Source organism: Salvelinus fontinalis, chromosome 24 (genome assembly GCF_029448725.1).
Source record: "Salvelinus fontinalis isolate EN_2023a chromosome 24, ASM2944872v1, whole genome shotgun sequence".
Lineage (NCBI taxonomy): Eukaryota > Metazoa > Chordata > Actinopteri > Salmoniformes > Salmonidae > Salvelinus > Salvelinus fontinalis.
In genome coordinates this window covers 24,102,177-24,166,807 of record NC_074688.1, presented here as the reverse complement: position 1 = coordinate 24,166,807, position 64,631 = coordinate 24,102,177, and the positions used below count along the sequence as shown (strand labels likewise).

The 64,631-nt window shown below is 43.4% G+C and overlaps 2 protein-coding genes and 1 long non-coding RNA gene across 3 annotated transcripts; all 3 read left to right on the top strand.

Moving 5' to 3' along the window:
- The first annotated feature begins 5,312 nt into the window (after window positions 1–5,312).
- Window positions 5,313–9,424, top strand: LOC129822191 (uncharacterized). Its single transcript, XR_008754461.1, has 4 exons — window positions 5,313–7,728; window positions 7,816–7,992; window positions 8,083–8,144; window positions 8,227–9,424. It is a non-coding gene; the product is annotated as an uncharacterized LOC129822191 (long non-coding RNA).
- A 104-nt stretch (window positions 9,425–9,528) lies between these two features.
- On the top strand, window positions 9,529–11,385 carry LOC129822646 (putative nuclease HARBI1). Its single transcript, XM_055881008.1, has 3 exons — window positions 9,529–9,637; window positions 9,734–9,845; window positions 9,935–11,385. The coding sequence occupies exons 2-3, from the start codon at window positions 9,734–9,736 to the stop codon at window positions 10,267–10,269; spliced, it is 447 nt and encodes a 148-aa protein (XP_055736983.1). The 5' UTR covers window positions 9,529–9,637; the 3' UTR covers window positions 10,270–11,385.
- Window positions 11,386–13,745: 2,360 nt separating this feature from the next.
- LOC129822190 (replication protein A 70 kDa DNA-binding subunit-like) lies at window positions 13,746–56,618 on the top strand. Its single transcript, XM_055880257.1, has 17 exons — window positions 13,746–13,889; window positions 14,094–14,144; window positions 14,414–14,492; window positions 16,263–16,371; window positions 18,301–18,389; window positions 18,553–18,624; window positions 20,325–20,454; window positions 20,561–20,663; window positions 20,756–20,824; window positions 22,734–22,926; window positions 23,956–24,092; window positions 25,627–25,775; window positions 35,498–35,630; window positions 45,622–45,798; window positions 47,046–47,153; window positions 47,596–47,682; window positions 55,773–56,618. Exons 1-17 carry the CDS (start codon window positions 13,866–13,868, stop codon window positions 55,878–55,880), a joined length of 1,818 nt encoding a protein of 605 aa, XP_055736232.1. The 5' UTR covers window positions 13,746–13,865; the 3' UTR covers window positions 55,881–56,618.
- Window positions 56,619–64,631: the final 8,013 nt, after the last annotated feature.

Here is a 64,631-nt window from a genome sequence, read left to right as displayed (position 1 = left end):
AAATATTTATAATCATGCAATCACAAGTGAAATATACCAAAACACAGTTTAGCTTGTTGTTAATCCACCTATCGTGTCAGATTTTGAAAATATACTTTACAGCGAAAGGAATCCAAGCTTTTGTGAGTGTAGCAATCAATGCTAGAACAATTAGCCTTATATTAGCTTGGTTAGCTTGGTCACGAAAGTCAGAAAAGCAATCAAATTAATCGCTTACCTTAGATAATCTTCTGATGTTTGCACTCACGAGACTCCCAGTTACACAACAAATGTTCTTTTTGTTCGATAAATGTTACTTTTATCACAAAAAAACACCATTTGGGTTGCGCGTTATGTTCAGAAAACCAAAGCCTTGTTCCGTTCGACAAATTCCAAAAAGTATCCGTAATGGTCGTAGAAACATGTTAAATGTTTTTTATAATCAATCCTCAGGTTGTTTTTAACAAACATAATCGATAATATTTCAACCGGACCATAACCTATTCAATAAGAGAGAAAAGCAAAATGGAGAGCTCCCCTCTGGCGCGCAGGCACTATTCAGAGGACACCTGACTACTTTTGAAAGATCTCGTTCATTTTTCTAAATAAAATCCTGAAACTATGTCTAAAGCCTGGTCACAGACTGGAAGCCATTGGAAAAGTAATCTGGTTGATACCCCTTTAAATGGAAGAAAGACTGGCCAGGAAACACAGAATTAAAAAAAATGTAATCACTTCCGGGTTATATTTTCTCAGGTTTTTGCCTGCAGAATCAGTTTTTTTTATACTCACAGACAATATTTTAACAGTTTTGGAAACTTTGGAGTGTTTTCTATCCTAATCTGTAAATTATATGCATATTCTACAATCTGGACCTGAGAAATAGTCCGTTTACCTTAGGGACGTTTAAAAAAAAAATATATATATATATATGACCCCTAGCGTCAAGAGGTTAACAGTCTGATGGCCTTGAGATAGAAGCTGTTTTTCAGTCTCTCGGTCCCTGCTTTGATGCACCTGTACTGACCTCGCCTTCTGGATGATAGCGGGGTGAACAGGCAGTGGCTCGGGTGGTTGTTGTCCTTGATGGTCTTTATGGCCTTCCTGTGACATCGGGTGGTGTAGGTGTCCTGGAGGGCAGGTAGTTTGCCCCCAGTGATGTGTTGTGCAGACCTCACTACCCTCTGGAGAGCCTAACGGTTGTGGGCGGAGCCGTTGCTGTACCAGGCGATGATACAGCCCGACAGGATGCTCTCGATTGTGCATCTGTAGAAGTTTGTGAGTGCTTTTGGTGACAAAAGCACACAACGCTGTCTGTGTGGGTGGACCAGTTCAGTTTGTCCGTGATGTGTACGCCGAGGAACTTAAAACTTACTACCCTCTCCACTACTGTCCCGTCGATGTGGACAGGGGGGTGCTCCCTCTGCTGTTTCCTGAAGTCCACAATCATCTCCTTTGTTTTGTTGTCGTTGAGTGTGAGGTTATTTTCCTGACACCACACTCCGAGGGCCCTCACCTCCTCCCTATTGGTCGTCTCATCGTTGTTGGTAATCAAGCCTACCACTGTAGTGTCGTCCGCAAACTTGATGATTGAGTTGGAGGCGTGCATGGCCACGCAGTCGTGGGTGAACAGGGAGTACAGGAGAGGGCTGAGAATGCACCCTTGTGGGGCCCCAGTGTTGAGGATCAGCGGGGTGGAGATGTTGTTACCTACCCTCACCACCTGGGGGCGGCCTGTCAGGAAGTCCAGTACCCAGTTGCACAGGGTCGAGACCCAGGGCAAAAAAGTTATTTAGTCTGTCTGGGAGCAAGACATCCTTGTCCGCAACGGGGCTGGTTTTCTTTTTGTAATCGACTGTAGACCCTGCCACATACCTCTTGTGTCTGAGCCGTTGAATTGCAACTCTACTTTGTCTCTATACTGACGCTTAGCTTGTTTGATTGCCTTGCGGAGGGAATAGCTACACTGTTTGTATTCGGTCATGTTTCCGGTCACCTTGCCCTGGTTAAAAGCAGTGGTTCGCGCTTTCAGTTTCACGCGAATGCTGCCATCAATCCACGGTTTCTGGTTTGGGAATGTTTTAATAGTTGTTGTGGGTACGACATCGCCAATGCACTTTCTAATGAACTCGCTCACCGAATCAGCGTATTCGTCAATGTTGTTGTTGGACGCAATGCGGAACATATCCCAATCCACGTGATCGAAGCAGTCTTGACGCGTGGAATCAGATTGGTCAGACCAGCATTGAACAGACCTGAGCGCGGGAGCTACTTGTTTTAGTTTCTGTCTGTAGGCTGGAAGCAACAAAATGGAGTCCTGGTCAGCTTTTCCGAAAGGAGAGCGGGGGAGGGCCTTATATGCATCGCGGAAGTTAGAATAACAATGATCCAGGGTTTTACCAGCCCTGGTTGCGCAATCGATATGCTGATAGAATTTAGGGAGTCTTGTTTTCAGATTAGCCTTGTTAAAATCCCCAGCTACAATGAATGCAGTCTCAGGATATGTGGTTTCCAGTTTACATAGAGTCAAATGAAGTTCGTTCAGGGCCATTGATGTGTCTGCTTGGGCGGGAATATATACGGCTGTGATTATAATCGAAGAGAATTCCCTTGGTAGATAATGCGGTCGCCCCACAGGTTTCTGTGAAAGGACCAAACCGGACCAAACCGTAGCTATTCTCAACCATGATTTGTCACACATTCATAAATGCATTACATTTTCAGGCCAAAATTTTACAATTCATTTAGTAGGAGTTTCACATTTTAACTACTTATATGTAAGTGCTTAAAATACTGTATAATGCATTATTTCGCAATTAAAGTTAACCCCCCCCCAAAAAATTACACAATTAACTGGATCGATACCTGAAATTACGTTGTGATACTCCCTGCATGGTCTTCATGAAAGAATCCTGGGAGACTAGTTGGCAGCCTGGGTCTCTTGCCAGCCTGTAGCTCAGCTTGCTTTTCCTCAAGCTCTGGATGCACACACAGGTCCAGCCAGGAGGCAGCTTCACCAGGGAGCGCTACACGTAGGTGCGAATCTCAGGCTCACTGGCGCTCTCTGAACGGGCACAACGGAAACCTCTCCTGTAGGCCCATCACCCAGCAGGTGGGGACCAGGGCCACCAGCTCTTGAGCCCGGGCCCTTCATCTGTCGTTCTACATCTGAACAAGGCAGTTAACCCACTGTTCCTAGGCAGTCATTGTGAATAAGAATTTGTTTAACTAGGCAAGTCAGTTAAGAACAAAGGTTTAAAAAATTTATTATCTGCATTGTTGGAAAGGGCCCGTAAGCATTTCACTGTTAGTCTACAACTGTTGTTTACGAAGCATGTGACAAATAAAATGTGAGGTTGTGAATTTTTATGTCTTGTTAGGATACGCTCAACTCATATGACTCGCCTACTGTCTAGAAGAAAATAGATTCAGCCAGCTAATCAACACAAGTGCAACAAGTGAAAGCTCAGTGGAAGAAGACAGAATATGAAGATGAGAGCTGCTGGGTATCATGCCACTTCATCTTCAACTGAGCCATTGGACAGGCAGGAGTCATGGGAGCAGAACCTATCCTAAGGGAGACGAGAAGGGTCTATCTGCAGAACAATTTTACTACATACCACACCCACCACGCGTCACTTACTACTGCCATTGAGCTGCTAGCTAGCTGGGACAGGGTTTCCCATTGTGGCTGCTAGCTAGCTAGGAAAGGCTTTCTCCATTCTGGCTGCTAGCTAGGAAAGGGTTTCTCCATTGTGGCTGCTAGCTAGCTAGGACTGGGTTTCCATTGAGGCTGATAGCTAGCTAGGACAGGGTTTGCGGGAAAGCAGCGCTCAGAATGCGGGTTCGAAGGACACTGTGTACCGGTGTCGCCCAGCTAGCAGCCTCCTTCGGTGGGGGTTTTCGGTGGATGGCATCCAACGTTGTTGGTGCATTACGTTACCGCCACTTACTGTGCCAGAGTGGGCAAGACAGCGCCAGCAATCCAAACTATCAAGTGTGATTTTTAGATGTACTCCCCATTTTAGCTAAGGACATAGCCAGGGACATAGCCCTCACCCTCCGATCCAACAGGTCCCAGACGTGCTCAATGGGATTGAGATCCGGGCTCATCGCTGGCCATGGCAGAACACTGACATTCCTGTCTAGCAGGAAATCACACACAGAACGAGCAGTATGGCTGGTGGCATTGCCATACTGGAGGGTCATGTCAGGATGAGCCTGCAGGAAGGGTACCACATGAGGGACAAGGATGTCTTCCCTGTAACGCACAGCGTTGAGATTGCCTGCAATGACAACAAGCTCAGTCCGATGATGCTGTAACACACTGCCCCAGACCATGATGGACCCCACCTCCAATCGATCCCGCTCCAGAGTACAGGCCTCGGTGTAACGCTCATTCCTTCGACGATAAACGAGATTCTGACCATCACCTGCTGGTGAGACAAAACCGCGACTTGTCAGTGAAGAGCACATTTTGCTAGTCCTGTCTGGTCCCGCGAAGGTGGGTTTGTGCCCATAGGCGACGTTGTTGCCGGTGATGTCTGGTGAGGACCTGCCTCACAACAGGCCTACAAGCCCTCAGTCCCGCCTCTCTCAGCCTATTGCGGACACTCTGAGCACTGATGGACGGATTGTGTGTTCCTGGTGTAACTCGGGCAGTTGTTGTTGCCATCCTGTACCTGTTCCGCAGGTGTAATGTTCGGATGTACCGATCCTGTGCAGGTGTTGTTACACGTGGCCTGCCACTGCGAGGACGATCAGCTGTCTGTCCTGTCTCCCTGTAGCGCTGTCTTAGACGTCTCACAGTACGGACATTGCAATTTCTTGCCCTGGCCACATCTGCAGTCCTCGTGCCTCCTTGCAGCATGCCTAAGGCACGTTCATGCAGATGAGCAGGGGCCCTGGAAATCTTTCTTTTGGTGTTTTTCCAGAGTCAGTAGAAAGGACTCTTTAGTGCCCTACGTTTTCATACCTGTGACATTAATTGCCTACTGTCTGTAAGCTGTTCGTGTCTTAACGACCGTTCCACAGGTGCATGTTCATTAATTGTTTGTGGTTCATTGAACAAGCATGGGAAACAGTGTTTAAACCCTTTACAATGAAGATCTGTGAAGTTATTTGGATTTTTATGAATTATCTTTGAAAGACAGGCTCCTGAAAAAGGGACGTTTCTTTTTTTGCTGAGTTTAGATTTTGCTCAATAGGGAAAGCACCAGTTCTTAGTAGTTACGGGTGCATACTCACGCTGGCCAGAAGTAAAGTGTATGAGTAATACTTCACCTACAGCCACGGTAGATACACTCTGGGGAATATTCTCAGCCTCAGGAGTATCTGTCCATAGGACCACTTCAAGCTGTACACTCCACAGAGCACCATTAAATCCATTATTAAAAACTTGAAAGAATATGGCACCACAACAAACCTGCCAAGAGAGGGCCGCCCACCAAAACTCATGGACCAGGCAAGGAGGGCATTAATCAGAGAAGCAACCAAGAGACCAAAGATAACCCTGAAGGAGCTGCAAAGCTCCACAGCGGTGATTGGAGTATCTGTCCATAGGACCACTTCAAGCTGTACACTCCACAGAGCTGGGCTTTACAGAAGAGTGGCCCAAAAAAAAGCAAACATGTTTGGTGTTCTCCAAAAGGCATGTGGGAGCTGAGACTAAAATGGAGCTTTTTGGCAATCAAGGAAAACGCTATGTCTGGTGCAAACCCAACACCTCTCCTCACCCCAACACCATCCATATTTTTCATCGCCCGGGACTGGGAAACGGGTCAGATTTGAAGGAATGATGCATGGAGCTAAATACAGGGAAATTCTTGAGGGAAACCTCAAATCTTCCAGAGATTTGAGACTTGGACGGAGGTTCACCTTCCAGCAGGACAATGACCCTAAGCATACTGCTAAAGCAACACTCGAGTGGTTTAAGGGGAAAATTTAAATGTCTTGGAATGGCCTAGTTAAAGCCCAGACCACAATCCAATTGAGAATCTGTGGTATGAGCGGAACCCATCCAACTTGAAGGAGCTGGAGCAGTTTTGCCTTGAAGAATGAGCAAAAATCTCAGTGGCGAGATGTACCAAGCTTATAGAGACATACCCCAAGAGACGTGCAGCTGTAATTGCTGCAAAAGGTGGCTCTACAAAGTATTGACTTTGTGGGGGGTGAATAGGGGTCAACCTGTTTTTTTGTCTTATTTCTTGTTTGTTTCACGATAAAAAATATTTTGCATCTTCAAAGTTGTGTAAATCAAATGATACGACCCCCCCCCCCAAAATCCATTTTAATTCCAGGTTGTAAGGCAACAAAATAGGAAAAATGCCAACGGGGGTGAATACTTAAGCAAGCCACTGTATTGGAGAGTTGGGCTGAAGACACTGTAGAGAGTAGTTGACTGTAATGTGTTAAGGTGAACATTAAATAAATCTGTTCCGTTTATTATAAGTACGCTTTGGAGTTTTCAGTAAAAGATCCCAGCATCTTAGGATGCAACAAACCACACCAGGAATTATCTTCAGGTATTCAACCTGAACATCCATCGTCACTCCTGAGATGACTCCTTTGACGAGGGCTCTACTCCGATGTTCAAAACGTAAAACTTCCGTTGTCCGGATTCTTTTGAGGCCCACTGCTATCTTCCTCTGCTTGTCAGAAATACAATTAATCAAAATAAAACCACTATTGGTCACTGACAGACTCCACTTTTCCAAGCGCATACTTCACCATTTGACACTTCAAACGGTTTCCCACATATGCATCCTTACCACAGATAACGTTAGACCAATGAGAATTAGAACACCTTTGTCCTTACTCAACAACCGCATCCCAACAAGAAGCGACTCATTATCATTTACACACGTATCCTCCACTCAAATTTTCGACAATATCCTTTTTGTTCCAGTTTTTGATTTTACTGTTGTCCATTCAGAACATTCGTCTTCACCAGATTTACTCGACACTGCTTAATTCTAACTCAAACACTTCCTCTCCTGGGCCTGTTGCACAAAAGTAGAATTAAGACATCCGGGATAAATGACTCAGCTGAGCTCAATGAAGCCAAAACATGTGCGTCCAGGCTTAATTGGTTGCACAAAGACCAAGCCAGGATGAGCAGACACGGATTCATTAAGCCAGGTGAAACCAATCCTGGATAGGTGCGCGCTCACGGCTCACTCAAATAGACCCCGCCACAGATCACAGATTAACTGATTTACCATGGCAACTAGAGCCGCGTACTTTTCCCCGTCGGAAGCACAAATCCTCATGGAGGCATACGAGGAGGTAAAAGATATAATTAAGAAGAAAGGCAACACCGCCACAGTGATAAAGCAAAGAGAAAAAGCGTGGCAAAGTATTGCAGACCGCCTGAATGCGTAAGTAGTGCACAATTACACAGTCACCGCTCCGCTGAAACATCACAATTACAATTCAAATATTTAATTCACATCTCCAAAAATGCAGTTGTACTGTAATTATGAAACGGTTAAATTTTTAATTGAAATGCACTGCAGATATGAGTGAAATTGTGTAAAGTAACTCCATCACACTGTATAAAGCTATGATACATTTTTTGATATTTTTACTGAAAACAAGACAAAAATACCAAGTAATTTTTTGCAGTGTGACTCCATTAAATGTGTGTGTGTGTGTGTGTGTGTGTGTGTGTGTGTAGATTAAACATGAACGGGCCAAAACGGACATGGCAGCAGGTCAAAATCAAATACAAGAACATTCTGCAGAATGGTATGGTCCCTGACTAATATTTAACAAAGCACAAGCATATATTGTACCCAGAAGGTGCCTGCTCACACATTGTCTGTACTGTTTTAGCAGTGAAAAAGAATACCCACAGACAAGGCACGGGTGGTGGGTCACCAAAGGCTGACCTTACCCCAGCAGAGGACATGGCCTTGGAGCTAAATAAAGACAGGCCCGTCTTAGAGGGGATCCCTGGGGGGAAAGAGACGAGCATAGGTTCCTCCCAAGATGACACCCGCTTCATTCAAGGTATGTCCTTCCATCTCTACATGGGATACAACCACATTCATATTGAATCAATTTGGACTGTCTGACTTTGGTTTACCTATTGCCTTGCAGTGTCTGGCAGCACTGTGTTCCTGTTAGAGCCACCAGCACAAGCACCAGACGATGCTGATCCAGTGAGTACTCCATCAAAGGCATACTGTAGGCCTGGCATGTCTTGTCTACTAGCTTCAATATGAATCCGATTAAATGTGATAGGGTGAAGGCCCCAGTGCAGCAGCAACAGCACATGATGGAGACGATGATGAGGAGGAGACCATCTCTCTGGATTCCAGAAGGCATGAGGTATCATGTTAAGACTGTGAAAGTACTATTTACTCTACAATGGTGAGGAGTCCTCATCAAAATCAAAAAATCGAATTTCTTTTACAGGACCCAGATGCTATACAGTGGGAAAACCAGCCTGGCAACATAGTGCGTATTAATAAAAGGACACCACATCCTGCCAAATTCCAGCTGCGCTAATTGTATTGTGTTCACAGAGCTCACAAGCTATCAGAAAGTTGTATGGCAACCACCTCCGGCGCCAAATAGAACTGGCAGACATAGACATTCAGTACAAGAAGAAAAAGATGGAAAATCTTGCACTGGAGTCCGAAATAAAAAAGAGGACAATTAGGAAACTGGACCTTGAAATAAAAAAACTTGAGAGGGAGGTGAGATATGCCTTCAATGTACACTGTATGCTAACTGTAACACAAATGTATTAATCATTATTTTTCTTTCCTCCCCCAGCTCCAAGAAGATGACACAGCTCAAAATAAAAATTAGGTATATTCTCGTAAAGTCAAGTGAGCCATGACATATGAGCTCTTATTGTGAGCACACAGGACGGTGGCATCTTTCTAAGTTTTTTTTAATTTTCCCAGCAATCAGTACAACCAAGTCATCGTTATAAGGCATCGCCCTCTTTTGCCCACCCCCCCAGCACCAGGTGTGGCCACTAGCCTATATGAAGGCCCAAAATTGTGTGTTCCTTTCTGCTCTGACTATGGCATGCCCATTCGTGCGAGATGTGGTGGATGAAGAAGCACTTGTGCTGAGGAGAGCCTTCAGGCGAGAAAGGGTCTTCAGGGACCGGTTGGACCCACTGGCCTTCCCTGATGACCATCTATATGAAAGATACAGGTTTTCTGCAGATGGCATCAGGTATCAATGCAGACTACTGGGTCCCAGGATTAAGCACCGCACTGCACGGAGCCATGCACTGAGTGTGGAGCAAATGGTTTGTGTGGCCTTGCGCTTTTTTGCTAGTGGAGCCTTCCTGTACTCAGTGGGGGATGCAGAACAGCTGAACAAGGCCACAATTTGCCGCACAATAAGGAGTGTGTGTCTGGCTATCAAAGCATTAGCAGATGTCTTCATCTCCTTCCCTGGCCACAGAAGACTCTGTGACATCAAAGAGGAGTTCTATAGGATTGCAGGTAAGAGGATCTACAAATTACAGGACAACTGTTAACACATAGTAGGATACTCATTACTTTGTGTGACAGGTTTCCCCAATGTCATTGGTGCAGTGGACTGCACACACATAAGGATAAAAGCCCCCTCAGGTGCCCATGAGGCCGATTTTGTGAATAGGAAATCCTTTCACAGCATTAATGTACAGGTGAACATAACTTTTTGATATTGTCCATTGACGAACACTCTGCATTGCCAGTGATGTGCATTGATTGGTGTAATATTCCTCATCTTATGATTTCAGATGGTCTGCAATGCTGACTGTGTGATCAGCAATGTTGTGGCAAAATGGCCTGGCTCAGTCCATGACTCCAGAATCTTTCGGGCCTCTGAAATCTATCAGTGCCTATCGCAAGGTAAGCCACACAACCCCTATTTATAACCATCATGGCTGTGTCAAGAATATCACTGTGTTTATGAGGTAGTAATGATTTTGTGTTGACAGGTGGCTGCCAGCCTTTTCTCCTGACACCTTTCACAGACCCCCAGGAAGCACAGCAGGCCTACAACCATGCCCATGCCAGGACCAGGGCCAGAGTTGAAATGACCTTTGGCCTCCTGAAGGCACGCTTTTACTGCCTTCACAAATTAAGGGTCAGCCCTGTTAGGGCATGTGATATTACTGTGGCTTGTGCTGTCCTCCACAATGTGGCCTGCCTGAGGAAGGAGAGGGCCCCCAGAGTGCCACCAGCCATGGACTGGGACAATCCGGCAATCTTCCCTGATGACGACAGTGGTCGGCTGCTGAGGGACCAATATGTGTTGAATTATTTTAGTTAGTATGTGTGCTTTCAATTTTGGTTAAATATGTCCTGCGGTGGCAGAGGAATTTGTTTTTTTTTTTGGGTTCGTTTTTTTACGAATTTGGCCTCTTATGATGTTTGTGCGGTATACTGTGTGTAATACAAGGCTGCAGGGAGGCTACTGCATCCATTCATTTGTCTGTTCAGTTGATGTGTATGGATTTGTCCTGCATTTATTTTAGTGTGCAGACATGCAGGGTTTGTTATATACAGACCTTTGAATGTGTATGTATCATTTTGTATAATATGCTTGGATTCTGTGCTTTCCATCTTGTAGAGTCACTGTGACTTCAGTTTCGAAAGGAGCTGATGGTTTACCTGCTTTGTTTTGTCCTTATTCAATAAAGGAACATAATGTTACACATTGTGTTTTTATATTCATATGGAATGTGTATTTGTTTATATGACAGAGTACTAGGGCCACACTGAAGAAAAAGGATAAAGTCATAAATTTATGAGGCTGGTTCTTTCTGCAGAAAAGCTACATATTGTTTTGATACTTATGACAATGTGATACTTAATATTCTGGCACATCAGCATGTCTTTGTTTATGAAACCATACTGAAGTACAATTTCACGAAATGCCCCACATCTGTCATTTTAACAACTGTCCTCCTTTAAAACAACTGGTTACAATATTATTACTTGTGTTTTTTTCCCCTCTGTGGCCCTAATATTCTATCATTTTATATATAGCCTTATAGTCTATGGGAAACTAAATTATCTAATGATAGCAACATCATCTAAAAATTATTTTTTATCCAAAATCATTGAAATTAATGATCACAAACGTTTAAATAATGACAGTGGGTCTAGTTATATGTGATAACAATGTATAGTGAGCAGTGAAATAACTATTGGTTTCCATTTGTGGTGACTGCTGACTGACATTAGGGATGAGATTAAATAGATCCTGGAATTTAGCCTGGTCTGGAGCAGGCTAGCTCCACAGAATAAATCTCCATGGTAATTTATACCATAACATATCCTCCTGCCCCCTATCCATCTTTAGTGCAACCGGATTACGGATCAATTGAGCCAGGATCACCAAGATATCCTGGCTTAATCCCTTATCCTAGTTTTGTGCAACAGGCCCCTGAGATGAAGCCATTCAATACTTCCGTGTTGTGAAGACAGGTGTAATGGGAGGTCCGTGGACTATTACTTGAACATATAGGCCTGTTTGTTGTGCCTAGTCCCTAATTTATAAACCTGAGATTTTTCAAAGAAGTTTTGCCAAAACATCTACTGAACAAAAATGCAACATTTTCAACAATTTTACTGAGTTACAGTTCATATAAGGAAATTAGTTAATTGAAATGCATTCATTAGGCCCTAATCCAGGGGCGCAACTTTTTTTCCAAATTCTGAAATTGCATTTTTGTCCCCGCCAGTTTTATCATGCTAATGTGATACAAAACGAGGCAACGGTGTGCTTTAGGACCATGCAGACATCTCCGAGCGTCCGGGTAGGCTGTTTGGAGTGTTTATCCTACTGGATAATAAAAAATGTAAAATGTTCCCCACTTCTAAAACCAAAGTGCCACCCCTGCCCTAATCTATGGATTTCACATGACTAGTCAGGGGCACAACCATGGGTGGGCCTGGGAGGGCATAGGCCCACTTACTTGGGAGCCAGGCCCACCCACTGGGGAGCCAGGCCCAGCCAATAAGAATTCGTTTTTCCCCACAAAAGAACTTTATTATATACAGAAATACTCCTCGGTTTCGTCAGCTGTCTGTGTGGCTGGTCTCAGACGATCCCTCAGGTGAAGAAGTTGGATGTGTTGGTTACACATCGTCTGCGTTTGTGAGGCCGGTTGGACGTACTTCCAAATTCTCTAAAATGTCTCTAAAAGGTTCACTTGTGTAATGATCATGCTGTTTAATCAGCCTCTTGATATGCCACACCTGTGCGGTGGGTGGATTATCCTGGCAAAGGAGAAATGCTGATTAACAGGGATGTAAACAAATTTGTTCACAAAATTTGAGAGAAATATGTTTTTATGAGTATGGAAAATGTATGTTATTTTATTTCAGCTGATGAAACATGTTTACATGTTGCGTTTATATTTTTGTTCAGAACATTTGCACATTAAACTATTTTTTGGATGGGGTGGCAGGTAGCCTAGTGGTAAGAGTGTAGGGGTGGCAGGTAGCCTAGTGGTAAGAGTGTAGGGGTGGCAGGTAGCCTAGTGGTAAGAGTGTAGGGGTGGCAGGTAGCCTAGTGGTAAGAGTGTAGGGGTGGCAGGTAGCCTAGTGGTAAGAGTGTAGGGGTGGCAGGTAGCCTAGTGGTAAGAGCATTGGGCCAATAACTGGAAGATTGCTGGATCGAATCCCTGAGATGACAAGGTACAAATCTGTCATTCTGCCACTGAGCAAGGCAGTCAATGGGAGACACAACTCTCATTGCATTGACTCCAATCGATGTAAAACAATATGGTCTGTGTTTTAGGAGGGGTGGACTTACCATTAGGCAAAAAAGGCGATCGCACCATCAGGGGGCTTCGTGAACTTGGCATTATTTTATTTAATAATACATTATTTCTTGTGGCAAATGGATCAGTTTCCCTTTTATCTCCAGCTTTTGAACGGTTGTGACTATTATGAGCCCGTGCCAGAAAGCTAACACTCTCAGGGACACGCACGTCTTCTATTTTCCTAAGACGCTCACAAGCCATGCAGGACACGTTAGAAAGGACTGTGACAAAACCGCAGTGGTGTAAAGTAACTAATAAACAATATATGGGCGGGGCATCTGCCTGTGGCCTCCAAATCACTGAAACACAATTTATGCTTGATCTGAAAATGTGTTTGGAGACTCTATGGACGGTGTGGAGCTTACAGAGGCCAAATTGAGCTCCATACCGCATTACTTTCCGCCTCCCAAATTTTGTAACAATGCAGAGGGCTCTATATAGCTCTGCATTGACATGATTGAAGGTTGAAGGTAAGTGTGGGCGTGAGGTCCTGTATAAACACAAACTCACTTCCTTGACAACTTCTTTCACAACAGCTCTGCTCAGCGAAGCACAATACATTTGAATGCCCTGACTTCTTCAGAAGCCATATCACCTAAATGCTGCATGGCCAATGCAGACTCCAGATTGACCATGTAGCGCCTTGTTTTCCTTCAACAAAGATGGTTTTCATAAATGTTGCAGGATTTGCAGGACATCTAATAAAAGGAGCAGCTATTCATATACAACTGTTATTTTGTGTCTTCTTATAAAGCAATTTTAGACATTGCAATGGCTAACTATATAAACACTTTTTTACACGTTTAACCAAAGTTTCATAGAGGCCCGTTGGCTCGTCACGCTGTTCTAAGGTCAGTTTTTTATTTTACCCCCTTTTGCTAAAGGTGGTCTTGGCGAGTGTAAACTGATCCTAAATCTGTAAGAGAAACCGGAAGACTTAGCAGTAGATGACGCGATGACGTCATGAACAGTTCGCGCGTTCAGGGATACATTTGGCGCCACAGACGCAACACTGCCACTGTAGAAGTGAGATTGTCCTCTCTGAGTTAAAACATACATTTTCACCCTACATAGCTATAAACTCAGCTTCAACATGCTGACAAATGGAGCGATAGAGGTAGGTGGTGGCATTTTATGGCATACCAGAAAGCATGCAAACAAAGTGTTCCCAGCATCGAGGAAGATGGTTTTCAGACGGGGACTGTCTGCACTGTGTGCTGACTTGCTGCTTTGTTGTGCTAGCCACAATGCTAGCTTACGTTAGCTAGCCATCTATGTATATTTTTCATCTGTCTTAAGCTGTGTTCTACTCTTTCAACAGGCCCTAACCAAAGGCTCTAATGATTTACAAAACCCCATACTTCAATTAGTGGTGAGTATGAATGGATGTGGAAGTAGCTAGCTAACGTTAGCTCACTAACTTTAGCTAACTCAACTTGTTAGTTGGCCAAGTTAATAGGGCCAACTGTTGAAGAATGACTACTGGCATTGTCAACAATTAGCTAACTTGGACAGTATGGACATAAACAATTTAAGACAAGGATATTCCCCAAGATGGTAATACAGATTTCGACCACTGCTAGATTTGTCGACATTGACCAAGATCATTTCGACCGCACTCCTGTATTCATATTATTTCAGAACATCCGTAAAATTGATGGAGGCAGTGGACCAACCCGCTTTCGTCTGATGATGAGTGATGGACAGCACTCAATGTCCTGTGAGTAGAACTATTCCAAATCCACTCCACCACCTGTTTAAAGTACACACAGAAATGGTTGTAGGGCAGGAGGCAGGTGGCCATTACAGGTGGCACATTTTTATTATTATGATTTTTTTATTTCACCTTATTTAACCAGGTAGGCTAGTTGAGAACAAGTTCTCATTTACAACTGCGACCTGGCCAAGATAAAGCAAAGCAGTGCGACACAAACAACAACACAGAGTTACACATGGAATAAACAAACATACAGTCAATAACACAATAGAAAAAGTATATTTACAGTGTGTGCAAATGAGGTAAGGTAATAAATAGTCCCGTGTGGCTCAGTTGGTAGAGCATGGCGCTTGCAACGCCAGGGTTGTGGGTTCGATTCCCACGGGGGGCCAGTATGAAAAAAGTATGAATGTATGTACTTGTAAGTCGCTCTGGATAAGAGCGTCTGCTAAATGACTTAAATGTAAATGTAAATAGGCCATAGTGGCAAAATAATTACAACTTAGCAATTAAACACTGGAGTGATAGATGTGCAGAAGATGAATGTGAAAGTAGAGATACTGGGATGCAAAGGAGCAAAAATAAATAACAGTTTGGCGAGGAGGTTGTTGGATGGGCTATTTACAGATGGCTATGTACAGGTGCAGTGATCTGTGAGCTGCTCTGACAGCTGGTGCTTAAAGTTAGTGAGGGAGTTATGAGTCTCCAGTGATTTTTGCAATTCTTTCCAGACATTGACAGCAGAGAACTGGAAGGATAGGTGGCCAAAGGAGGAATTGGCTTTGGGGGTGACCAGTGAAATATACCTGCTGGAGCGGAGCGCGTGCTGCTATGGTGACCAGTGAGCTGAGATAAGACAGGGCTTTACCTAGCAAAGACTTATAGATGACCTGGAGCCAGTGGGTTTGGCGAAGAATATGAAGCGAGCTAAACATACATAGCATTGCTTTGTGGTAAAGGCATGCAAAGAAAACTAATGTTTTCTGTTTGGATATTATATGCCAGTATTTTAAATTAATGGATGGTTCAAATTGTATTGGATATATAGAAAATGTCAAGGTATCAGTTTAAATTAAAGTCAAGGATATTCTTAATGGAGATGTTAGAGACCTGCCAAATGAAGCTGTTGAGAAACTGCACCCCATTGTTGTAAATCCATAGTGCAATCCTGTCATAATCTGAATTACACCAGGAGCTAGACTTCAAAGACAACAGGGTAAATCAAAAGTGGTTTTAGTCTTTTTCCACAGTCTCACCCTGAAAATATCAAGGTAAATCGCTGACCTAAGAAAGAGGGGCACTTTGGAGTGTTTTGTGCTGTGGATGTGATTTATGCTGCTGGATTGCCTGGGGCAAACCAGCAGGAGGTAGTCAGCATTCAGTAAAAGGACTAGAGAGCTGGAAGTCATCAAAGAAAAAAAACATGAATCAATTTCTTCCTTTTAATTTGGCATAGTTTAGGAAGTATTGTGATAACATAGTCATGAAAAAATAAGACCTATTAAGGAACATATTTTTGGGATCTAAATCTATCTTCATCCCAGACTAGACTGAGCTGCAATTGGCTCTGTTCCATGTTTACTACCAAGGATCCCATGTTTTTTGTATCTGTTAGTGGTGGGTGTTTAGTTGGTCGATGCATATCATCAGCTCTCATAGACAAAGACAGACTAACACACGCAATGGGCGTGTGCAGTGGGTGGCCACCCTCTACTGCACTGCCGATGTTTGTATTGGTCTGTATTGTCTCTAACATCTCTATCCCTCCTGTAGCGTTCATGCTCTCCACCCAGCTCAACCCAATGGCCGAGGACAACCGACTGGCCCCAAACTGTATCTGTCAGCTGAAGAGGAACGTGACCAATGTCTTAAAGGATGGACGGTATGTTGCTTCTATCTTTTGATCTTTTCACGTTTTCCTGCCTACAGAAGGACTAACCCTTTACTTTCCATTTCTATTGGAAACATGGTTTGTTATTCAAATAACTTTAATGTAGGCTAGCTGTTCCTGTAGGCCCTCCTTGATGCTGCATCATTTTTCTCCTTTTGATAAATTGGCTGAGATGAGTCAAACTTTTAGAGCTGTTAGTATGGGGACACACACAATGGATATGCACATACACACACATATATATATATATATATATATATATATATATATATATATATATATATATATACACTGCTCAAAAAATAAAGGGAACACTTAAACACAATGTAACTCCAAGTCAATCACACTTCTGTGAAATCAAACTGTCCACTTAGGAAGCAACACTGATTGACAATAAATTTCACATGCTGTTGTGCAAATGGAATAGACAAACGGTGGAAATTATAGGCAATTAGCAAGACACCCCCAAAAAAGGAGTGATTCTGCAGGTGGTGACCACAGACCACTTCTCAGTTCCTATGCTTCCTGGCTGATGTTTTGGTCACTTTTGAATGCTGGCGGTGCTCTCACTCTAGTGGTAGCATGAGACGGAGTCTACAACCCACACAAGTGGCTCAGGTAGTGCAGTTCATCCAGGATGGCACATCAATGCGAGCTGTGGCAAAAAGGTTTGCTGTGTCTGTCAGCGTAGTGTCCAGAGCATGGAGGCGCTACCAGGAGACAGGCCAGTACATCAGGAGACGTGGAGGAGGCCGTAGGAGGGCAACAACCCAGCAGCAGGACCGCTACCTCCGCCTTTGTGCAAGGAGGTGCACTGCCAGAGCCCTGCAAAATGACCTCCAGCATGCCACAAATGTGCATGTGTCAGCATATGGTCTCACAAGGGGTCTGAGGGTCTCATCTCGGTACATAATGGCAGTCAGGCTACCTCTGGCGAGCACATGGAGGGCTGTGCGGCCCCACAAAGAAATGCCACCCCACACCATGACTGACCCATCGCCAAACCGGTCATGCTGGAGGATGTTGCAGGCAGCAGAACGTTATCCACGGCGTCTCCAGACTCTATCACATGTGCTCAGTGTGAACCTGCTTTCATCTGTGAAGAGCACAGGGCGCCAGTGGCAAATTTGCCAATCTTGGTGTTCTCTGGCAAATGCCAAACGTCCTGCACGGTGTTGGGCTGTAAGCACAACCCCCACCTGTGGACGTCGGGCCCTCATACCACCCTCATGGAGTCTGTTTCTGACCGTTTGAGCAGACACATGCACATTTGTGGCCTGCTGGAGGTCATTTTGCAGGGCTCTGGCAGTGCTACTCCTTGCACAAAGGCGGAGGTAGCGGTCCTGCTGCTGGGTTGTTGCCCTCCTACGGCCTCCTCCACGTCTCCTGATGTACTGGCCTGTCTCCTGGTAGCGCCTCCATGCTCTGGACACTACGCTGACAGACACAGCAAACCTTCTTGCCACAGCTCGCATTGATGTGCCATCCTGGATGAGCTGCACTACCTGAGCCACTTGTGTGGGTTGTACACTCCGTTTCATGCTACCACTAGAGTGAGAGCACCGCCAGCATTCAAAAGTGACCAAAACGTCAGCCAGGAAGCATAGGAACTGAGAAGTGGTCTGTGGTCACCACCTGCAGAATCACTCCTTTTTTGGGGGTGTCTTGCTAATTGCCTATAATTTCCACCTTCTGTCTATTCCATTTGCACAACAGCATGTGAAATTTATTGTCAATCAGTGTTGCTTCCTAAGTGGACAGTTTGATTTCACAGAAGTGTGATTGACTTGGAGTTACATTGTGTTGTTTAAGTGTTCCCTTTATTTTTTTGAGCAGTGTATATATATATATATATCAGCCATGTGTTTAGTCTTTGGAATGTTATTTATGAAGCAGTTGTTAATCTGTTTTTCTTTTCAGGCGTGTGGTGATCATACTGGACATGGAGGTGGTGACGTCTGCTGATAAGGTCGCTGGAAAGATCGGAGAGCCCCAGCCTTACGTGGAAGGCGAGTCTTCAGCCCATACTGCATTTCTAACCATCACAATATCACACGGCTTAGGGGGACAGAAGTTGAACAAATGTTTGAATCCAGACATGGATATAGCCTACCATGTTGAATGTGCAGTTTACTTGAGTTTTGACCTTTTACTTCCTCATCTCCCTTGCAGGTCAGAGTAAAGCCCCACAGTCAGCCTCCAATCCCTCAGTCCACCCCCTGCAACCCCAGAATGGAATTGATGGTATACAACTCCAGATCACTCACTTTGCTTTTAAATCTCTTTTCATCATGTACCAGGAGTTGAATTGAGAGATTGGGTCATGAATGGACTGTTTTCTCAAGATACATTCCTAATGTTTGGCAGCTATATGTATTTAAATTGATTTAGAAGGTTACAAAACATTTCAATATAGGTTATTTTCTTTCAGTTTACAGTAGATGGCAGCATTTATGCAAAATTGACAAATGTTGGTTAAAATCCTCAGATCTACTGAACATATGACTGCTGCTGTTTTTGTCAGAACGCTTAGCTAATTAACATTTGGCTCTTGGGTATATGCAGTCATCTGTAACATTATACTTATCTTACTAAGATGGTAGTTGACCCATGTGATGCTGATAAGCACAAAATATTAGGTCTATATTCGGTCTCTTTGTTGCAAATAAGACAGTAAAATCAGTCTTAGAGAAAATCTATTAAACATACATGCTGCTGGTGAACCATCTGTACTTCACACAGGGTATTATTTCCAGTATTCTAGATGTGCTCGCCAGTCAGACTGTACATTTGGTTTTGAATTGGATATGATCTGAGTATACAGTAGTATTGATGGTTTTCAGCTCTTTCGACAGTTCCCTTTTCGTCAGGTAATTAGGTAAGCACTTGGTTATAATTAGTACTGAAATAAAATGGTAATCATGCCATGATGAGAGATGGTACGTGATGGGTAGCCTAATTATCAATAATATGCTACTGACATTGATTCCAAAATATACATATTTTGTTCTACTTTAATTTAGCATGTATTTTTACTAATACTCCCTAAATAGGTCTAAGCGAAAGTGTGCAGGTAATTAATGCTTAATTCTAAACCCATCTCGTGACTGAATTACCATTTCTAATCATTGCACAGTACAAGTGTTTACTCAGTTATTTCATGAAAATATGCTGGGCAAAATGAAACTTTTCTTAGTGCTAACCTACAGTATCATAAGGCATTTTGTGAACCATGACAGATGAACTCTTAGCCCAATCTACTGCTTCAGGAGCTTATATCATCTTATGGTCCAGGTCATAGGTATTCATCCCACTAATCTGATGTCAGGGAATTGAAGTAGTGATGGTGAGCTGCATCCTCATCAGCACAGTTATTATTGTTCAGTTGTGTGGCTGTGCTGCTGGATCTGGGGGCTTAATTACTAGAAATGCAGTGGTTGGCAAAGTGGACTCTCTGAGCTGTAATCCAAAGTGTGAGACGCACACAAATCAAATGTGCAGCTAGCGCTTGTCCGGACAGAGAAACCTCAAAGTCAGGCCTCATGCACCAATTTCCTTTGGGAAGAGCAGCTTTGGTTTGTTATTTCACACTTCTGTCTGCTTTGAGTCTGATATGTGAATCATCATCTCTCTCACAGAAACATCTCATACTCACAAAACTTAGTTTGTCTTGGTGGGGGGGGGTCTCCTCTCCTACTGTCCCAAATCTACCGCAATAAATCCACTACTCTTCCTGATTAAGATTTTCTGTGATGCGAGACTACTTTCATGGAGTGAGATAATTACATTGATCAAGGAGTTGTGATCCAAAGAAATTAGATTTTTGAAATTCAGCCCTGATGAATTATGGATGTCTATTCTTTTGAGTTTGCCACTCCATCACTGCTCTCTATATGCACCAATAACACCTCTGTTCTCTTTTTAATTTCCCTATCTATCATAAGGCTCCATGTACAAAGGTCCCAGCAGAGAGTTTGGGGGGAAGAAGTGCATGCCTCCGTCTGCATTGCCCAGCACTCCTGGGGGATCCGCCAAAGTCGTGCCCATCGCCAGCCTCAACCCCTACCAGTCAAAGTGAGTGGCCTTCTTCTTATATTCGTCTATGGTTGAGTCCCACGTGGCACCATATTTCCTCCCACATGGCACCATATTTCCTATGTAGTGTACTACTTTCTATCAGGTGGACCATCCGAGCCCGTGTCACCAACAAGAGCGGCATCCGCACCTGGAGCAACTCTCGTGGTGACGGCAAGCTGTTCTCTATGGAGATTGTGGATGAGAGTGTGAGTAAACGCTAACAAAAAGGGTTTCTCGTGTTGCCGTGTTGGATCGTGTGGAGCTCGTCCGTAGCTGACTGTGTTGTGTGTTGATGCAGGGAGAGATCAGAGTGACTGCCTTTACCCAGGAGGTGGACAAATTCTACAGCATCATCGAGACTGGCAAGGTGAGAGGAACTGCCTCATATTAATGATGCTTATCCACCATATGTCTGTCACTTTGGCCGATTTGGGTCATCTGAGTAATCAATCTCAATGTGCTATTGCCAATACCTTTTGATTTGTGCAATGTGCTGAATTGGATATAATACACTGCTCAAAAAAATAAAGGGAACACTTAAACAACACAATGTAACTCCAAGTCAATCACACTTCTGTGAAATCAAACTGTCCACTTAGGAAGCAACACTGATTGACAATAAATTTCACATGCTGTTGTGCAAATGGAATAGACAAAAGGTGGAAATTATAGGCAATTAGCAAGACACCCCCAAAAAAGGAGTGATTCTGCAGGTGGTGACCACAGACCACTTCTCAGTTCCTATGCTTCCTGGCTGATGTTTTGGTCACTTTTGAATGCTGGCGGTGCTCTCACTCTAGTGGTAGCATGAAACGGAGTGTACAACCCACACAAGTGGCTCAGGTAGTGCAGCTCATCCAGGATGGCACATCAATGCGAGCTGTGGCAAGAAGGTTTGCTGTGTCTGTCAGCGTAGTGTCCAGAGCATGGAGGCGCTACCAGGAGACAGGCCAGTACATCAGGAGACGTGGAGGAGGCCGTAGGAGGGCAACAACCCAGCAGCAGCACCGCTACCTCCGCCTTTGTGCAAGGAGGAGCAGGAGGAGCACTGCCAGAGCCCTGCAAAATGACCTCCAGCAGGCCACAAATGTGCATGTGTCTGCTCAATCGGTCAGAAACAGACTCCACGAGGGTGGTATGAGGGCCCGACGTCCACAGGTGGGGGTTGTGCTTACAGCCCAACACCGTGCAGGACGTTTGGCATTTGCCAGAGAACACCAAGATTGGCAAATTCGCCACTGGCGCCCTGTGCTCTTCACAGATGAAAGCAGGTTCACACTGAGCACATGTGACAGGCGTGACAGAGTCTGGAGACGCCGTGGAGAATGTTCTGCTGCCTGCAATATCCTCCAGCATGACCGGTTTGGCGGTGGGTCAGTCATGGTGTGGGGTGGCATTTTTTGGGGGGGCCACACAGCCCTCCATGTGCTCGCCAGAGGTAGCCTGACTGCCATTAGGTACCGAGATGAGATCCTCAGACCCCTTGTGAGACCATATGCTGGTGCGGTTGGCCCTGGGTTCCTCCTAATGCAAGACAATGCTAGACCTCATGTGGCTGGAGTGTGTCAGCAGTTCCTGCAAGAGGAAGGCATTGATGCTATGGACTGGCCCGCCCGTTCCCCAGACCTGAATCCAATTGAGCACATCTGGTACATCATGTCTCGCTCCATCCACCAACGCCACGTTGCACCACAGACTGTCCAGGAGTTGGCGGATGCTTTAGTCCAGGTCTGGGAGGAGATCCCTCAGGAGACCATCCGCCACCTCATCAGAAGCATGCCCAGGCGTTGTAGGGAGGTCATACAGGCACGTGGAGGCCACACACACTACTGAGTCTCATTTTGACTTGTTTTAAGGACATTACATCAAAGTTGGATCAGCCTGTAATATGGTTTTCCACTTTAATTTTGAGTGTGACTCCAAATCCAGACCTCCATGGGTTGATGAATTTGATTTTCATTGATAATTTGTGTGATTTTGTTTTTAGCACATTCAACTATGTAAAGAAAAAAGTATTTAATAAGAATATTTCATTCATTCAGATCTAGGATGTGTTATTTTAGTGTTCCCTTTATTTTTTTGAGCAGTGTATGATATAATGATACAAATCTGAGATGAATGATTCTCTCCAAAATGAGTCACACGACAGTAGCAACATGATCCTCTGCTTCAGATCCTCTGCAAGGCTTTATTTACCGCCTACATCAGTATTCAGCTGAAATGAATCCTGTGTCCAGATCTATTTTAGATTTGAACTTTATCTGATCCATGTCCAGGTGTTCTACATCTCCAAGGGATCCCTGAAGATCGCCAACAAGCAGTACTCATCCCTGAAGAATGACTATGAGATGACCTTGAATGGAGAGTCCACCATCATCCCCTGTGAAGACACCCAGGACGTACCCATGGTGCAGTGCAACTTCGTCTCCATCGCCGACCTGCAGGCCCGTGAAAAGGACACCATTTTGGGTAAGGAGCAGGTGTAGCAAAGGAGGAGAGAAGGGGGTGGGTGGTCCAGGCAGGGCTGGCGGTGCATGATAACCGTAATTAATAACAGACTAAGCTTATTATTATTATCCTATCATAGGGATGGCTTCAATAGAGTGGTAGGGCAGCGTAGGGGAGATGGATGCTATGGCAGCAGCGGGAAGCTGGTTGCGCTGTTGAGGTAATTCTAAGAGCAGATATAAAAGTCATTAATAACACTGATGACAGTAATGGCCTTTGGCGCAGATTGACTTTGGGCCCTATGGCAGAAAGGAGGGAGAACTGGTAAAATGAGTTAGCAATAAGCCATAGTCAGGGTCCCAAATGGCACTCTGTTCCCTATATAGTGCACTACATTTGATCAGGGTCTATATGGCGCCGGTCAAAAGTAGTGCACTATGCAGGAAATGGGATGCCATTTGGAACTAATGATAATTGTAATGACGCTAATAGACTTCTTCCACCTTGTAGTCTAGCTGTATAGTCATTTCTCTTCAGGACCAGCAGGCGTCAGCCCAGCCAGCCTCGTGATGTTGAAGACATCTTCTTAAGCATGCTTAAATCAGTTGTAACCTAGCAAGGACTGGATGAAAGGGTTAAGATGGCAGAGAGTATAGGTTGCTCCCAAATGACACACTGTTCCCTATATAGTGCACTACTTTTGACCAGAGGCCCCTGGTCAAAAGTAGTGCACTACACTCTTAACCACTAGGCTAACTGCGGCCCCATGAAGATAATTATTTAGGACGTAAAGTGATTTTTAGATCAGTTAGTCAGCAGTGTCCGACTGCAAATTAGTAGAATTCCATCTCAAACATGGCCGTAGTCTACTGTGCTAATGATGTCACCTGTGTTGAAAATATGTTCAACTATCTATGGACATTTTAACATACATATTATACATATTGATCACATGTCTTATTCTCCTGGGTCACTCAGTCCCCCAGTTCTCCACAGTAATGCTGCTCAGAGTCAACTGTGCTAATGACGTGATCGTGTGTGTTTTTCCAGATGTGATTGGAGTGTGCAAGAGCGTGTCCGACGTGACCCGCCTCAACACCAAGAACAACCGTGAGGTCTCCAAGAGGACGCTCAACCTGATGGACCAGTCTGGTAAACTGGTCGAGGTCACCCTGTGGGGAGAGGAGGTGAGGACTGGGGGACAGACACTAGCGCAGCCATAGATGGTCTATATGCGTCTGGACACAATGGGACAGTCCTGCTGGATAAAGAGAGGATGAAAATCACTTTCTCTCATGCTGGTGACATGCTGTAGCACCTTCATTATGTGCTGTACACACCTGCATTAAGTTTGTGTCCCTGTGTCTTGTCAGCCAGAGCCCCAGGTAGGGCTACAGTACACCTCTCCTAATTGAAAAAGTGTTGTGAGCTGTGTGCCTCCCTGTTTTTGGAAATGTCTGTTAAGCAGTTTGAAGAGGGAGAGGAGATATGAGCACTGGTCTCTGTCTGTTTCTCTCTCTGTCTCTGTCTGTCTGTTTAATAGAAGCTGATGTGGTTCTACACCTGCATTGCTTGCTGTTTGGGGTTTTAGGCTGAGTTTCTGTACAGCACCTCGAGATATTAGCTGATGTACGAAGGGCTATATAAAATAAACTTCATTTGATTTGGTTGAAGTCACTGAGAATACCTTGTCAGTGTGATGAAGGAACCCAACTCCTGCAGTTGATTTTATACGTGGCTCAGTGGGGCTATGCTTAGTTTGCCACCATATGTATAGTTTATAAAGAACAATAAGCTTTAGTAAATACAGAATTGCAAGAATATTTTTTCACTTTATTTTTCTCCCTCGGTGCTGATACACTACATACCCAAAAGTATGTGAACACCTGCTCGTCGAACATCTCATTCCAAAATCATGGGCATTAATATGGAGTTGGTCCCCCCCCTGTGCTGCTATAACAGCCTCCACTCTTCTTGGAAGGCTTTCCACTAGATGTTGGAACATAATGGCCCCAGAACTATGCATTGGGGCTGGTAGCATTCTTCTAGAATCCGCCAAATCCAGATTCGTCTGTCGGACTGCCAGATGGTGAAGCGTGATTCATCACTCCAGAGATTATATTTCCATTACTCCCGAGTTCAATGGCTTTGCACCACTTCAGCCGACGCTTGGCATTGAGCATGGTGATTTTAGGTTTGTGTGTAGCTGCTTGACCATGGAAACCCATTTCATGAAGCTTCTGACGAACAGTTATTGTGCTGACGTTGCTTCCAGAGGCAGTTTGGAACTCGGTAGTGAGTGTTGCAACCGAGGACAGACGATTTATACGCACTACTCGCTTCAGCACTCGGTCCTGTTCTGTGAGCTTGTGTGGCCTACCACTTCGCGGCTGAGCTGTTGTTGCTCCCTGATGTTTCCACTTCACAATAACAGCATTTACAGTTGACTGGTGCAGCTCTAGCAGGACTGAAATTTGACGAACTGACTCGTTGGAAAGGTGGCATCCAATGACGGTGCCATGTTGAAAGGCACTGAGCTCTTCAGTACGGCCATTCTACTGCCAATGTTTGTCTATGGAGATTGCATGGCTGTGTGCTCGATTTTATACACCTGTCAGAAATGTGTGTGGCTGAAATAGCCGAATCCACAAATGTGTGTAGTTTTGCACATAAAGTGTATATCATTGGTATCCTCAGTCAACCTATATGTTCTATTTGCAGGCAGAGAACTTTGATGGCTCTGGGCAGCCCATCCTGGCCATCAAAGGGGCCAAGCTGTCGGACTATGGGGGCAGATCTCTATCTGCTTCGTTCAGCAGCACCGTCATGGTCAACCCCGACATCCCTGAGGCATACAAGCTGCGGGGCTGGTAAGTGTCTCATCTGGAGCCAAATAGCTTTAGGTTCTAACAGCCTCTGTGACTGTTATACAAGAACAGCCTGGGTATGTATGGAGCCACTATTGGGTCATATTTTGGTTTTAAAAGACCTGGAACGAATCTCTCACATCCTCTGCTCCACTGTTGAGAGAATTCTTAAGGAATTTGAATGTTAAATATCAGATCCCCCAAACCCTGAGAGGGGTGCGTGCTCTGGCTTGTATCATCAAGATTAGCCTACCTCCATTAGTGAAGATGTGGGGGGGTTACTTCAATGAAGCTTTACATATGATTGCAAATCATTCTTCAACTGTGGAAAATTCCTTTTTCTTCTTATCTGCCCTTCAAAAGAAGCCACAAATGACATTTGCACAATGTGTCTTTTGATTGTGGTGATGGGAGCATTTGTGTTTTGATCACTTTGACGGGGCAGAACATAAATATTTTATTTCATATTAATGTCAATAACTAAATTCAAAAGATATTTGGAAGAAACCCTAAAGCCTATATTTGTAGCCAATCTGTAAATGGCACACCCAACTACCTCATCCCCATATTATTACTTACCCTCTTGCTCTTTTGCACCCCAATATCTCTACTTGCACATCCTCATCTGCACATCTATCACTCAAATATTAATGCTAAATTGTAAATATTTCGCCTCCATGGCCTATTTATGGCCTACCTCCCTACTCTTCTACATTTGCACACACTGTACATCGATTTTTCAATTTTGATTTTCTATTGTGTTATTGACTGTACATTTGTTTGTGTAACTCTGTTGTTTTTGTCACACTGCTTTGCTTTATCTTGGCCAGGTCGCAGTTGTAAATGAGAACTTGTTCTCAACTGTCCTACCTGGTTAAATAATGGTAAAATAAAACAATTTTGTAGTGAAACCTAAAGCCTATATTTTATTGGAACAAATATATAGTGAATATAGGTCCAAGTTGAGTTTTGGATGTGAGAGTGGTTATTTAGGGAAATGGGTACTTGGTAGCACATCCACATGCAGTGGTTTAAGATGGCAGACATTATCACAGAGGAACAGGCCCCTGTGTTATCCCTTGAAGACGCCCTATTGGCTGCTCCAGCAAAGCAATGGGAAAACTGTTACTATGACTCGTTCTTTCATATTTTCTTTGCGTTCTCTTGAGAATTCCCGTTATTCATTACTTAAATAATGTTATTCACTGTGTACCATATCCCCAAATAAATACTTCGCTTTTCCAATCCCATATCTAGTTGGGAAGCTAGGCAGCAGTTTAGTTAAGTTGATATCAAAGCAGTGTCTTGTCAATGGCCGGCTAGAAGCATAAAATTGGAATCTTGTAATTCAATGGGTAGAAGCAAGGTTGGAAAGGCAGTCGGCTAGATGTGTATGGATGGAGGAGGCAGGGTGATCACAGGGACTTAAAAACTTCTTCGGGATCGGTGTCCCTTCCACGGGACGGTTGAGCTAACGTAGGCTAATGCGATTAGCATGAGGTTGTAAGTAACAAGAGAATTTCCTAGGACATAGACGTATCTGATATTGGCAGAAAGCTTACATTTTTGTTAATCTAACTGCACTGTTTTAAAGTAGCTATTACAGTGAAAGAATACCATGCTATTGTTTAAGGAGAGTGCACAGTTATGAACATAAGTTATTTTAAGGGACAGCCATTGCTCCTATTTAACCTTCCCCTCAGCTCTCTGGCACCTTGATCTGTCCCTCCTCATTCTACATCCTCTTCTCCCACTCCTCCTCTCCCACTCCACTCTGACAACAGACCATGCCTGGCCCCCAGTCAGACATTGAAGGAAAAATGTCTCAAAAGTGGAGATTCAATCGATTCTCGCTCAAGGTGCTATTTTATTTACCTTCCAACAGCAACACCGGCCACACACTCCCCAGGGAAATAAGATGAAATGAGGCTGAGGAATGAAAGGGAAGGAGACCCAATAACAAGTTATATTTATTTTTTTGCACGTCCTGTGCGTCTTGACGTGCTCAAATTCCACTTCCCCGTGCCTTAGAAAAAAAGGTTGGGCCGCTGTAATTATTTTTGAGCGGATCAGAAGCCTTGATCTGCATAATGAGAGCAGTGAAATGTGACTACATAGCGGGAGGGAGAGAGGGGTGGCAAGTCAACAAAATATGCTCGTATCTGCCACTTCATTGGGTGTCTGGGTTGTGGTGATTTCTGATTACAGCTTTATTTCTCCCTCACGACTACCCTTTGAAAGGTTGTTGTCGAGTCACTGGATCTCAGACGTTTCTTGGAAACGGTTTTGGTATTATTTGTTTTTTCAGTACGCTAAACACCCTGTCCTATAAACATTTAATGGACTGAGCTATAGAGAATTGTTACTAGTTGGGTATTTGAATGATCTTTGGCCATTTCAAAGAGGTCATTCCCCAAACATAATGTGGTATTACATGCTTCCTATTCAAGAGAATTCTCTACCATTTGTCTAAGTGGAAGTCTGTCTCAAGCATTTTGCATTAAATCGTATAGCTCGTTTACCAATATGGCATTGGATAATGATTTGGATGTAGTGGAGCAACTTTGCGAGAATCTCCAATGTTTCCGCCTGCTCACTTCAACAACGCAGGTGTTTCACTTCCTGCCCTCTGAGCTGTGTGAGCTTCCTTCATTTTCTCTGAAGTCTCAAATGTCACCCTATTCCCTATATAGCGTACTACTTTTGACCAGAACATTTTTATGGGCCCTGATTGAAAGTAGTGTACTACAAAGGGAATAGGGTTTCATTTGGGACGCAGACACACCAGTCACTTGTCACATGGACAGCCAGTGATAACGAGCCTACGTGTTGTTTTGTTTTCCAGTGCAAAGCCTAGCTGCTGTGGGATGATGCATGTCCTCAAGGACAAGTAAGGCTCCTGCAGGTTTGCAGGCATCCATCGGTTAGGCCAGGTGAACAGTTCAGAGGTTGTTGATATGAGTCCTGACCTCAGCCATTAGTCTCTGACAGAAAATGAGACTACATGTTATATTCTTTTTGGACAATATTATACTGAACAAAAATATATATGCAACATGTAAAGTGTTGGTCCCATTTTTAATGATCTGAAATAAAAGATCCCCAACATTTTCATACAGCTTATTTTGCTCAAATTATGTGCACGACTTTGTTTACATCCCTGTTAGTGAGCATTTCTCCTTTGCTAAGATGATCTATCCCGTTGACAGGTGTGGTATATCAAGAAGCTGATTAAACAGCATGATTATTACACAAGTGCACCTTGTGCTGGTGACAATAAAAGGTCACTCTAAAATGTGCAGTTTCTTCACACAACAAAATGCCACAGATGTTTTGAGGGAGTGTGAAATTGGCATGCTGACTGCAGGAATGTCCACCAGAGCTGTTGCCAGAAAATTGAAAATAAGCCGCCTCCAACATCGTTTTAGAGAATTTGGCAGTACATCCAACCGGCCTCACAACCGCAGATGATGTGTAACCACGCCAGCCCAAGACATCCACATCCGGCTTCTTCACCTGCGGTATCGTCTGAGGAGCCCTTATGTGAGGAAAAACTCAATCTGATTGGTTGGGCCTGGCTCCCCAGTGGGTGGACCTGGCTCTCAAGTGGGTGGGCCTATGCCCACCCATGGCTGCACCCCTGCCCAGTCATATGAAATCAATAGATTAGGACCTATTTCATTTATTTAAATAGATTTCCTTCTATGAACTGTAACTCAGTAAAATCATTGCAATTGCATTTTATATTTTTGTTCAGTGTATGTCGATTGTTCTAAAGTAGTTTTTTTATTTTATTTTTTGCTAGTGTAGATAGCGTTAGCTACCGCTAGTATGCTGTACCTGCACCAAAACGCCTGTATTTTTCCTTCATAGTTTGTTCATCTTCTTTTTAAATAGTGAGCCAACATGTTTTCAGCACTTTATTTTATTAAGCTGACTGATCAAAACAAATGTTCTCATGCTGTCTTGTCTCTCTGCAGCAGACATATAGTGAGCAATATATTTGAGACCTCAAATCGCAATAGAATCGTGAGAATCGCAATACATATCCCTGGCAATTCCCATCCCTACATGATGGTCTCCTATCTAAGGATGGAATAGACTCTCAAATATGAAGTAAAATGTTGTATTGAGAACAATGTATTTTTGCTTTTCAAGTAGTACGGAGCAATATGTTGACAAAAACTAGGTTATTAGTGAATGATTTAGTGATTTTAGGCCTAGCACATCAGTGCTTGTTGATTACTTTCAGTACTCTGGTAGAGAAGGATGTTGATCATCAGTGAGCCATGCTTTCAGTAGTCTGCATCCCAAATTTCCCCCTGTTCCATATATAGTGGATTCAGAATTCAATTTGGGGGGCTACCGATCTGTCCACAAATGAAGAGGCCTTTTTATGTGAATGTTTTCATCTTGCAAGCATAGAAAACCCAGAGCTTTTTACAACTTAAGAACAAAGGCAAACTGTGCGCATTTGTCAGAGCCAAGCTCTTGAAAACATTGTTTTGCAAAGTGTAGGTGTCTTAATTTGATAATTTTTGCTGCAAACTCTTGGGATTTCTGTATCTATCTATCTATCTATCCCACCCGGGGTAAGATGTTGACTGAAACCCATGTAGTGGTTCTGCTCAGCCTATCCCTGTGTGTGCTGGACTGAATTTAAAAAATTACCGCCGCTCCCTTTTTAATGTCAGACTAATTAATCTTATAGAGAGAAACTGTTTTAATTTCTTCAAACAAGAATGCCACACTACGCAGCAATTATCTTGAGCCTTGATTTGGTTCTGAGCTCCATTATAATAATATATATATATGATTCCCTTGTCTTTGAAATAGACTTTACAGATTGCCATGAAATCTGTTCTTTTTTGGGGAGAATTGGGAATATGAACTATTGTGCATGAAAGAAACATGGATTAGTCTTTATAGACAGCATCAAATGTGATTCCTGTGGTGCTGCAGTAATTTAGGGGACTGTCTTAGCCCCACTCTATTGCATAATTTAAATGCTTAAAGATTAATTTAGCTAGATTAATTAAAGTGTTCCTTACTCAACTGGTCCTGTTTTTTCCTCTCCTTTTTGCAACTTTGGTGCATGCTCATTTAGTAGGCATTATTTAGGCATTTAAATGATTCATAACGATAATTTATTTACCTTTATCATAAACCACATCTACTTAATTATAGCTTAGTCTAGTCAATTACCCTGCTCTTCCCCAGTATCAAGTAACATACCCTGAAAATGCCTTGACTGCTTAGTTGCTATTTGGGAGGATTTAGATAAAATCCACATAAAATAAAATCTAATTTGTTTCTCTAATTTTGTGCTAATTTGTTTCATAAGCAAACGTGAAATGTTTCCCTACTGAGCCATCCGGTGCATACCGTAGCAGCCTTTGTCCATTAGATGGCATCACAGGCTACACAGACACATCTGGAGTGGCTCCTGCTCTCCCTCTTCTCTCGTTCTTCCCTCTCTTCTCTCTCTCTTCCCTCCCCTAGCTGTCTGGACAACTGTGTCTCTGTCTGTCACTTCATCTTGTCATTCTTACTCTTGTTCCTTTCCTCTTGTCCTATTGCCATTGCGCACTTAGTGATACTTGGCTACTCTCCCTCTTTCTGTTCTGTGTTTTCCTGCAGTCACTGAGTCATCGGATCTCCCTTGCACACTACAAACAGACAGGATGTGTCCCAAATGGCACCTTATTCCTTTTATAGTCCACTACTTTTGACCGGAGTCCTATGGGCCATGGTCAAAAGTAGTGCACTACATAGGGAAATGGGTGCCATTTGGGATGTGGAAATCCTGCTACCCACTAGTGGAGCTGCTCAGCTCACAGCAAAAATATATTTGTCCTTTGCATCAATGAATAACATAGCATCAACTTTTTGAGTGAGAACCCTCTACTAATGAAACAGCGCACCAGTTAGTGATTTCAAGAACCTTTTGATTGCTCTCCTCTGCTCACACACTGGAAGTGTGCTGTTCAGTAGTTCTGCCTAGCTTGTGCTCAGTGCTCCAACACAGCGATTCATATTTTTGATTTTAAACAAGTAGTTTAACTCTGTGGCTATGCTACTTGGTCTCTCCTCTTATTCCCTCTTTCTCTTGTTGTCCCAGCATTGCAGTGGTGTAAAAATACTTTAAAGTACTACTTAAGTAGTTTTTTGTGGTGTCTGTACTTTACTATTTATATTTTTGACAACTTTTACTTCTACATTCCTAAAGAAAATAATGTACTTTTCACTCCATACATTTTACCTGACACCCAAAAGTACTCTTTACATTTTGAATGCTTAGCAGGACAGGATGCCCCTGGCGATCCATACATAAAAAATGGTGCCGTTGGGCTTGCTTAAAAGGGCTTGCTTAAAAGAAGGAATTTGAAATGATTTATACTTCTTTTGATACTTAAGTATATTTCAGCAATTACGTTTACTTTTGATACTTAAGTATATTTAGAACCAAATACTTTTAGACTTTTACTCAAGTAGTGTTTTACTAGGTGACTTACTTTTATTTGAGTGACTTTCTATTAAGGTATCTATACTTTTACTCAAGTATGACAATTGTGTACTTTTTGCACCACTGCAGCTTAGTCCCTCCTGGCGCATGCTTAATCTGTCCTTTTTGTGAAATTAAAAACAGTCTTGTGATTCAGACAATTTGAAAATGTTATGTTGGAATAGAATACATGGTCATATTTACAACCCTGTTCCCATTGGTAATTACCTCATGTACTGCATCATTCAACTTCACAACTGCAGAGAGTGAATGCTTGAGCAGACCTCATGGATGACTAATCATATTTGCTGTATGTTGTCCGCCAGTCAGAAACGCATCATGAGAGCCATAGCTGGAGACAGGAAGGAACAGTGCTTACAGAAGGGTTCCTGTCATGCATAGCTGCTCTTTCTCCTTCCCTCTGTCACATGCTCTATGTCATATCTTCCTGCCGTCCTGTCCTGTCCTTGGCCGTATGGCTCGGTGTGACGGGGTGCCATGCTATACACATGAATCTGTTCTTTCCCTTTTCTTCTTATTGTCGTTGTCGTCTCACTTCATCCACTCTGCGCATCTCCCTGCCTGCCTGTCAGTCCACTGTTGTACATCTTCTGCCAGCTCCAATTTGTCCTGGTTTTAGTTTCCTTCATCAAACCCACTGACTTACTATACCCTGCCTGTTGTAGCGGTTTCCTACAGAACAGTCTTCTGTTTGTCTGCCTTTACAGTCTGCGTTACATAGTCTCACCTTGCTTAGCATTTTGTTCATTATTTGAAACTCTGTCAAAAATAACATCTTGAAATCAGATATAATTTTATGATCATCAGCTTACCTACCAGGAGTCTGGATTAGAAAACCCCATAAATGTTTAATTCCTTTGATTCTGTTCCAGCCTATTTCTCTTGGTGAAACACCAGCAGCTTCATGAAAGGCGTTGTTGTTAATCAGAAACAAGTATTTTCAGGTGGATTTCAGAACTAGGTGGATGTTGTTTTTAATGCATCAACAACCAGGTTTCAGGCCCCCTATCAGTACGAACACCACTAGAATTATTTCAAAGCAGGAATGGGAGTAGAGAGATGAGGGAATAGGTGCCACAGGAAACAATTGCACACATTTTTCGGTGGTTGGGTGGGAGAGGAAATTGGCAGAGGCCATAGTGGCCGGGCCACATGCTTGCAGGCCATTAATGGGGATATTTTCAATTAGTCATGCTTCCAAGAGCAAGTCCCGCTCACTGTATTTACAGCCCCTGTCCCCTTACCCCCCACAGCGCTACACAATACCTCCTAGCAATAGATTACTCAGCTCTATTGATCTCTTGCACCATTCCAACGTGAGGTTTTTTTTTCTTTTTTTTCTGCTGTCCTCCCCCTTTTCTCCATCTCTCTCCTTCTCTCTTGTATTGTGTGAATCACCTGGAGGTAACGCTGAGTGAAAATTGGTTTCTGATTCCCCCATCACTGCTGTTGATTCATTTCACAGCCACTCTCTCTGCCACTCAGCCTGGTTTGCCCTCAGCACAGACTATTTTTGCGTCCCAAATGGCACCATATTCCTTATTTAGTGCACTATATAGGGAATAGGGTGCCCTTTTAGGATGCAACCTAGCTCAGCTATGTCAAACAGGCATGGCTATGTTGGCCAGGATGGGTTCTGTTAAACTACTACTAGACAACAGTTAATTCACTAGGCTACAAGACGGTGGTCTACGAGGCACTAGGCTACAAGACGGTGGTCTACTAGGCTACAAGACGGTGGTCTACTAGGCTACAAGACGGTGGTCTACTAGGCTACAAGACGGTGGTCTACTAGGCTACAAGGCGGTGGTCTACGAGGCTACAAGGCGGTGGTCTACGAGGCTACAAGGCGGTGGTCTACGAGGCTACAAGGCGGTGGTCTACGAGGCTACAAGGCGGTGGTCTACGAGGCTACAAGGCGGTGGTCTACGAGGCTACAAGGCGGTGGTCTACGAGGCTACAAGGCGGTGGTCTACGAGGCTACAAGGCGGTGGTCTACGAGGCTACAAGGCGGTGGTCTACGAGGCTACAAGGCGGTGGTCTACGAGGCGCTAGGCTACAAGGCGGTGGTCTACGAGGCGCTAGGCTACAAGACGGTGGTCTACGAGGCGCTAGGCTACAAGAGGGGGTCTACTAGGCTACAAGAAGGGGTCTACTAGGCACTAGGCTACAAGACGGTGGTCTCCTAGGCTACAAGACGGTGGTCTACGAGGCGCTAGGCTACAAGGTGGTCTACGAGGCGCTAGGCTACAAGACGGTGGTCTACGAGGCGCTAGGCTACAAGACGGTGGTCTACGAGGCGCTAGGCTACAAGAAGGGGGTCTACGAGGCGCTAGGCTACAAGACGGGGGTCTACGAGGCGCCAGGCTACAAGACGGGGGTCTACGAGGCGCCAGGCTACAAGACGGTGGTCTACGAGGCGCCAGGCTACAAGACGGTGGTCTACGAGGCGCCAGGCTACAAGACGGTGGTCTACGAGGCGCCAGGCTACAAGACGGTGGTCTACGAGGCGCCAGGCTACAAGACGGTGGTCTACGAGGCGCCAGGCTACAAGACGGTGGTCTACGAGGCGCCAGGCTACAAGACGGTGGTCTACTAGGCTACAAGACGGTGGTCTACTAGGCTACAAGACGGTGCTACAAGACGGTGGTCTACGAGGCACTAGGCTACAAGACGGTGGTCTACTAGGCTACAAGACGGTGGTCTACTAGGCTACAAGACGGGGGTCTACTAGGCTACAAGACGGTGGTCTACTAGGCTACAAGACGGTGGTCTACTAGGCTACAAGACGGTGGTCTACTAGGCTACAAGACGGTGGTCTACGAGGCACTAGGCTACACGACGGTGGTCTACTAGGCACTAGGCTACAAGAAGGTGGTCTACTAGGCACTAGGCTACAAGAAGGTGGTCTACTAGACGCTAGGCACTAGGCTACAAGAATGTGGTCTACTAGGCTACAAGAAGGTGGTCTACTAGACGCTAGGCACTAGGCTACAAGAAGGTGGTCTACTAGACGCTAGGCACTAGGCTACAAGACGGTGGTCTACTAGACGCTAGGCACTAGGCTACAGGAAGGGGGTGTACGTGGCACCTCTATGAATTACACTTGACCTCTTTGTGTTTTCTATTGAGATTGATGGGGTTGTTTCTGCAGTGACATGTTGACTAAAGGTGTGTGTGTTTAACCGTGTCCATCCAGGTATGACAAGGAGGGCCACTCTATGGATGGCCAGTCTCTGACGGAGGCGAGGACAGGTGGGGGAGGAGGAGGGAACACCAACTGGAAGACCCTGGCTGACATCAAGACGGAGCACCTTGGACACGGAGACAAGGTTTTTTGCCAATGCACACACACCAGCACACACTCACACGAACATACTTTTTTTGTAGACAAACATGTGCATCAAACAGTCTAAAATATATTTTTTCTTGACTTGATTCAAAGCAAGAATATTCAAGGACAAACTGAAAGACAATATCGAATACAAGCGATCTCTTCTTTGAAGGTGATAAGTAGACCAACCTGCATTGTGGATCCAACACACAGCAGCATCTCTATCTTAGTCACCAGGGAACACTGGAACCTTGTCACTTCATCCTGGCTTTCCAAGGATTCTCTTCTCTTGGTTGGCAGTCATGATAAGTCTTTGTAATCAGAGCGACTCATTAAAGGACTCTGCTACTGGATCCAAAGCTTATTTTTAAAGCAGAATGCTAGCTTGTTTCTATCCAAAATGTGACCCTGTTCCCTACATTGTGCACTACTTTTGCCCAGGGCCCAATGGCACGCTATTCCCTTTGGGACCTGGTCAAAAGTAGTGCATTATATAGGGAATAGAGTGCCATTTGGGATGAACCCTACAGTATTCTGATGATCTCCCTCTCATTAATCACCAACATAGTAGGTGTCCTCTGCTGCTCTCTCCCTACCTAGGTATGTGCTTTGTGACGTCACATTTATCTCCCATATTGATTGTGAAGATAAGTGGCTCCATTCATTAATCTTGGTAATGAAGTGATTGCTCTATATAAGTCAAGTAATATATGTGCTTGAAATTGCAGCTTCTTATTTTCATTTTATGAGAAGGGTGGAAAGGTGTATAATTCATCTAAGGTTATGGAAACTGATATGTTTAATATTTGTAATATAAAACTATATTATTTAATCCTGGGCCTTGGTTATTAACCTCCGTTTTGGGATAAGGGATGAGAGGATTTTAATGAGGTTTATTTGACTGATGTTGTGTGAGGAGAGTTCTCTGGTTAGAAGGGCACTGGGAGAGAGGATGGTACAAAAGCTCAGGATTGACTGGGAGAGATGGAGAATCCAAATCAAATTGTATTTGTCACATGCGCCTAATAAAGCAGGTGTAGACCTTACTGTGAAATGCTTACTTACAAGCCGCAACAATGCAGTTCAAGAAATAGTTAATAAAGTATTGACTAAATAAACAAAAGTTGATTAAAAAAAGTAACACTAACAAGGCTGTATACAGGGGGTACCGAGTCAATGTGTGGAGGTACAGGTTAGTCGAGGTAATTTGTACATCTCTATTTGAAGTCGGACATTTACATACACTTAGGTTGGAGTCATTAAAACTCGTTTTTAAACCACTCCACAAATTTATTGTTAACAAATTATAGTTTTGGCAAGTTGGTTTGGACATCTACTTTGTATGACACAAGTAATTTTTCCAACAATTGTTTACAGACAGATTATTTCACTTATAATTCATTGTATCAAAATGCCAGTGGGTCAGAAGTTTACATACACTAAGTTGACTGTACCTTTTAAACAGCTTGGAAAATTCCAGAAAATTATGTCATAGCTTTAGAAGATTCTGATAGGCTAATTGACATCATTTGAGTCAATTGGAGTGGTACCTGTGGATGTATTTCAAGGCCTACCTTCAAACTCAGTGCCTCTTTGCTTGACATCATGGGAAAATCAAAAGAAATCAACCACGACCTCCACAAGTCTGGTTCATCCTTGGGAGCAATTTCCAAACGCCTGAAGGTACCGCGTTCATCTGTACAAACAATAGTACGCAAGTATAATCACCATGGGACCACGCAGCCGTCATTCGGCTCAGGAACAAGACGCGTTCTGTCTCCTAGAGATGAACGTACTTTGGTGTGAAAAGTGCAAATCAATCCCAGAACAACAGCAAAGGACCTTGTGAAGATGCTGGAGGAAACAGGTACAAAAGTATCTATATCCACAGTAAAACGGATCCTATATCGACATAACCTGAAAGGCCGCTCTGCAAGGAAGAAGCCACTGCTCCAAAACAACCATAAAAAAGCCAGACTATTGTTTGCAGCTGCACATGGGGACAAAGATCGTACCTCTTGGAGAAATGTCCTCTGGTCTGATGAAACAAAAATAGAACTGTTTGGCCATAACGACCATTGTTATGTTTTGGAGGAAAAGGGGGGAGGCTTGCAAGCCGAAGAACACCATCCCAACCGTGATGCACGGGGGTAGCAGCATCATGTTATGGCGGTGCTTTGCTGCAGGAGGGACTGGTGCACTTCACAAAATAGATGGCATATAATGGGGGAAATGATGTGGATATATTGAAGCAACATCTCAAGACATCAGTCAGGAAATTAAAGCTTGGTTGCAAATGGGTCTTCCAAATGGACAATGATCCCAAGCATACATCCAAAGTTGTGGCAAAATGGCTAAAGGACAACAAAGTCACGGTATTAGAGTGGTCACAAAGCCCTGACCAAAATCCTGTAGAAAATTTGTTGGCAGAACTGAAAAAACGTGTGCGAGCAAGGAGGCCTACAAACCTGCCTCAGTTACACCAGGTCTGTCAGGAGGAATGGGCCAAAATTCACCCAACTTATTATGGGAAGCTTGTTAAACAATTTAAAGGCAATGCTACCAAATACTAATTGAGTGTATGTAAACTTCTGACCCACTGGGAATGTGATGTAAAAAATAAAAGCTGAATAAATCATTCTATCTTCTATTATTCTGACATTTCACAGTCTTAAAATAAAGTGGTGATCCTAACTGACCTTAGACAGGGAATTTTTACTAGGATAATATGTCAGGAATTGTGAAACTCAGTTTAAATGTATTTGGCTAAGGTGTATGTAAACTTCCGACTTCAACTGTAGGTAGGGGTGAAGTGACTATGCATAGATAATAAACAGCGCGTAGCAGCAGTGTAAAAACAAAGGGGGGTCAATGTAAATAGTCCAGGTGGCCATTTTATTAATTGTTCAGCAGTCTTGTGTCTTTGGGTTAGAAGCTGTTAAGAAGCCCGTTGGTCCTAGACTTGGTTCTCCTGTGCTGCTTTTGATAATTTTTTGGGGCCTTCCTCTGACACTGCCTGGTATAGAAGCCCTGCAGGTCCTGGAAGCTTGACCCCAGTGATGTACTGGGCCGTACGCAATACCCTCTAGCGCCTTACGGTCAGATGACGAGCAGTTGCCATACCAGGCGGTGATTCAACCAGTCAGGATGCTATCTGGTGCAGCTGTAGAACTTTTTGAGGATCTGGGGACCTATGGCAAATCTTTTCCTGAGGGGGAAAAGGTGTTGTCGTGCCCTCTTCACTACTGTCTTGGTGTGTTTTGACCATGATAGTTCGTTGGTGATGTGGACACCAAGGAACTTGAAACTCTCAAACCCCCCCCCCCCCCCTTTCCTATAGTTCATGATCAGCTCCTTTGTTTTGCTCACATTGAGAGAGGTTGTTGTTGTTGTTCTGGCACCACACTGCCAGGTCTCTGACCTCCTCTCTATAGACTGTGTTGTCGGTGATCAGGCCTACCACTGCTGTTGTGTCGTCAGAAAATTGAATGATGGTGTTGGAGTCGTGGTTGAACAGGAAGTACAGGAGGTGACTAAGCACGCACCCCTGAGGGGCCCCAGTGTTGAGGATCAGCGTGGCAAATGTGTTGCCTAGTCTTACCACCTGGGGGCGGCCCGTCAGGAAGTCCAGGATCCAGTTGTAGAGGTAGGTGTTTAGTCCCAGGGTCCTTAGCTTAGTGATGAGCTTTGTGAGCTGAGCTGTTCAACACCAATGAATTGAACAGCATTCTCACATAGGTGTTCCTTTTGTCCAGTCGGGAAAGGTGAGATTGAGATTGCGTCATCTGTGGATCTGTTGTATGTGTGTATGTGAATTGAAGTGGGTCTCGGGTTTCTGGCATGATTGTGTTGACCAGCCTTTCAAAGCACTTCATGGCTACCGACATGAGTGCTACGTGGCGGTAATCATTTAAGCAGGTTACCTTTGCTTTCTTAGGCACAGGGACTATGGTGGTCTGTTTGAAAAATGTAGGTATTACAGACTTGGCCAGGGAGAGGTTGATAATGTCAGTGAAGACACTTGCCAGGTGGTCCGCGCATGCTTTGAGGACACGTCCTGGTAATCCGTCAGCTTTGAATGTTGAGCTGTTTAAAGGTCTTGGTCACATCAGTTACGGAGAGTGTGATCACACACATAAAAGTCCATTCGATCGTCTGGTAGACTCACGTCACTGGGCAGATTGCGGCTGGGTTTCCCTTTTGTAGTCCGTAATAGTTTAAGCCCTGCCACATCCGACAAGCGTCAAAGCCGGTGTAGTAGGATTCAATCTTAGTCCTGTATTGACGCTTTGCCTGTTTGATGGTTCGTCAGAGGTCATAGCGGGATATCTTATAAGCATCCAGATTAGTGTGCTACTCCTTGAAAGCGGCAGCTCTAGCCTTGAGCTCGGTGTGGAAATGTACATACGCTCACTGTGGGGACGACATTGTCGATGCACTTATTGTTGAAGACAGTGACTGATGCGGTGTCATCTGACCACTTCCGTATTGTGCGAGTCACTGGTACTTTTGCTTGTAAGCAGGAATCAAGAGGACATAATTATTGTCAGATTTGTCAAATGAAGGGCAAGGGAGAGCTTTGTATGCGTGTCTTTGTGTGGAGTAAAGGTGGTATAGAGTTTTAAAATAAATATATATATTTTTATTCCACCCCCCCTCTAGTTGCCCAGGTGACATGCTGGTAGAAATTAGGTAAAAAGGATTTAAGTTTGCCTGCATTAAAGTCCCTTGCCACTAGGAGTGCCGCTTCTGGATGAGCATTTTCTTGGCCTTATACAGCTTGTTGAGTGTGGTCTAAATGCAAGCATCGGTTTGTGGTGGTAAGTAGACGGCTACGAATAATATAGATAGTGTGGTCTACAGCTTATCATGAGGTATTCTACCTCAGGCGAGCAATACCTCGAGACTGCATTAATATTAGACATTGCGCACCAGCAGTTATTGACAAGTGGATACACACCCCCACCCCTGGTCTTACCAGACGTAGCTACTCTGTCCTGCCGATGCACGGCGAAGCCAGCCAGCTCTATATTATCCGCGTCGTCGTTCAGCCAAGTCTCGGTGAAACATAAGATATTACAGTTTTTAATGTCTTGTTTGTAGGATAGTCTTAATCGTGGATTGTCCAGTTTGTTTTCCAATGATTGCACGTTGGCCAATTAATACCGAGGGTAGTGGTGGTTTACCTACTCGTCAGTGAATTCTTACACCTCTCCCCTTTTCTCCATCGTCATGCTGATGACGGGGATTTGGGCCTTGTCTAGACAAAGCAGTATATCCTTCACGTCAGACTCATTAAAAAAAAAGTTGTTGTCTAGTTCGAGGTGAGTAAGCGCTGTTCTGATGTCCAGAAGCTCTTTTTGTTCATTAGAGACAGGAGCAGCAACATTATGTACAAAATTAGTTGAAAACAATGCGAAACAACAAACAAAATAGCAGAGTTGGTTAGGAGCCCATAAAATAGCAGCCATTCCCTTCTGCGCCATTATACTAGGAGAGTCGGACAATGGTAGCAAAGCTCAGGCTTGACGAACGGACACGGGTGGACTCAGGTCATGTGAAGGAGTGAGGTGTTGGAGAATGGATAGAGGGCTTTGGGGTATAGACAGGCTTGGTTTAAAGAGCATGTGAGAAAATGTCCTACCTTAGCAAACGGAGGGGAAAATGGGGCATGTTGTTCCAAATATATAGGCCTTGATAAATAATAGAAGAGTAACACTCGACTGGAAACCTATTTGTGGCTAAATCCCTACCTGTTTGTGTGCATGGAGGATGTTGGGGCATTGCTGTGGTGATTGGCTCAGTGGCTGGCTGGGCTTTAGTAGTGTTGCTCCTGGCTCTCTGTGATCTAGTCCTGGTTCTGCTGCTCTCTCATCTACTCTGCCGCTCTCCAGGGCCTGGTGTCACCAAGCCTCAGTACACCAAGCCTCTTATTGTTCTTTCTTGAATCCTGACGCCCCTCACATTGTAGTGTATGGACACTATATGGGCTAACCAGTTACTTGACACGCCCCTCACATTGTAGTGTATGGACACTATATAGGCTAACCAGTTACTTGACACGCCCCTCACATTGTAGTGTATGGACACTATATAGGCTAACCAGTTACTTGACACGCCCCTCACATTGTAGTGTATGGACACTATATAGGCTAACCAGTTACTTGACACGCCCCTCACATTGTGTGCATGGAGGTTACATGCACACATTAATGCCATTATTGTGAATTAATATAACAGTTTAAAACATTTACATGCTTTGGAAGAAAAAACAATTTCCCTAAAATCACATGGACACATCTGAAATCAGTCTACCTGATAGATAAATGCAGAAAATAGCCAATCAAAATAGACGTTCTTTTGCAAATCCTTTTTGATTCTGGTTTCAGCGTATAAAGTTTGATGTGAAAACTATTTTTATGATATATACTTTCAGTTTTTCTGAACTCCTCTCGCGCACAAGAGGGAGGCTACCGGTGCTGGCACATACGCAGACCTATTGTTTTATTTAACTAGGCAAGTCAGTTAAGAACAAATTCTTATTTACAATGACTGCCTCGGAACAGTGGGTTAACTGTCTTGTTGAGGGGCAGAACGACAGTTTTTCCTTGTCAGCTCGGATTCGATCTAGCAACCTTTCGGTTACTGGCCCAACACTCTAACCTCTAGGCTACCTGCCTCCCCACCACTGGAACACTGGTTTAAGCTGTTTACATGTCCAAATCATTTGAAAGATTGCTCAGAAAACCAGGTGTTTTAATCATTGTATGCTTACTTCCAGTTTGGCCTTTTGCCGATGTTTTTTTTAAATTAGCATAGTAAAGTGCATGTAAACGTTGTCACTATCTCATTGTAGAGTAGGCTGTTGGCACTATATAGGCTAACCAGTATGAGCATTGCTGATTCACTAGTTCCTTTGACCTTCACCAGAGTCCTCCACACTATCCATTAGCCCCCTGTTGGGTTAAGGTGCTTTCTCCTGGCATTGGGCTGTGGTGTGAGAGGAGGAGGAGGGGAGAGGTGTGACCCAGGGCTCTAGTTCAGCCAGTAGTGTCTGTGTGTGATGAAGGCTGGGGTTGACAGAGGAGCTGACTCGAGCTCAGTCTGTCCTCCTCGTACTGTTCCTGCTCAGCCCGTAGAGACTCTGGGACACAGGGGGTCACAAGGTCGGCCCTCTCAAAGCCCTCCGCAAGTCAGCGGCAATTAATTGTCCCTGTCACAAAGTCTCTGTCAAAACCTCCAATTTCCACAACACCGGCTTGCCCTGTCGACAGCGAATGGCTAACCCCGTCCACAGTCCGCTCCTTCCCGATCGCTTGACACTGCCTGCGTATGTAAAGCCTTGTGACAGAGACAGGAGAAAAACGTCTTCAGTGGTCTCTTCTCTCTCTCTGTGGTGAGTGACATGGTAATTGCGGAGGTATTAACTTGGTTAATTAGTGCTCTTTGGGGAAGCTGCAGTGTGGGAAGGGATTATGAGGTGTTTGTCAAAACAACTAGTTTTAAAGGCAGATTCCATGCGTTGAAAAGGGAGAGATTTGTCTCATTTGTCCACTGTCATTGATTACTCATTGATTACTGTTTTTGTGGTCTGAAGTGACACAAAATATAAATTGTCCTTCTGTGCAATTTAATTGTGGCTGAATTCCTTAGGCTGACTGCTGGCCACTGTCACTATGCCTATGGGGGGAGAGTGAAATCAATTACGCCCAATGTGGCGGAAACGTTCCCTTTAGTTTTTCTATTTATTTCCTTTGAAAACTGGAGGTTAAGACTTTGCCTGGGGCCTCCATCTAGATTGTGAACTATAGAGAGAAAGAAAGAAAAACTCTTGCATGTGGAATTCTCAATGAAGTGCACCAGGCAGAAATGTCCTGTTTCCTGTCCACTGCTTTCCTTTCTGTACGCCAGGCAATGTTCCCCTCCATGAATATGAATCAGGACGTCCAGGTTATTACAATTCCCTGTTGTGATCCTACTGTAGGTCATTATTGTGTACGGGAGTGTTATAGGTTTTTAAAAGAGCACACCCTGTTTTGTCCTCTGGATGAATCCTAATGACTGACTGATGAAGGTGCTTGGCCTCAGAGGTTTTCCTGTGTGTGTTTCCATAATGAGATATTACCATGTGGTGTTGCCTATAGGCCCTGGTCGAAAGTAGTGTACTACATAGGGAATAGGGCGCTGTTTGGGATGTAGACGGTGTTACGACGTGGAGGTGTCTGCTCCTCTCTCTCCCCTTCAACGTGACCCTGTTTTCACCTCACTATGCCTCTGTCACCTCATTGTGACATCTCTGTCCCCATGGCCACCTGCAGGGTGGTGACGATCAGTAGGAGGGGGACTGACACGCAGAGGGGGAGAGAGATTCCACCTGTCTGTGGCAGAAAGCTGTGACCTGTCTGTGGCAGAAAGCTGTGACCTATCTGTGGCAGAAAGCTGTGACCTATCTGTGGCAGAAAGCTGTGACCTATCTGTGGCAGAAAGCTGTGACCTATCTGTGGCAGAAAGCTGTGACCTATCTGTGGCAGAAAGCTGTGACCTATCTGTGGCAGAAAGCTGTGACCTGTCTGTGGCAGAAAGCTGTGACCTGTCTGTGGCAGAAAGCTGTGACCTGTCTGTGGCAGAAAGCTGTGACCTGTCTGTGGCAGAAAGCTGTGACCTGTCTGTGGCAGAAAGCTGTGACCTGTCTGTGGCAGAAAGCTGTGACCTGTCTGTGGCAGAAAGCTGTGACCTGTCTGTGGCAGAAAGCTGTGACCTGTCTGTGGCAGAAAGCTGTGACCTGTCTGTGGCAGAAAGCTGTGACCTGTCTGTGGCAGAAAGCTGTGACCTGTCTGTGGCAGAAAGCTGTGACCTGTCTGTGGCAGAAAGCTGTGACCTGTCTGTGGCAGAAAGCTGTGACCTGTCTGTGGCAGAAAGCTGTGACCTGTCTGTGGCAGAAAGCTGTGACCTGTCTGTGGCAGAAAGCTGTGACCTGTCTGTGGCAGAAAGCTGTGACCTGTCTGTGGCAGAAAGCTGTGACCTGTCTGTGGCAGAAAGCTGTGACCTGTCTGTGGCAGAAAGCTGTGACCTGTCTGTGGCAGAAAGCTGTGACCTGTCTGTGGCAGAAAGCTGTGACCTGTCTGTGGCAGAAAGCTGTGACCTGTCTGTGGCAGAAAGCTGTGACCTGTCTGTGGCAGAAAGCTGTGACCTGTCTGTGGCAGAAAGCTGTGACCTGTCTGTGGCAGAAAGCTGTGACCTGTCTGTGGCAGAAAGCTGTGACGCAGACCTGTCTGTGGCAGAAAGGCGTATGAAGTGGTGGGTGGGGGTATAGAAACAGAAAGGGAGCTCTACAACGTGTCGACAGAACGAGAGGCGGCGTGACTCATCTCCAACCCTGTTGACACTTAGTCACATCATTATGTTGCACCTCCCACAGCCCTTTCTGTCTGTCTCCATTTATATATTTCAGGATTCAGCGCTGGGAAATTCTCAGCAGGTGCTTGCTGCTCTCCGACAGGCTAGGAATTATTCTGAAAGGCTGTTTATGTATATTGGGGTTATAAACTTTGCATATGCCCCCATAAAAAAGACGAGGCAGCCTGCCTTTGCAGTTTTGTATTTGTGTTTGGAGCTATGCTATGCAGATTGCGGTTGGATTGTTATTTTTGCATCCCACTGCAGTAATGTTTCTCTTTTAATAGAGTTTGAATATTCTAGTTGATGTTCTTTAATGCTTATTAGTTGTTAGTTCTGCACCGTGTAATGTCATGAACCTTATGTAGAAATCATAGACTAAACCTGCACGAATTGAATATGGCCTGCCACAAAACATCTACATTTCAAAAGGATTGACAGAATGATTCTCGTGTGTTTGTGTGTCTGTCCGGGCGGACTCCTTCAGCTGCAGGTATAGCAGTATGATCTTCCATAAAACATCTGAAGTGTACACTTTTTAAAAGGGCTAAGAAGGATACTCAGTAATGTTGTCTGTGTGTATCTCTCTCCAGGCAGACTACTTCAGCTGCATCGCCACCATAGTGTACATCCGTAAGGAGAACTGTCTGTACCAGGCGTGCCCTAGTCAGGACTGCAATAAGAAGGTGGTGGACCAGCAGAACGGCATGTTCCGCTGTGAGAAGTGTGACAAAGAGTTCCCCAACTTCAAGTACCGACTCATCCTCTCTGTGAGTGGCTCAGCTCTGTCTAAACCCTCTGGCTTTCTGGCTGGATTCAGTACGCACAGTCAGAGGACGCACACACGTAGGAACATACAAGCACACATGTAGGAACGCACACGCTGCGTTCCACTCTGCCACCCTATTCACCCTCACTGTGACAGAGTTCCTGCCCGCTCCTGACCCTTTCCCCTAGGCCTCTATTCATTCTCTCATCCTCACAGGACCCTTGGTGGGGCTGTGTCTGCTGTGGCCGTGTGTGTCTTCCTCTGGGGGACTTTTATATACTGCCTCTCATTACTCTGCCTCTTGCGCTTTTTCTCTGGCATGCACACTTTCGCTTTCTGTCTTCCTCCCTCCTTTTACTCTTCTCGCTTGTCTTCACACCCCTTTCTTTCACTCCTTTCTCCTTCCTTCTGGGCGCTGTTTTCCCCTCTTCTCCCAGGACTCCAGCCAGTCTTCCCTGTGGTTCTACTTCTCTAACGGTCCTTAACTCTCCCCGTCGGATCTCTTTACACTCATGTTTGAAAAAGATTATTTAAGGCCATTCTGTTCTCGCTGCTGCAAGTGTTAAATAGTGGCAGGCTATTTCGGATTCATTTTATTTGTTTTGTTGGAAGTCAGGATTATGTTGAGTTAATTGCTCTATCCCCCCCCCATCAATGTTGAGGCATTTTTTTTCTCTCCTTGTTAAAAATAGCAGCATTAAAATACTACCACATTTAGTCAGCAAACGAGCTCTTGCAGCCAGACATCTAAAATAAGCTGCTTTTCTATTGTTTTGCACCTCTCGCCAGTCAGCATATTGCTTTTCTTCACAGAACTGGAACATAAACTGGGAATAGGCTACCACTGCGTGCAGCTCTCATCACACGTACACCTTGGTTCTGCTGGTGCCAAGAGTTCTAAAATAATGATTTTCCCAGGTGTATAAACTTGTGCAATCGACAATACATTGAATATTCAGCAGCAACGTGACATCATTAACAATAATAAACCAAAGTATCAAATCCCTGAGAAGCCTACATTTTTAATAGACTGAATGCATTCCAAATGGCACCCTATTCCCTATGTTGCACTTCTTTTGACCAGGGCCCATTGCACACTGGTCGAAAGTGGTGCACTATAAAGAGAATAGGGTGCTATTTATGTTGCAACCTATGATCAACAAAGCCCAGATGACCTTTCCCTTTGACTTTCCCCAGTACTCACTCCTAACATGCGTCTGTCTCTTTGTTCCTCCTCTCGCCCTGCAGGCCAACATAGCAGACTACGGGGACAACCAGTGGGTGACCTGCTTTCAGGAGAGTGCTGAAGCCATCTTGGGACAGAACGCTGCTTACCTAGGGCAGCTCAAGGACTCGGTGAGCCTGCCTGTCTGTCTGCCTGCCGGTCTGTCTCCCTGTCTGCCCGCCTGTCACCCTGTCTCGCTCCTTCTCTGTCTGGTTCAAAGCCTGGCCTGAGGAAAGGGCCTAGGGGAGGTGCTGAACCCCAGGCACTGTCTACTCTAGCCTGTCCCTGCCAGCCACCAGCACCAGCTACCACAGCCTAAACAGGCTGCTGTGCCGTGTGGTCTCTGTAGGCCCTCACACAACCTCTATAACCCAAGGACTTCTATTGAAATAATCACAAGTGATTTTTAACAAAAAATGTTGCGCTACGTACATTGTTTTTTAAATTAGATAGAAAACGGCTTTGATTTAGAACCAGACATCTTGATTAAAACAATGGCTTTTTAATGTAAACGAGCAAGTTTCTGATTGTCATTAATGTTAAATTGATCCCATTTTGTTAATTTTCATGCAGAATGAAGCTGCCTTCGAGGAGATCTTTCAGCAGGCCAACTTCCACACGTTCGTTTTCCGTAACAGAGTCAAGCTGGAGACCTACAATGTAAGTAGCGCCTGACAGATATGGGATTTTGGGATCCAATACGATGCTTATTTTTGGGAGGCAAAGTAGGCTATACTTGTTACAATTTATCTGCAGATGCATTGTTTTTCAGACGTGATATGTCTCTTCAAAGATACCTTTGAATGTGATTTCTTACAATTGAAAACAAACATTATTAAGTGAACAGAAGCACTCAGATTAGCATGTTTTTGTTCATCATTTGTCAATATCGGTGGTATAGAGACCGATATGATGGATCTAAAATTGAGGGAAAAGCCCAATATCAGCCGATTTTTAATCAGTCAACCGATATATTGATTTGACTAAATGTATAAAATGACAGACATCAGGCTTGGGCGTTATCCAGATTGCCATACCAGGATATTCAGTAATACCGACACTGAAAACAAGGGGCGCTGTTTTCAAACCCCACTGATACTCTGTAATACGAAGGTTAGCAATTCTAACAAATACATGTGAAAACCTGTAGAGAATGCTAACTAAATGCTAATGAGCACATTGCAAACATTTTGTACAGATTCAGACTTAAACTATACAATTAACAGTTTTCTGCACAAAACAAATATTAGCTTGATCCAGGAGGGGATTCTCTGCTGTTACCAAGCGAGTGCTTAATTTTGGAAGAAGCTAACCAGATAGATAGCTAACTAGCTACTAAATTAGCAAACCAAATGCAGAACTGCAGAGCATTTAGCACATTTTAGACAGTTAACTTAATAGTTATAAGATGTTTAGCTGGCAAATATTTAGTTGTGAGTTCTGTACAGTAACTAGATCACCTGGCGCGTGCTGCACAACAAGGCTCCGGTCTCTTGTCATTGTGTGCTTGTAATAATGTAACAGGTGAAATGAAGAACGCAATGTTCTTCATCTCCTAACGTATTACACAAATTGACTGCAGGTATTTACTTTAAAAGGTAGCAACAAATGTTCAACTTGATTAAATTCAACAACAAAAATTCTGTGCAATTGACAGTATTGATTAACCATCATGTGGCTTTTTCCAAATGCCACGGTATACTGCCCAAGCCTAACAGACATTTATTACTTCATATCAGAGCGTGTTGCCAACTATGAGGTAGAGGTTGTCTGGTTCCATTCCAGTCATCTGGATGGGAGGAAAAAACACAGACACACATACATCTTGTTCAGAGGTTTGACAGAATGCCAATTTATTGAAATCGGTATGTAAACAGCTTCTTTCTATGTTCAGCTGTGTGTGACGTTCATATTCCAATTGGCCTGACAAATATCAGCATTTGGCTGTGGCATTTCTCCTTTTATTGGTTGAATTGCCTCCTCTCCTTCCATCCCTTCGTCTGTAGAGAGAGACCACAGAATAGAACAGACGGTGGGTTTTCTTGAGACGACAGCTCGTTTTCAGGGGCTGTGAAAGGTGCACACAGATTAGTTGTGGTCACCCTCTCCTGGAAGCTACACAGATGGAGCCTTGTTTTGAGGGCACAGCATAAAATAATTGATTGGTTTGGGACTGAGAACAGGGAGAGTTGGAACTCTGCCAGGGAGGCCCATTAACAGACAGTGGTCTCTACTCTTCTGTTGTGTGTGTGTGTGTGTGTGTGTGTGTGTGTGTGTGTGTGTGTGTGTGTGTGTGTGTGTGTGTGTGTGTGTGTGTGTGTGTGTGTGTGTGTGTGGGAACACAGTCGGCTCAGCCTGGGCAGCTTGCTGTTTCAAGGATGTCCTGGCCATTGCCTCAAGCAAATGTTTCCTTAAAACATATCTGGGCATTCTGCTGCAAGAAAAATCTGTTTTTCTTACTTTGAGTTGTGTAGCTAGATTGTAGAGCATGTTTTCTGATGTAGGATGAACAATGTAAGGGTCTCATATTGACATTAGGGCTGGGAATTGTAACTGTTGCAATACTTTATTCATTTTTGTGTCACTAATTGACAAAGTCCATGTTTTTGTTCATGGTTGCCATGGTTAATGACTCATACCAATACTTTACTAGACATTAGTACTATAGCATCATATGGTTAATGACTCATACCAATACTTTACTAGACATCAGTACTATAGCATCATATGGTTAATGACTCATACCAATAATTTACTAGGACATCAGTACTATAGCATCATATGGTTAATGACTCATACCAATATGTTACTAGCCATCAGTACTATAGCATCATATGGTTAATGACTCATACCAATACTTTACTAGACATCAGTACTATAGCATCATATGGTTAATGACTCATACCAATACTTTACTAGACATCAGTACTATAGCATCATATGGTTAATGACTCATACCAATACTTTACTAGACATCAGTACTATAGCATCATATGGTTAATGACTCATACCAATACTTTACTAGACATCAGTACAATAGCATCATATGGTTAATGACTAATACCAATACTTTACTAGACATCAGTACTATAGCATCATATGGTTAATGACTCATACCAATACTTTACTAGACATCAGTACTATAGCATCATATGGTTAATGACTCATACCAATACTTTACTAGACATCAGTACTATAGCATCATATGGTTAATGACTCATACCAATACTTTACTAGACATGTGTACTATAGCATCATATGGTTAATAACTCATACCAATACTTTACTAGACATCAGTACTATAGCATCATATGGTTAATGACTCATACCAATACTTTACTAGACATCAGTACTATAGCATCATAGGGTTAATGACTCATACCAATACTTTACTAGACATCAGTACTATAGCATCATAGGGTTAATGACTCATACCAATACTTTACTAGACATCAGGACTATAGCATCATAGGGTTAATGACTCATACCAATACTTTACTAGACATCAGTACTATAGCATCATATGGTTAATGACTCATACCAATACTTTACTAGACATCAGTACTATAGCATCATATGGTTAATGACTCATACCAATACTTTACTAGACATCAGTACTATAGCATCATATGGTTAATGACTCATACCAATACTTTACTAGACATCAGTACTATAGCATCATATGGTTAATGACTCATACCAATACTTTACTAGACATCAGTACTATAGCATCGTATGGTTAATGACTCATACCAATACTTTACTAGACATGTGTACTATAGCATCATATGGTTAATGACTCATACCAATACTTTACTAGACATCAGTACTATAGCATCATATGGTTAATGACTCATACCAATACTTTACTAGACATCAGTACTATAGCATCATATGGTTAATGACTCATACCAATACTTTACTAGACATCAGTACTATAGCATCATATGGTTAATGACTCATACCAATACTTTACTAGACATGTGTACTATAGCATCATATGGTTAATGACTCATACCAATACTTTACTAGACATCAGTACTATAGCATCATATGGTTAATGACTCATACCTCATACCAATACTTTACTAGACATGTGTGCTATAGCATCATATGGTTAATGACTCATACCAATACTTTACTAGACATCAGTACTATAGCATCATATGGTTAATGACTCATACCAATACGTTACTAGACATTAGTACTATAGCATCATATGCTTAATGACTCATACCAATACTTTACTAGACATCAGTACTATAGCATCATATGGTTAATGACTCATACCAATACTTTACTAGACATCAGTACTATAGCATCATATGGTTAATGACTCATACCAATACTTTACTAGACATCAGTACTATAGCATCATATGGTTAATGACTCATACCAATACTTTACTAGACATCAGTACTATAGCATCATATGGTTAATGACTCCTACCAATACGTTACTAGCCATCAGTACTATAGCATCATATGGTTAATGACTCATACCAATACTTTACTAGGCATCAGTACTATAGCATCATATGGTTAATGACTCATACCAATACTTTACTAGGCATCAGTACTATAGCATCATATGGTTAATGACTCATACCAATACTTTACTAGGCATCAGTACTATAGCATCATATGGTTAATGACTCATACCAATACTTTACTAGACATCAGTACTATAGCATCATATGGTTAATGACTCATACCAATACTTTACTAGACATGTGTACTATAGCATCATATGGTTAATGACTCATACCAATACTTTACTAGACATGTGTACTATAGCATCATATGGTTAATGACTCATACCAATACTTTACTAGACATGTGTACTATAGCATCATATGGTTAATGACTCATACCAATACTTTACTAGACATCAGTACTATAGCATCATATGGTTAATGACTCATACCAATACTTTACTAGACATCAGTACTATAGCATCATATGGTTAATGACTCATACCAATACTTTACTAGCCATCAGTACTATAGCATCATATGGCTAATGACTCATACCAATACTTTACTAGACATGTGTACTATTGCATCATATGGTTAATGACTCATACCTCATACCAATACTTTACTAGACATCAGTACTATAGCATCATATGGTTAATGACTCATACCAATACTTTACTAGACATCAGTACTATAGCATCATATGGTTAATGACTCATACCAATACTTTACTAGACATCAGTACTATAGCATCATATGGTTAATGACTCATACCAATACTTTACTAGACATCAGTACTATAGCATCATATAAGAGCAGCTGTGTTAGATGGCATCTGTCTAATAAACTTAGTTAATGTTGGGAAATTATCAGCAGAATGTTTATATATTTTTTTACTCAAGCAGTTCTTCATCAGTAATTGGAGATTGTATAATGCAGAATTAGATGAGAAAAAAAAGTCGCTTCCAGAGGTGACCTTGTAGCTACCTACCTGCTGCTCTGACCACAGACAGACTACCAGAGACATGATATTGTGTTGATGGAAGAGATGCAGCTTAGCCATGTCTGCTCACAATATATTTGATCATTGTGTGAGGAATCAGGAGGTGAGAGAAGCATAGTTTATAAATAACAATGATTAGCCTATACTTGATCGTAACCCAGCTGTAACTTTGTACAGTGCTCTTATTCCCTCCCCCTAGCTCTCACTTTTCTCTCTTCGTCCAGACAGTTTAGTCCTTGTAACTTGTTTAGTCTGTTTCCAGTGCTTGGTTGTCTGGGGGACATTGGAGAAAAGAGAGCACATTGGACATAAAACCATGTCAAGTTCTCAAATAGATGTCTGTCTTCCATCTCTTTCCAAACCATGACAGGCCGAGCCCAGTGCAGTAGTACTACGGAAGAAGAAGCAGAGAAGTGCTGTGGATTTGCATAGCAAGCGGCAGTCTGATTCTCCTCGCTTTGCCCACATAAATCCTGCCTTTCTGGCAAGATGTGACCAACACTAATCGCTTGACAAACTCTGTCACACTCGCTTGTGGAGTTGCAGTGCAGTAGGCTCGTGTGTGTGTGAGCCTGCGAGACCTGTGCGTGAGAGGAGTGTGCCTGGGGGAAGAAAAGGGAGGTGAGGGTGAGTTGGAGGACTAAAGCAGAGTGACGAGGGAGGGAGTTACTCATTAGATGGTAGAAAATGACGAGGGACTATTTCCAGACCACCCTTCATCTCTGCTGCTGTGTCTGTTTCAGAGCCGCTGCACACAGGATGAAAAGACTGATGCCCTTTTCATGTGTGATTTGGTTAGTCAGGTTTCTGCTCCCACTACCATAGCAACGCTGGCACACTTAGTACTATTACAGAAAGGTCTCATTGGAACTGCACTGTGTGTATCTGTGGGGTGTGTGTGCACTTTGTAGGGATGCTGGGCAGCTTATGGAACAAGCTTCCCCCTATTGTCAGGACAGCGGAAGTCCCCACCCATCTTTTGAAAACATCTGAAACCCTAACTCTTTAAAGAGTATCTTAAATATATACCCCACCCCCCCCCCCCCCCCCCAATGTAAAATTGTTTTATGTGTGGCTGGAACAAACAGGGCCTGAGCTGTCTGAAGCCTGAGTGTAGGCACAGACACACAAAGTTTTGTCACATCCATCGCACACATGCTGGTAAGCTAGCCGAGCTGAGCCCCTTCCCCCCCGCCCCAGCCACACTGTGTCAACATGTAAACCGAGGTGGGGGCAGCACAGCAGAGCACAGGACTGACACTACACCACAGCCCTGTCAGGACCGCTGTCTTCGGTCTAGTTTCTACAACTGCTGCGACCAACAGACCTAGAGATGGGGACGTATCTTCTGTAGTGTATTTCATGGAGTGGACTACTTCTATGAACAGTCACAATGCAACCATGGTTACATCATTCTTGTTTCTTGCTGTAGCAATGAGAAGATATCCATTGCAGCTAGCACTTCAATTCAATGAACAGTGAACAATTAAACCATGGTTCAATCATTTTTGGGCTGTAAAAATATGACCGTAATAACTAGTATTGTAAACATGGGAGGTGCTCAGTGGACCACAGGCTGCAGATGTCTGCAGAAGTCAAACCCCACATGGCTGAGGTCATCCGCTGAACCATAACGTTGCTGTATACCTTCTCAAGCGTTCCATCTGGCCCTGGTTAGAGCCAGATAGGAGAGTGTGAATGCACTAACATCCAGACTGCATAAATAGTTTTTTAGCTGAACCTAATGGAGTGAGTGCATTGTAACCACAGGGCAGATCGTAACCACAGGGCAGATCGTCCTTTTTAAGCCCATGTGAGAGAGAGGAGTGCTACAACACCCCCATTTCCTTCTGTCACGCACCCTATGACACCCTCCCTCGCCCCGCTCTGCACCCTGCCCCGCCACCTGCACATAAACAGCCTAGAACAATGCTCACCCCACTCAGGAAATGGGTATTTCTCCTCTGAGAAAATTCTAGATCGGTAATTGATTGCAGCGTTTTGATCTTTTGTGTTCACTGTGTACAATTAGCATTTTAGCAGCAGCATAGCTATTACCCTTGCCTGAGGATTGTTCTGTAGAGATCTGCAAAGAGAGAGACGACTGTAGGATGGTGATGACTGTCGAATCTAACCTTCTGCTGGGTCGCATTCATTATCCACCAAACAGAAGAAAACTGACAAACAGGGAGGGACTACTTGAACTACCAGTCCAATATGAAACACATATTTTAGCTTTCCGTTGGAAAATGTTTTGCTACAGCGTGCACTTATGCCCTGTGTTATGTAAGGCCTGCTTAGAAGGATAGGATTTCCTCTTAGTGAGGGGACAAGAAGAGGGGGCTTGTTTTCTCTCAGGCTCTAATAAGAGTGAGTCAATTGAAAGGAGCATGTATTTTTGACCAGGCTCGATAGGGTTTGACTGATGCCCTTTTCATGTGTCAAAAGTAGTGCAGTATGTAAGGAAATGGGAATAGGGTGTCATTTGAGACGTAGCAGGTGACTGTAGCCGCCTCTTTAAAGAGTGATGGACCAGGTGGATGACCTTATCTACTCTAGACAGATGCGGAGGTGGTGAGAACATTTAAACGCTGTCTCTGTCGCAGTGCACAGAGGTTGCATCACCATCCATTTAAATGGCAGATTTTAAATACAGACTCTTCAAATATCACATTTTCTAACGTGTTAGGGAAGTAGGATAATCTCTCTGGTACCAGGCTGCCTGCCTACTTAGTGCTGCTTTCTCTGGCTGAACCTGCAGTCAGTGACCTGTGGTGAATCCAAGCTTTGTCCTTGGCTGAACAAGCTTGTATAACATGCATTCCAGTAAAAGTCCAAACAGACCGTGTAGACCAACAGTTAAAAGCAGCGGGTGACCGGCCTATTGACCACAGAACCTCGGCTGTCTTTTTCTGTTCATTTCCTAATGATTCTACATGTTGAATGGCCACTGTTTGTTGACACCCAGCGGGTGATCTACTGCACATGGCAGGGGTTTGTGTTGGTTTGTCTTCCCTCTAGCACAGTGGGTGCATCCCAGTAATATACTACTTCCCACAAATCTAAAGCATTGTTGGTGGAGGCATGGGCTATAGAGAATTTCCTCCACATTTCTTGTACCAGTCATTTACTTTGAAATCAGTGAAGGGAAGTGAATAAGTTCACACTTTGGGAGGAAGGAGAGATAATTGGGAGATAGCTAGTGTAGTGAATGGACACTGAGGGGGACATCATGTAACATCTATTCCATGTGTTCCCCTGTCCCTTTAGGACGAGTCCCGGATCAAGGCCACGGTGATGGAGGTGAAACCTGTGGACCACAAGGAGTACAGCAAGAGACTCATCATGAACATCAGGAAGATGGCTTCCGCCCAATAAGAACGCTCGCTTTGCCCCCTCGGCTACATTCAAGCTTCGCCCCCTGATCTGCAGCCGCAGCACTTCCCAACCTGCCAGACTGACTGTGAACCAGTCCTAGGTTTCATCCCAAATGTCACCCTATACCCTATGTAGTGCACTTCTTTTAACCTCTGTAAGTCACTGAACTTTGAATATGTTAACTATGCTGAATGTACTGGAAGTTTTGTTTTGTCTTCTTGGCCCAACCAGTAATCTAGAGAGAGTGCTGCTGGGGCAGTATTATATCTTTCTGTGTTATGGTGATGGGTGGGGGGTGACTTCCGAAACTGCTGACATTTTGGGTGGTGGATAAAATGGAGGGAGGGATGGGATGGTGCCTGGGATGGGACAGTCTTAACCACAGAAATCATAGCTGTGTGGTCTGTCTTAAGTCAGCTATTATTGCATGGGTGTTTTGTATACGCAGAGGGGTCTGTACTGTAACTAGCGCTCTCTGTCACTCGCTCCCACCATCACTATGCCTACCCTACCCATCCCTGATAAGAGCAGCGATTTTCTAACTCTCACACACAGAGCAGGCAGGATACGGGAAATGCGCTGTACTGTATTTATGTAGATACATGGTTTCATTTTTGTAATTATTTTCAGTACCTCTTAAGTTAGAATATTTCAGACAGCAATAATTGGCATTTTTCTTTACATCTATTTGGTCAATTGATTACATAAAAATAAACCTGTATTTTGATCAAAAGTGAAGGAGTTGTCGGGTGTGTTTTTAAATGAATGTTTTCTGCTTTGTTCTGTTGACAGATATGAGTAAAGGGCCCAGGTTAATGTGATATGTTAGAATGCACTGCTGGAGTGTAGCCAGATAAATGTCTGAGTGTAACCATGTTGTACAGCAGGCAGGTTAACCAGGTCTCAGCCCATTTAAAGAGAAGGCAGTGGGGTGGGGGCCGTGGGACAGGTCTGGAGCCTTAATCTTTGTTGATGCATTTTAAAAGATGTATTCAGTAGCTGGCTCCCAGTACTCTCTGGATGCATCCCAAATGCTACCTTATTCGCTTTACAGTGCACTAGAGCCCTTAAGGCTCTGGTCAAAAGTAGTGTACTATATAGGGTACCAATTGGGACAAACCTCTATCTCCAGATGTGGAGCTCAGATGTGCCACTGATACCCTCCTGCAGTCTTGACTTCCATGTTGTATTAAAGCAGAACATCAGTAAAGCTCTTCTTCCCCATTTTTCTTCTGATAACCATCGCATTTCCACTGAACGCTGCATCTTCGGCCCATTGTGTGTAGCTGAGATGGATTAAAGCTGTCTTCCCGCTGTTCAAAATGTTGTTCTTTTTAGCTGTGCCTCATTGCTTGAGTTTGTCTTCGTTCCCCCCCTTCCTCCCCCCACCTCTCAAACTGACACCCTCTGCTTCTTTATATGGTGATTTCCCCTAGGAAGACTTCCTAGAAGTTTCCTCTATATAACGCCGCTGTTGTCATTTGTTGGCTGGGATGGCTGTTGTATTTTGGCTCCGAAGATAACTAGTGTCAAAGCTGAGCGGATCGGTTTGTGAATCCCCCCCACACTCTCGGCCTGTCAGTCACACATGTAACCATGGAAATAACCTCTGGGCTCCGTGAGGGGTGAGCCAGTGATTGTCGCTGAGCTCAAACACTTAATTCCATGACGCACTCACAGATTTTGACGGTTTTGGGGAGTCAAGTCTATCACATTATAAATAGTTCTTACATCCTGCATGTAGACTACTAATTTAAAACATGGTGAAGGAATAATATCACTTCATTCAAGCTTATCCTGAGGAGTCGTCACAATATGCCAGCCTTTTACACCTAGCTAAATTATTTCCTTTATGCCATGCAGACTACCAATTAGATAGAACATTTGATTTTAATGCACTTTTACAATTGATTTTACACTTGTTATAATGACACATATTGGCTGACACATTCAATTAAACTGAATTACATTTTTGTGTAATAATCAGAATTAGTTCCCACTCAACTATTACCTTGACAACAGATGGGCGTTACAGATGGGGACCTGGGGGTTGGCAGGTGAGCTAGAGTGGGTATGATAATTATTCACCCCCCTTGGATTTCTTCACATTTTGTATTACAAAGTGGGATTCAAATGGATGTAATTTAATGATCTACACAAAATACTCTAATTTCAAAGTGGAAGATAAAAAAATTATAATAATCAGAATAATGAAAAATAAAATACTAAGATACCTTGATTAGATAAGTATTCACCCCCTGAGTCAATAGAATTTAGAAACACCTTTGGCAGCGATTAGTGACCTGAGATAATTGGGTAAGTCTAAGAGCTTTGCACACACGGTTTTGCAATATTTATACTTGCTAAGTATTCTTTTCAAATGTATTTAAACTCTGTCAAGATGTTTGGGATTATGGTTAGACAGCAATTGTCAAGTCTTGCCATAGTTTTTCAAGCAGATTTAAGTCAAAAATGTAACTTGGCCACTCATGAACATACACTGTCATCTTGGTAAGCAACTCCAGTGTAGATTTGGCCTTGTGTTGTAGGTTACTGTAGTGCTGAAAGGTGAATTCCCCCCGTGTCTGGTGGAACGCAGACTGAAGCTGGTTTTCCTGTAGGATTTTTCCTGTGCTTAGCTCTAACCAGTTTATTTGTATCCTGCAGAACTCCCCAGTTTTTGCCAATGTCAAGCATACCCACCATCATGCTTCAAAATAAGGAGCCAGTTACTCAGTGATGTTGTTTGGATTTTCCCAAAATACAAAGTGTGTTCCTTTGCTATGTTTTTTTGGAGTATTACTTTTGTACCTTGTTGCACACAGGATGCACAATTTGGAATATTTTTATTCTGTATAATTGTATTCTTGTTTTCTCTTTTAGGTCATTATTGTGGAGTCATCCTCAGTTTTTCCAATCACAGCCATTGAACTCTAGCTGTTTTAAAATCACCAATGGCCTCATGGTGACATTCCTGAGCAGTTTTCTTCCTGTCCTGCAGCTCAGTTCAGGACAGCTGCATCTTTGATGTGTCTGGGTGGTTTAATACATCATCCACAGCATAATTATTAAGTTGACCATGCTTATAGAGATGTTCAAATCACACACCAAAACTGGATGACAAATGTTCAGTGTCAGATTTGTTATTATTACCCATCTACCAAGCACTGCCCTTCTTTTTGAGGCTTTCGAAAAGCTCCCTGGTCTTTGTATTTGAATCTGTTCTTGAAATTCAATACTTGACTGAGGGACCTTACAGATGTATGCATGGGGGACAGAGGAAGGGGTAGTCATTAAACAATTGTGTGAACCCCTATCTCACACACAATGAGTCCATGTACTGTAGCTTATGTGATTTGTTTAGCCAAATTTTACTTACAAACTAATTTTGCCTTAACAAAGGGGGTGAATACTTATGCAGCGACTATATTTTTGTTGTTTAATTTGTATTTGTAGAAATGTGTAGAATTCATTTCACTTTGCCATTATGGAATATTTTGTGTAGATCAATGACAAAAAAAATCACTATGAAATTTATTTCAATCAAACTTTGTATCGCAACAAAATGTGCACAATCCAATGGGGTGAATACTTATTATACCCACTGAAGGTAAAAATCACAATCAGTCGGGCCTCAATGTACTGTAGTGTAATCCGTCTTTCAATTGAATGAATGAATAAATACAAACTATATTGAAGCACATAGGAAGGAGTTAGATTGTCATCAGCATACAGGGACTGCACAGACACACAAGCATCAGACTTGGGATCAGAGGACATTCCCAGATCTCACCCTGAAAACAGATGTCTGAATAGCACAGTAGGGGATCTTCTTAATCTATATGAAATATGCTCCCAGATGCTACACTACTGTTAACGTATATATCTGCTAAGACGTCAAGTCTCTATTGAACAGGTCAGACAGAAGAGTGGGATCTGTGTAGCACCAAAATGGCTGCTTCTGGCTCCCTGGGGCATGGCCTCCCCTACGCTCCACTCGCAGAGTTCAGAGTACCTAGGAGTTCTATCTAAACCTGGTTAACACCTCAAACCTCTCTGATTACCTTGTAGGCATGTACCGTCTTGCCCTCCTGACTGTGACACGGCTGACTTTTATAGATAGCGTGTGCAGTGCTCCCAGCTTGGCTAAGCATACTGTGATGGGTGGATACGATAGTGTTGTAGGGCAGTGCTGTATGTTATCAACAGCTGCTTGGTGAGAACCTTTGACTGGCATTGCTGGTGCTGCTCATCTGTTTCACTCAGATGGTAAGGAATTTGATGAGTCTCTGTTCTTGTAGAGAATTTTGATTTGTGAGATAAATTGTAAACTAGCAGATTTAGCAGAAACTTAAACTGGAGAAATCAGTTGATATGCAGATTTTCTATGCAGTAGATAGAGCACTGTAAACAGTATGAACCTGGTTACCCCTGATGCATTTACAAATATACTGCTTGTAGATTCATGTCATTTTTTTTACCTACTTTTAGCTGCCGTTAAGTACAACACAAGTGAATCTTGTCATAGTTCCCCACCCTCTCTGGTTTCTTAGAAAGATGTTGACATTTTAAAGATGTGAGGGGAGCAGTATTGTCATTTATGTATACCAGACACTGAGGGGGGTCCATGTGTTCACTTAGCTAGGGGTTGACGGCTGAAACAGTTTTACACATGCAGTGTCAAACTGGAGCAAGTGTGGGGAGAACGTGAAGAAGAAGATATAGGTGCGTGCGTGCGTGCGCGTGTGTGTGTTTGTGTACATTCATGTGCACACATTTGTATGTGACTCAGGGGAAAGAATGGTCTGTTTCTGAGACAAGCACTTCAGCATTCATGCTAGGTAAGAAACAATTAACTCTATGTGGAGTCAATGACATATGTTCATAGAAACTGGTGTAATGGGGCCATTAGAGAAATACAATCTGCTCTGTGACTGACTGTCCACTCCGTACTGCACCAAACTGGATGGGAAATTTGATCACCGAGTCCAAGACCCCAGTAAAAATAATCGGATCATCTATCGGTCTAATCTTAAAATGGGTCCATAATTGAGACCCTGAAATGGGGAAATAAAGTAATCTAATGATAATAGACTAACAATGTAACTTTTCAGACAGTGTACTGTATGTATGAGTGAGTATGAGTCAGCTATTGGCTACCATTGTTTTGGTGGTAATTGCACACTGTGAAGCTCTCCATTTGCGTCCATAACTGCAACCTATTCCTATTTAGTGCTCTACTTTTGACCAGAGCCTTGGTCTAAATTAGTGCACTTTATACGGATTAGGGCACCATTTGGGACACACAGCCCAGTCCTTGTTTGTTGTGATGCTCCATGCGTCCTCTCCTCTGGCTCAGCATGTGCCCGGTGAGCCCTGGTGGGTTGGTGATGCATGCTTTGCTGAGCTGTGCTGAGCTGAGGAAGCAGAGCGTTAAGGCCCACAGGCCCCAGCATGGCCCTGACACCATGGAGACAGATGGCCAGGAGGCCCTCTGGGGTGCTGCTGTAATTGTAATGGATGGAGCGCTGTGTTTATCTCTCAAGATTCATGGCCCTGGCTGGTACCCCTTCGCTAGTACCTAGGGGTGTGTGTGTGTGTGCGTGTGTGACTGTGCACTGTGACTCTGTGCCCGTATGCCCGTCACTAGTACCTGAGGGAGTGTGTGTGTGCACGTATCCCTGTGGTTTCTTAAAGGATTTACCCGTGTTAAAAAAATACAGTGGTGGAAAAAGTACCCAATGTCATACTTGAGTAAAAGTAAAGATACCTAATAGAAAATTACTCAAGTGAAAGTCACCCAGTAAAATACTACTTGAGTAAAAGTATTTGGTTTTAAATATACTTAAGTATCAAAAGTAAATGTAATTGCTAAAATATACTTAAGTATCAAAAGTAAAAGTATGAAGGTTGTTAATTGATTGACTATGGCTTTCCAGATTGCCCAATAGTGCTATTTGTAGCGTTAATATTAGAGCAATGTTATGACTTTTTAGCCACTCCTAAACCTGTGACCAGAAAACTGTTTTAAGGGGCCATACCAAAATCTGCAAAGCTGACATGGTTGTATGCCCCATATATATAACATTTTGTTGGTAGCAAGAATTTTGTATAATAATTTACATTGAAAAACTTGGATTGTTAAATCAATCGTTGTTTGTATATCAGTTCATAATGTGCCATATGATCAGAACATCAAATATGTATTCCCAGCTGTCTTGTAACCTGTGTGCTGCAGCTGTCAGCATGTTTGTCCTCTAATGGAACTGTTACGTTTTTTTATTTAGACCAAATTTTTTCAGCCAATTTTGGTCTTTTATATAGGACAGACTGACCGGTTCCCTGCCTTCTCCCCCTTCCACCTGCCGTTTCCATTTCTGCGGTAATTCTGTAATCAATTGGTTGTAACTTTATATTGAGCAAACATTCCCATATATTTTCGATAGCTGTATGCGTGACATAACTCCCCCATTTTTATTAATAATTCCTTTGATAAAAACGACATAAAAAAATAGTATATTTTAGTTTAATATTTGTTTTGTCTTTTCTGGAGGCTGAAATTCAAATTATAATCAGCTTGGTGTATGGCTTGTTTGAGAAAGGGCAATACTTTGAGCAAGGTTTGATTTTCCATTTGAACAGAAAATTAGATGTTGTAATCTGGATGAAGGTAAAAAGGCCATTTTTAAAGAGAGGATAAACCATTCTTAATAATCTACAGGAGGAACATTTTGGGTTTAAGTATAATTCTGTACGAGTGAAGCTTTTAGTGAGAGGTTTAATGCTTTAATATTTAATAATTTCAGCCTCCCAAACTCATATTCATTATATAAATAAACACGTTTAATTTTGTCTGGCTTACTATTCCAAATAAAGGTAAGTAATTCTTGCTGATGTCATTTGAAAGACAAGTCCTTAGGAGTAGGCAGTGCCATAAGTAAATACGTAATCTGTGATATGATTAACACTGGTGTTACAGTTGAAAAGCAGCAGTGTATTCTTCTGCACTTGACCACACATCCTGGTCACGTGGCTTCTGCTCAGCACTAGAACGGCTGCCCAGCCAAGGCTATTGTTGTTTAGAGAGAGAAAAGATAGTTGGCAGAATACTCACTCTTCAAGTGAGTGCAGAACATTTCTCTGACATTCAAATGTCTGGCAGGTGGAAAGCCGATATTCACAATAATTGTTGTGATCAAATAAAGTAATAATCCGTTGTAGCTTGTCAAAAGCGCTGTAGATTGAATCTGTACATACACATGTCTCTGGCGCTTATCCCCTTTCCACTTTAATTGGATTTGGTTATAGATAGGGGCTTTTTGTTTGCTTTTCTCAAGCACTAGATTATAAGGCCATGCCAATGAATAAAACGTCCTGATAGCGATGAGGAGAGTTGCTGTTGGAATTTTTCTCCGCTGCCTGTTTCTCTGCCTGTCATTTTTACCGGCGCTCGTATTCTTGAAAAATACATACTTTCTTTGGATTCAGTCAAAATGAATCTTCCTCATTCCCTCTTGATTTTCTCCTCTGCTTCCCGTAGAGCATCCATATATACTGGAGGTAAAGTCGCAAAGACTTAAGACCAGATATTCATCAACATCCCCTAAAATACAATTGGATGGCTTGTCTCCTCACAGCAGCAGCCACTGATAATATGACTCATAGCAATTTCCAGGCGATGAACAGACAGACAGGCTAAGTATACTATCCACATATCAGGTTGAGTAGGTGGCATGTTTGATGTTGTTGTTATTGATGTGAGCCATCAAAAATCATTGTCTTCAACATGTTTTAAAGTGGGTCAGAATAACACCGTGTTGCGAGGTGCTGGAGGTAAATATTTACCCAGAGGTAACAGGCGGACACACGGCTGTCTATTGTTCAACTCCAGTCTGGTCTAGATTATCATATTTGGTCATCCCTGTTTTATAGATTATAATGTCACTAGCTGCTGTGTGTGTGTGTGTGTGTGTGTGGGTGTGTGTGTGTGTGTGTGTGTGTGTGTGTGTGTGTGTGTGTGTGTGTGTGTGTGTGTGTGTGTGTGTGTGTGTGTGTGTGCGTGTGCGTGTGTGTGTGTGTGTGTGTTTAACAGATGCAGTGTTGGGATCCTGATCCTGTCAACAACAGTTACAGGAACGCGGTCAGAGTGCTTTTGGATGGCGCAGGCAGATTTTTGAGATGCACAATAAATCATACATCACAAAGAAAAATTGGTAAAACTAAGGCGAGAACATCAAAGGTCTGGCACATCAGTGAAATTGCTATGCCTGATAAGGCTTCCCATTTCAAATAACTTTGAAGTTTCGTGTTGCTCTTTTGTTGAATCTGACACAAGGCCCTTTGAGAACCACTGTGGTGTATTTCTGGGTGTACAGGTGTAGCTGACCTTGTCTGGGCTTCTTTTAATTGGATGACCAATTGCATTGAATAAGGAGCTGCTCATCAATGAATACTGAGGAGTGATATCATCTCAGAGTTCAATGAAGTGTCAAGATAACAGGTGATTAGACAGCAGAAAGAGTCATGGTGTGAATACTGCTTTGGTCTGTCAGAGCTCATTGACATGTATAGAAATATTAGACATACACCCACTCTCCTGCTTTTAATCTGAAATGTCTCTCTTTTTCCCCTGACGTAACAGCGAGTTGTACCACCTGATGTGTATCTATTATCACCTTCCCTCTTACTGCCGTTCACGTTAAATGACTTGGAAAAGTGCACCAGCACCCCACAGATTACTTCTATTCTTAG

What these genes read in the sequence shown, in the direction of transcription:
- LOC129822190 (XM_055880257.1), top strand. Translation starts at nt 13,866, where the DNA reads ATGCTGACAAATGGAGCGATAGAG. An exon ending in TGACAAATGGAGCGATAGAG is followed by an intron (nt 13,890 to 14,093) that starts GTAGGTGGTGGC and finishes CTCTTTCAACAG; the next exon opens with GCCCTAACCAAAGGCTCTAA. An exon ending in TGAAAAGGACACCATTTTGG is followed by an intron (nt 22,927 to 23,955) that starts GTAAGGAGCAGG and finishes GTGTTTTTCCAG; the next exon opens with ATGTGATTGGAGTGTGCAAG.
- LOC129822646 (XM_055881008.1), top strand. Translation starts at nt 9,734, where the DNA reads ATGGTCTGCAATGCTGACTGTGTGATCAGCAATGTTGTGGCAAAATGG. An exon ending in CTATCAGTGCCTATCGCAAG is followed by an intron (nt 9,846 to 9,934) that starts GTAAGCCACACA and finishes TTGTGTTGACAG; the next exon opens with GTGGCTGCCAGCCTTTTCTC.